The following is a 62,366-nucleotide window of genomic DNA, read 5'->3' on the forward strand; positions in this document are numbered from 1 at the left end:
GTGTTACAAATAAGTTGTCACATAATAATCTTTCTCCAAAAATGAAAAATCTTTTAGGAAATATCAGGAAATAAAATGAGTGAAAAAAACAAAAATAAAGATACAATGACGTGAATTTTAAAAAGGGTGAACGGAAACAACATAACAACTAAAGAACTATTTTATAATTCATAATAATGTCCGAAAATCTTTCTCCTTGTCTCCGATCTCATCACGAAATCGTCACAGAGTTCATCTATGTTTACACTGTCCAGGAAGATTGTCTGATGTGCATTGCAGATTGCTATTTTTGCGTTTCGCGCTTAACATTTAGCTCGTTGCTTTTTGACGCTGCGTCTTTGCATTTGGCGCACTGCATTTCTATGATGCTGTTGATTGAACAAATTGAATAAATTCATCAATTCCTGATGAAGCCGTATGAGCGAGAATTCAATTTATTCTTGTCTCATATACGGTTGTCTCATTTACTTCGTATATATGTATGTATTATGAAAATGAGATAGCAAAATGTGCATATTGATGGTCATCTTGCGAGTAATAACCATTAACTACTCTCATCGGGCTCTCATCCTTAATTTTTCTCTTAATTTTTTTTTTTTTTTTTTGATAGTGAATTATTGGGGGGGGGGATGATTGTACAGGCCACCCCCCCACCTGAAATATTGGGGGGGGGGGGGATATATCCCCCCCCATCCCCCCGGGATCGACACCCATGCTGACCGCTTTTATTGAACATTATAGTATCAAATTCCCATTTTCCTAAATAAACCCGGGAAACCTCGGTCTTTCGATACACAAAAGAAGATTACTAAATTTGGCGCATGGTTTAATGGAGTTGGCACTCGGTTTAATGGTGTTGGTTTGTTTGAGACTAATATAGCCTTTAGATGGATTCATTAATGAGATATATATCTAATCAAATCAGACTTAGTGATGTTATCGAGCATCTTACCAGTATCAAATTTCCAATTCCCTAAATAAACCCGGGAAACCTCGGTCTTTCGATACACAAAAGAAGATTACACAATTTGGCGCATGGTTTAATGGTGTTGGCACTCGGTTTAATGGTGCAGGTTTGTTTGAGACTATAATAGCCTTTAGATGGTTTCATTAATGAGATATATATCTGATCAAATCATATACTGAGTTATGTAATCGAACATTATAGTATCAAATTTCCATTTTCCTAAATAAACCCGGGGACCTCGGTCTTTCGATACACAAAAGAAGTTTACTAAATTTGGCACAGGTTGATTGGTGTTGGCACTCGGTTTAATGGTGAAGGTTTGTTTGAGACTGGAATCCCTTTGCATGGTTTTATTAATTAGATTATCTCTGATCAAATTATATACCTTGTGATGTAATTGAGCATCTTACCAGTATTAAATTTCCATTTTCCTAAATAAACCCGGGAAACCTCGGTCTTTCGATATACAAAAAAAGATTACTAAATTTGGCGCATGGTTTAATGGTGTTGGCACTCGGTTTAATGGTGATGGTTTGTTTGAGACTAGAATGCCTTTGCGTGGTTTCATTAATGAGATATATTTCGGATCAAATCATATACAAAGTGATGTAATCGAACATTATAGTATTACAATTTTCATGTTGCTAAATAAACCAGTGAAACCTCGGTCTTTCGACACACAAAAGAAGATTACTAAATTTGGCACATGGTTTAATGGTGTTGGCACTCGGTTTAATGGTGCAGGTTTGCTTGAGACTATAATAGCCTTTAGATGGTTTCATTAATGAGATAGATATCTGATCAAATCATATACTGAGTGATGTACTCCGACATTATAGTATTACAATTTTCATTTTGCTAAATAAACCAGTGAAACCTCGGTATTTCGATATCCAAAAGAAGATCACTAAATTTGGGGGCATGGTTTAATGCTGCTGGCACTCGGTTTAATGGTGAAAATATGTTTGAGACTTACAGCCTTTAGATGGTTTCATTAATGAGATATATATCGAATCAAATCATATCGAGCAACTTACCAGTATTAAAATACATGAAACGCCTATTATTTTACTAAATATTGTGGCTGTCAACTATTTAAGCAACATGCAAGTAATATTTTGTAGGTGGGTTTAGGTAGGCCTAGGTAGGTAGGAACTGCATTGAACTGCTGGGTGCACATGTTTTCTTTTCTTCAGTTTTCTTTTTTCTACAAATCATCTTTTTGAAAGTTCCTTAGTATGAAGCCACGAAAGAGTAAACTATTATGAAAAAAAATACCTATTTGTTATTACAAAACTAGCTAGATTAGGGAGTGTAGTTGCTTTCAATTCTCTGTTCGTACTTGGCTTCACGGAGTAATTCGTCCTTTATAGCGATTCTCTTCATTCGGAGCAACGTACATGTACTAATACTTACAAACGTAGTCGTACTAGTACATGTGTATATGACACACTACGCACGCCGCACGTCAGTGACGTAGGGACTAATGAATATTCATGACTCCACTAAAGCTCGTGCCAATATATGCTACCATTCGAGCAACACCTTTATTGCTCGTTTCCGTAGTTAGACTTAGTACCGGTCACTGGTTCAGATAATTACAGTTCGAGTAGAAAAGAAAGAAATAAACAAAAGAAAACACGCCAACAGTTCAAAAAAATAAAATAAAACAATAGCTTTTTTTTACTCAATTGATTGAAGCATCATTCATCTAATGCACGTAATTGTACACATTTATAATTTAATTATGTTCTGCAAAGTTAGTAATATAAGTAAACGACTTGTTAGAGAAAACGCCCTATTTCTCTCGTGAGCAACATGGCGGACAACGGTAGGGAACCTCCTCCCCTTTTTGAAGACGACGAGAAGAGTGGAGATAAAGCAGATCTAGTAGAGGAAACACTGAAGGTAGGATAGTTAATTGTAGGCCATGATTTTTTATTTTACTTGAGAGAGTGAGAGCGAATCGTTATGAGGGATTTATAGATCTATAAATTAACCGTGTTCGAAATAAAAATGTGTAACTTTCAAGTTTCAATTTCAATAGACTACCAGTGCAGTGCCAGCGCCAGTGCAGTGACAGTGCAGTGTGAGGTGTGTTGTGAATGTGATTGTTTTGCTGTTCACTGATCACACAACAGAGTCTTACTCTAATTTTATTTTAGCTACGAGGAAGCAAGGTTGCACAGACGGTAAAACTAGGTCTAGGTCTAGTCTAGGTCTATTCCCATTTCGCACAGAGTAGCGCGCCCAGTATTCGGTCCATTCCCGGAATTCGGTCAGACAGCCGTTTCAACAGCTGTAACAATTTTTAAAAAAATTAATGAGCCGCGAAACTTGCACAAATCAGGCAGCTGAACAACTTTTCTTAACTCTCAAAATTAAATCAGATAGATCTATAGCTCGAAATTGGTCAGTGTGGCACAACTTTCTGCATTTCCGTATTCTGTTAGCACATGCGCTAAGTACATAGTAGGGTGTCTGATCGCGCACCCGATGTTGTGTGCTAAAATTCTTCCCATAGAGATTACACGCATCCCTATGCAGTCTACGTGCATTGCGCGACCATGCAAAAAAAGTCAATTTTTTTTTTTCAATTCGAGATTCAAACCTTTATCTGTTGTGATCCTGAAGGTGATAATCAATAAATGAGGTGTCATATGAAAGAGCAGGTAAATTCCAATATTTCTAAAGGGGCGTAGCCCCCGAAATTCTAAAAATATCTTGGTCAAAACAGCAATTGAAACATTGTGTCCTGGCTAACTCTGAGGTTTGTCACTTTTGAGATATGACGCCCCGATCGATAAGTAGTCCCAGTCCTAAGGAACAATTCTATGTGCTTATATTTTCGCTAGCCCCCAGGGATCACAACTGATAACAGTTTAAAAATACCCTTCTCGCTATTTGGTGGATCAGCTAATTAGGGGGCGTGCGCTCCGCTCAGTCCAAACCATGGTTACATCGCGTAACATCTCCGCGCACGAACGAAACCCCAAATTCAAGTATGGGTGGCCATTCGCGGCATAGAACCCGGAAGTGAATACACGTTATAGTCAATGGCAATATCGCGGAGACATCTCCGCGATATTGCCATTGACTATAACGTGCATTCACTTCCGGGTTTATTGTGCGACGAACGCCAACCATACTAGTCAATGGCACATGTCGCGGAGACAGCGTAGCTCAAGCTGCAAGTCGCGGATTGGCTTAGCAGCATGCGTACGATATGCATACGCTTGCATATCGCGCGATACAGCTGTTTGGCTAAATTTAGCAAAACAACATCACTCTGCGTAGACGTCTTTTTCGTCGATTTTGACCAAAATGATATGAATATACCAGCGTTTTGGAGGGGCTGTAACTTTTGATAGAAACATCGGTGAGACTTGAAATTTGAAATGTATTATTCTGATAACATCTTTTATTCAAATATCAAACAAAAATGGTGAAAAACGATCCCAAATTGAAAATTGAAAAATCGTTCAGACACCCTATACATAGCCATATGTAGAAGGCTATTGGGAAACAACTACGTGTGCTGTCGCAATGAATTTAGTATGTGTGTGAAGAGGAGCTCTTCCGTGTTCACTCCATCCCAGCAAATTTGCAAATGACGCACTTGCCGATGTGCAAGAGGTATTTATACGATACCCTTGCCATGCGGTAGCGCTCGTCCAGTATTCGGTCAACGCATTGACAATCAGTGCTTTATCGCGCAATTGTGTGAAAATAGTGCGCAAATACGCTTCGCTCCTTGGCAACGGAGATACCACGCACAAATCGCGTGACCGAATTCTAATCGGCGCGACGGAATTCTGGGCAGAAAAATGCTCCGTCTTCTTTCAGAAATATTTTTCTTATCATCATTCTTTATTTTAAAGGTAAATACCAGTATTGGAAACCTCCCAATTTCAAAAAAATGAAATGAAAGCTCTTATTATCAATCATGTGAAAGAATATGTTTTGACTAATACATGATGATAAAAATTTTGCCGGGAAACCGCCTACTAATTGATATATTTAGTAAATTAGTTTATCTATTGGTGTGTGAGAGATAAACGCACGTGTCGTGCACGTGTGCGTAGTCCCATATACATCTTTCTGTGTACAGTGCTTGTAACTTTACGAAGACTGGGCCAAATTTCTTATCATTTTGATGATTCCAGAACCTTGCAGTAAACACCAATATGCTAGATGATCAACCTTTTCTGATCGATTCCAACAACGTTTCTTTCACAATACAATCGCATGACCATAACTGGTCTTTATCTTTGAGTGACTATAAAATCATGTTAGAGGAATAATTTTCTTTTCTTTTGATGGGTAGATTGCCAAATAAAAGAGGTTAGAATTCAAAATATTAGTGATTTCCCCTTAAGTGACCGAATACCGGGCACTCTACCCTACATCAGCTGTAGATACTAGATGTCTAGACTAGAGCCGTAAGTTTGGCAAGAATCATTTGTAATAATGTTCTCAATCAGGGATATGGAGTGTTCGTTTAGAGTACACAGTCGGATATTTCACAAGAGGGAACATGGAATACAACATTAAAAGCTCTAGAAAATCATTTACAGATTGCACTTTACCCACCTTAAGAAGATAAATATTAAAATACAAGATTGTGTTTTCTTTATATACAATATCAAAAATATTTGAGAGAGAATCGTAAAACTGTTCAACTGCTTAGTCTGGTGGCCTGTAAATAATACCAATTAAAAATCTGTGACTATTTATTTTGATAAAAGTATTTTCTATATAAGAAGTATTTACATTTAAAGTCATGACGTCACTTAAACTTAAAGCAAAGTCCAGTGCCACCTCCTCTTCTATTGCAAACTCATAATTATCTTAAGATTGAGGTGATGTTTCTGTAAGCCATGTTTCCGTGATACCAATCACTGACATTTGCATATTCAAAGAGTTAAAAAAATAAGGACATTGCATTGTACATTGTAGTTACGATTTAAAATTCTGATGTTTACATGAAGCAAGGATAGTTTAGGATTGAACATTTTTGTGTTTTTTTAATCAAAAATAAATGTGCTAAATTCCTTGGGTGTAAGAAAAGATATTGATGGCTGACTGACTGACACCATCCTGATCTGCTGGTGATAAATATTCATGTAAAGTACTATCTAAATCAGTATGTTCAAGACATTTTGCAACTAGACTTTGGCAAGACATAACTACACAATACTACAAACAAACAAATATATATCTACATATACATTGTATACATGTACCTTAAAAACCTGTTAATTTTTAGATTTCAGTGTCTGTTTTCATTGTTCATTTCTTTTCCAGCTTTCTCAGATCATCAGCACTTCTAATGGGGTGCTTCTTTGATCTTCTGTTCTCGCTAGTCACAGCCACGAAGATCTGGCCGGCCATCCATTGGCCATGCCGATGGCACTATTTTATATGATAATAATAAATAGAAAAATAATTGATAATAGTAGATTCTTGTATACTGGTAGGGCATATGTCTGTCAGGCCTGACACTCCTGGCACTGCAATTGTTATCCTGGCTTTAGCAAGGCAGCTCTTTCAGCGCTCTAGCATTTTCACAGACCTAATTCCTGCCAGGTACCCATTTACCTCACCCGGGTCGAATGTGGCAAATGTTGATAAATGTCTTGTCAATGGACGTTAGTGATGTCGAGGCAATTTTTCCATTGTGCTAGCCAACGGTGTGTGCTACTTCTGAACTGGCGCCATGTAGTACCATTGCATCGCCCGGATGCATTGCTATTTCTTTTCTTTTTTGAATTTCATTCTTGTCAGGACATTTTAAACATGTCACAATGCCACAATATAGTTTTGATATATAATAAAAACATTGTTTTTCATTTTCCTTTCCACTTCGTCTTATTTGCAAATTTGCAACATCAGGAGAAAACTGAAGATGTCGCATTAGAAGATGATGATGATCTCTTTGGAGGTGAGTTATTTATGATAATTTAAGTTTATCTGTTTTTAGTCTGATGACAGATGGTCCAAGGGTGTTGAGGGATGACTTTTCAAATTTCTCACATCAATTCACTTGCTACATGTACATGTAGCAACATTAAATAAACTGTTTTAGCACCTTGTTGTTAATAAGAGATTCTGTAAACCTGCAAAAATGCTAACTTTATTAGTTTCTTAGTATGCCGATGTCCATGCCGCAATAAGTACTCCTATTTCGGGGACGCATAACAGGCAGATCCAGGATTTTCCAAAAGAGGGGGAGGGGGGAGGGGGTAAAATGTAAAAAATTGTGAGCACAAAGCCTTAAGGGGGTGTGCGGGGCCCACTTAAGGGTCCCGAAAAAATTAAGCCTTAAATTGCTCTAAGAGTCTTAAGGTTCATTTCTAGGTTATTCTGAATGAGTAAACTGAACATTTACATGTATGTGAATATTTTTTGGGGAAAGGTAAAGGGGGGAATGTGCCCCCCCCCCCCCCCCCCCTCTGCATCCACTCCTGTATGATTATCTCCCTGCGACTTTGCACTCCACGAACAACCCCCTTCCCCCCCCCCCCCCTAAGAGATTGCATGTACTTGATTCCTACCTTCCATAATTCTGTCAAGAAATAGAAAGGGGGAAAACTTCTGTACACATTGTGTCCATTTTTTTGTTCCATGAACATCTTGCATTTAATATCAGAAAAGAGGAAATGACCTTTACGATTATCAAATTGGCAATGCCTTGAGGTTCTAATCTTTTACTTTTGGATCGACTTTTTGGCAAAATCGCACCCATGTTTATTGTTTTACATATTACTAGAGCAATGTAACATTATTTGGATACTTATTTCAATTTTTGCCACTACATGTATGAAGATATACATGTAAATGTAATCAATTTATACCTCACAAATCCTCTTTCTAAAAAGGAAATGATGGAATTGAAATATGTTCTGAATACCAGTAATTACATGTATGTGGAGGGGTTTTATGAATGACCTTTACAAGAGCAAAATCTAGTGTGTCTCTTCAGCCTTCCATTTGTTTCCTCAATAGTTATTTGAAAATGGAACTGATCATAACAAATGTTGATTACTCTTTACAACTCTGCACTACTTTTTTCTGGAAAGATTTTTTTTTTTTACAGTCTGTATGCATGAGCCCTACTGTACATGAAAAAAAAAGAAGATTTTGGGATCCTTGGATGTTTCACAAAGAAAGATCAACTTTAAGTTGGACTTCACTATGGCAGGCCATTCATGCCTCTGGTTGCTCTCACTGTTGGTCTCTCAGTTTTGATTTTTAGATAATATTTTTTCCTTCAATAATGAAATATCAAAAAATGTGACCATGATTTGTACGTCCCTTGAGAGACCAATGCCGGTGAATGGTGTGAGCAAACAGTGGCATGAACGGCCTGCCATAGTCAAGTCCAACTTAAAGTTGATCTTAGTCTTTGTGAAACACTCCCCTGGACTAAGATTTTGGCTGCACGTGTGTCCCAGGCACCTGTTAATGTCAAGCCCTGCTTATTTTTCCATGTATTACTTTACGATTGTAAAAGTGTCCAAAGTGATTCTGCAAATATCGTATGACTATCATCAATTCATGTAACATGACTATCTCTTTATATTCCACTGCCTTAATGGCAGGTACTTAACTTGTCAACTAGGTGTACATATATTTTCTCCAATGAATAATGCTCTTGGCTTATTTCCTCATCAGTATAAAGTTACACTGTATGTGTAGGGTATATTATAAGGGTTGCTAATAGGTTTTACATGTAGGTTACACGTAGGTGTAGTCAGGTGCGTGTATAGTGTCTGATTCAGATTGAAGTTTGGAACTCGGTTAGTGTAGGACAACACCGCAGAGTAATTGTAGCAGGGGTATACATGACTTGTACATAAATCGTACAACCAGGTATATATTAAATTGACAGTGCACTTTGTGTTCATCTTGTGCAACTCTAGGTGGCGGCACCGAGGTTTCCCTGGATGACTCGCCTGTAGCGGAGTCCAGCGAGCCTGCCAAGTTGGACGCTGAGCCGACATCTCCACTGACCCTGGAGACGGAGAAGCCAGACCCTGCTCCTACTGTGAAGGAGCCAGAGGGAGCCGCAGTAGGAGGAGCTGGAGAGCCAGAGGAGATTAAGAAGAAGAGTGAGAAGAAGAGTGAAATGGATGAGGTAATTTGGCAATCCTACAATAGACCAGTTCGTAGACACAATCTATGCATGCACAGATAAAGGTCACTTGTACAAAATTGTAAAATCCACTGAGACTAATATCGGATACATGCTCACGAAAGTTGTGTAATCATTATTCATGCATGCAACTGTGATACATTTCATTGAACACAGGTGGAAGTGATCCTTTCAAGAGGGCAAACAAAGAATCACCTCCATTACTTTAGCTGTGATTATAATTCCAAAGGCACAAAGTGGGATTTATCTATGTTTAAAAGATCTGTGGATATGTGGGGTCTTCTGAACCATGTGCTAACTACAAACTGGTCTCTTGCTTCAGGTTTATTTCATCAGAAGTATAGGGTTAAGGTTTATTTGGATATGGTACATGGTAAACCGCTGCAAAAAAGCCGGTGAGGGTCTTTTAGTGTAACATTAATGGCAACTGTGTGCAACAAGGACATGTGCCTAGTGCTGCACTCTGTTATGAAATATAGAAATGTGCAACATCTGACACTTTACGTTGTCATACAAAAATTGCCGCAGGTTTTCTACGTCGTATCAGAATAAGCCTCTTGGGTTGGGGATATAGCAGCGTTTTTCAACCCGAGTTTCAAAAGGCATTATCAGGGTCAGAAGTGCTACAAGAGAATTTTTTTATACAAAAATGCATTTGGAATCTGTATCTGTACAATTTTCCAAGTGCCAGAGTGATGCCAAAAGCATTCAAGGAATTTCTTCCTACCAGATATCCATTTACTTCGCCTGGGCGGAGAGTGGCAACTATAGATTAATGTCTTGCCAAAGGACATTAGTGAGGGACTCAAACCATGAACCATGTGGTCCATAGTCTGGTAGCTTATCCGCTAGACCACGACACCTCTACCTCATAATCAACAATACCCAGTTTTTTTTACTCGGTAAATTTCATGAAAGCCCACTTAATTCATTCATTGACCTTTATTTGCTGGCATACATGTATGTGTACCTGCCTATAATTTGCATTTAGAGTTGGGTGATGTTGACAAAAATATAACATTCACCACTTTACTTTACAGATGGAAATGGAAGAGGAGGAAAGCGGGGACAAGTTTGACATTGAAATCACCATTACTGAGCCACAGAAGATGGGTAAGGATTAGGCTTTAGTTGTAATGTTTTTCTTTTTTAACTGTAGCCTGATTGATGAAAACTGGTCAGGTTCCAATACCCCTTTAAATGTTAATGTATGATGAACAACGGTGTAGATACTGCACCAACTTGTTTGGACCTTAAATTCTACTGTTCCCAAGAGGGATAATTTCATACCGTAGTTCATGCTCCAGTTAAATATATTTGTATTATTTAATTGAAGACTATCCGTTGTTGGATACCTGTTGGTTTGTTTCCTTAAAGATCATTTTGCCTTGAAAATTGTGAATTTCTCTGAGTGTTTACCTTCTCAAACATGTACGGCCATATTGGCAATCACAATCGCAATAGTGAATTTGCAATACCCATCCAAAAACATTACCAATTGTGACCATACATGTTTGAAGAAAAAAAAAGGGTGTATGACTAATGTTTCCTCTGATTTTTGGTTTGAAGAACGTTAATATATTCTGTGTTACTATTCTATAACTTGTCGCTGTGAAAACCTGTAGTTCGAAAAATCAAAAGTGTCGCTGAACTGTTAATACTCCCATGGAACACCCTGCCAACAATTTCCCACATCTTTTCCAGTGATGATAAAGAAAAAAAGATGAAGTTTATCTGTTGTACATCCTTCCATAAAGATATATTTTGTGTTTTGATTTGATGCAGGTGATGGCATGAGCTCATACATGGCCTACAAGGTGACAACAAAGGTAAGTCATAATTATCTTACTACAAAAAAAATACTGGTAGGCAATCTTTGTTTTATGTTTACATATTGTGTAAGCCATACGAGCCTACACCATGCTCATACATTACGCACAACGTGTACACCATTCTTTATCTTTTCTTTTCTTATTTAAAGAGAAAATAAGACAGGTATCCCATCTCAGACAGTTTTTTTTTAATTTTCCCATCTGAGTACTCAAATCAAAGATAGATACCAATTATGTGCTATTCAAAAGATGAAACAGAAACTGACTGCTACTACTTTTGACCAAGGTTAGGTGTTGTTATGCCTGAACAGCAAGGAAAAAATATGGTTTTTGATGCATTCATTCGTTCATTATTCAGGTATAATGATCGGATCTAATGAATCATTGATCAGCATATTGGGCTTTGCCCAGTATCATAACCACACTGTCAGGTATAGATACTCCCAACTGAGAGAGAATAAATACATTTATCACCTTGTTTTATCATTGCTTCCTCTCTCTTTCTGTCACTCTTTCATCCTCTATTCTTTCTGTCTTTCTTATTCCCTCTTATTTGTCCCTCTCCCTCCCCCTTCCCCTCTTTCTCTCATTCTCTATTTTGTCTCTCTATCTCTTCCCTCCCTCCCCCTCCCCTCTCTCTCTTTCTCTCTCTCTCTCTCTCTCTCTCTTTCTCTCTCTCTCTCTCTCTCTCTCTCTCTCTCTCTGTCTCTCACATCACAGACCAATGACCCATCCTTCAAGAAAAAAGAAATGGGGGTGATGAGACGATTCAGTGATTTCTTGGGTTTGCATCAGAAGCTGGTCGAGAAGCACACAACCAAGGGGCGCATTGTTCCGCCAGCTCCAGAGAAGAGTGTTGTAGGTGAGAACAATACTTGAGTCATAATAATTTTCTGTTTAAACCAGAGCCTGATTGCTGGAAAATGGTAGGTTTCTGATATCTCCATAAATGTCTACATGTGGGTCAACAATATAGAGTTTCAATTGACATTGTACATGTACATTCGTCAATCTTGACTTGTGCAGGTCAAAAAAGATGACTGGTATTAAACTCTTTACACTAGTTAAGTGAAATATCATGTCATAGTTCATTATCCAATACAATATATTTGTTTACTTTTTTAAAGATCATTTAGTGATAGATTCATGGTTTTTTTTGTTCAGACTCGAACTTTCTCTCAGTGTTTTTCTTTTCAAGTATGCATGGTCATGTGTGGTCATGTTCACGATCGTTATTGGAATATCGATCGCTAACGTAACCTTTTATTGTATCAGGGCCCTCTTATCGTTAAACCATATTGGCACCTGTTAACTAGTGCCAAATTTCTATAACAAATTTGTCACATCCAAATCAAAAGTTATGATTTCCTGTTTGTATCAATTTATGTCCCCGATATATTTTCAATCCTGTATAAAGTTGCACAACTTTCTTGCACAAGACAAAATAACCTGGAGAAAGTTTGTCCATTGGGTCGCCAGAAATTTGGGATGACAGGATATGACCAAACATAACATTACCAATAAGTTTTCATGAATGAGAACTCTGTTGTGTCTTTCTCTGCTTCAAGGGATGACCAAAGTAAAGATGGCCAAGTCCAGTGAACAAACCACGTCCATGGAGTTCATCGGTAAGCGAAGAGCAGCCCTGGAGCGATTCCTCAACCGAACAGCCGCTCATTCCATCCTCTACACAGACAACGACTTCAGAGAATTCTTGGAGAAGGAAGACGTGAGTATTCAATAATAATGATAATAATAATAATAATGATAATGTTCCGCTTTTATATAGCGCCAAATACATTGAAACAACGATTTGCCTAAGCGCTTTACAGATGTATTATTACCCCGGCCATCGGATTCAGGCTTACCAGCACACAATGCACATATTCCACTCCCTGGGGAGCATTCCAGCCAGTCGCCATTTTACAAGCGCACACTTGCTCATCCAACCACATGAACATTCGCATCCTACCAGGTACCCATTTAACACCTGGGTGGAGAGTAGCAAGTGTAGGTTAATATCTTGCTAAAAGGATATTAGTGCCGTGTCGGGATTCAAACCCTCGACGTTCGCATCTCCAGTCAAGCGCCTTAAACCACTCGGCGACGACAATCCTGACATAATGGATTTTTTTTTTAAATATTGCACACACATCCACCATGCAAGGTGCTCAAGGTGCTTTGCTAGACTACCGATGCTCACAGCAATCAAGGAATTCCTTCCTCTCTTCCTCGCTATATAAAAGCGGAATATTATTATTATATTATTGTTACCCATTTAACGCCTGGCTGGAGAGTGACAAGTGTAGATTAATGTCTTACCAAAGGCCAGTTGTGCTGCAGCGGTACTCAAAACGGGAACCATGTGAACCACAACAACTTTTTTTTAAGAACAACAAAATTACAGAATTTTTTTTTTTTTTTGGGGGGGGGGGGGTTCCATATGAACATCCAATTGTGATGACTTATGAATCATTTTCAAGCTTAACATTTACGTTTTTACACACATGTCTAAAAAAAAAAAATCATATCTTGTGACTTTTTGGTGGTTTCGTGTTTCCAGGGGCACATATACACGTAGTTATCAGTAATAAACTGTACAAGAAACTTAATTACGGTTGGTCATGTTTTGGCCACAAACTTGCTAGATATTCTGTATTTGAATGATTTTGACAGGGTTAAAAGCAAGTCTCAAAGCAATATATTAAAGGCAATTTTTCCTTTGATTGATTTTCTTTTTCTCAGCTCCCGAAAGCAACCAACACGTCGGCCCTGAGTGGCGCTGGTGTCCTGAGAGCTTTCACCAAGGTGGTGGACAGTGCCTCCAAGGTGGTCTCTAGAATGAACGAAGCAGACCAAGTAAGTTGCTTCAGAAATTGTTCATGTTTGTGTGTGCATTTCTTTGCACGGTTATAATTTATATGATTTATTAATTCCTTTTATTTATTGATTTATTAAATCCACTCGTTAAAGATTCTTGGTATTGTTAATAAATTTTTGAGAGTTAAACTTGTGACCTAAATACAAAATCTTTACCACCAAAAACTTCTGCTATTAAGATATGTTCTGCTGTTAAATAATACAGAATATGATTTTTCTGATGTAAAGGTCAATACGTGGGTCATTGACATTCTTAAGTTTTGAGAGAGAAGTTTGAATTAAGATAGTGAGAGCATATCGTTGACGATTGTAGCTGAACGGCTGAGAATTTTTGGAGGTATAGATTTTTGTATTGAGATCACAAGTGTACCTCAAACTTTTGTATAATCAATACAGGTGAGATTTCATGAAAGTAATAATTATTAAATTTCTATATTTAAGGAATGAGTGTGAACATTATAAGTATGCATGCTACGATTTACTTCCAGCCCTATTTAAAGATAAAGGTGAGTTCTGGTAATGCGATTGTATTGTGAAAGAAAAGGTGTGGAATGGATCAGAAAAAGTTGATCATGTAGCATGTAAGTATTGGTGTGCACTGCACGGTTCTGAAGTCATCAAAATCATAATAAATTTGGCCCAGTCTTGGTAAAGTAACAAGCACTGTACACAGAAAGATGTATATGGGACTACTCAAATGGTGTCGGGCTAGCTTACCTTAATTTCCCTATCTTTCTATGCTCATTACTCAGCCAGTATACATTTTCTTCCAAAATTGTTTGGCAAATGACATTTATTTGTAATCTGGAACATTCAGTGTATGTTTTGTTTGATTCTGTGAGAATTTATTTTCTTTTTTTTACCAGACCTCAAGTTTGTCTTTATTAGTTAACACCATCTCCAATGTTCCAGGTTGCATGTTTTAAAGGTCATTTCTAACTCTCCACCCCCTAATCATTTCTTCACACATGTATTATTATCTCTGATATGCTGTGCCGTCATTGTGTTTTAATGTACAGTGGTTTGAGGAGAAGCAGCATATGATAGACAGTCTGGATGCACAGCTCAAGAAACTTCATGCTAGTGTAGAGAGCATGGTCACAACCAGGAAAGGTGAGTTTTTGATAGTGGTCGTTATCTACCTGACAGCTAAGAAAGCAATAAATGCTTGTTAGTAAGCAACCAGAAGACCGACGGCTTTAGGTCCTCTCCGAAGGACCTGGTAATGAGGATTAATGCCTTACCAAAGGGCACTAGCGCATTGCCTTGGGTTTCGAACCCGGGTCACCGGATTACGAGACCATTGCTCTACCGACTGAGCTATCGCGCCTCCCAAGTTACGGTGCTGGTGTCACATGCGAGAATCTCCGGCCGTGTCAATTCTCTGGATACAAACATGGATACAATGGACACAATTTTGGAGTTGCATGAACATCTGTAAACCTCAAAATGTTAATCATTTTGTCTTTCACTGTATCCTCTTGTCTTCGTTTTTTTCTGAAATACAACAAAATGATAAGAAATAAAGTCCAAAGTGAATCTGGTAAATGAGACTACATCTGAATATGCGCAACTCGATGTGCAGCTGGAAATTACACAGGGCGGGAGATTATCGCCTGTGAGTGTGACACCATTACTAAATTCAAAATCAGGCCAGAAATATGATTATTTTACTCACTTCTTGGTTTGGCTGATATATTTGACTAACTTTAGTATTCAGCTGAATCTTTAATAATGCTAAGTACTTTACCCTAAGTTTAAGACAGCCCTCTGATGGACAAAATGCAAATAATATACCTGCACATTTAATGCAACATGTTGATTGCATATAAACTTTGATTGGCTTTGTAAAAATGCCTTTCAGTTGTTTTTTTCTGAATTTGGCAATAGTAAAGTATAATACACTGTACTTAGATATTTTCTGAAAGAGACTCCAGCTATTTCATGTAAGCTTTGCTTGCTGTATTGCAGAATTGGCCATCACCACCTCCACTTTCGCCAAGAGTTCTGCCATGTTGGGCAATTCAGAGGAGCACACTGCCCTCTCTAGAGCCATTTCCCAGCTGGCTGAAACAGAGGAGAAGATAGAGGCTCTGCACAGCAGCCAAGCCGCCACTGACTTCTACGTGCTCTCGGAGCTCCTGAAGGACTACATTGGACTCTTAGCTGCCGTTAGAGTGAGTCTCAGTTCAGTTAATCTTATACCTTGGAAATATACCTTGGAAGTTGGCATTTAAAGTTAAAAACTTATTTGCCTCTCGTTGACATTGAGATGAAGAATCCGTATTGGGACACATGTTCAGTGGTGCTGTACAGCAGTTGACAAACATGGACAAACGAAGGACTCGTCTGGGTCACATCGATCTTTTCTTGACGACCAAAATTTTCTCCAATCATGACTGTTGTAAAGGCTACTCAATACAAGGAAAGGGCGGTTCACGCATATTTATACACATTTCATTCATGCTTTTGATATGATGGTTGCCAGTGATGATGTGAATGTTTAATTGTCTTACCATAATAGCCATCTTTAATTCTACAGCACATGACAAGTGCTCTGCAGCTAATATTCCACACAAACGTAATCCCTATCTTCCATCTTGGACCAACATAATACCTATCTTCCACCTTGGACCAACATAATACCTACATGTACTCCTAAATCTGGAGCTTACCGGTATATGAAACCTGATAGCAACTCTAACCCTATAATTTTAAAAGTTTTGATGCCTTTATGAACTGGCTACTGGTCTTATTTCGATTTCCTATAACTTTAAGATAGATTTTAAAGCTCTTGCATATATACTTGATCAAAATATAGATCAGGATGTGCGTAATTGGTTTGTCAAGTTTTTGGTTATTTGATAATCCCTCCACAGAAATTTCTATAGGTGTTTAATCCTCCTGCTTATCACCTTGCACAATACATTAAACAGATAACAAATTGTTGACAACCTTTTCTCTAAAATACCATTCTTTAAGAACAGACATTATCCTCATTTTGTTATCACGTTAGGAGCATCCAATTTTAATGAGTTTGATATCATTTTAAACGTGATAATCTCTTCTTTTAGAATCAGACCTAAACTTTAAAAGAAAATCATGAATGGCAACTTTTTGTTGGTTGCGTGGTGCCTGTTCACAGTTGTCCTTTTCATACAATGTAGGAAGCGTTCCGTGAGCGAGAGAAGTGCTTCCTGACCTGGCAGAATGCCCAGACCACCCTGACCAAGAAAAGGGAGACGGAGGCTAAGCTCAAGATCAACGGCAAGCCAGAGAAACTCCAGCAGGTCCAGGATGAGATTAAAGATGTAAGTGTGTGATGTCTGGGATGATGGTAGTCAGGTCTGGGGGCGTTTCACAAAACTTGTCATCAGTGACAAATGAGTTTTTGTTATATGCATATGAAATCCTTGCTTCTGATTGGTCATCAGCAGATTTGTCACTCATTTTTGTCATTTGTCATTGAAAAAGGCTTTGTGAAACGGGTCCCTGATAGTGTGTTATGGTTTAGAACACAAGGGCAAGTCAAAGGTATTTGGTCATTTTCTGCCCCATAGGTTACCAAAAATGGATAAAAGTACACAAAAGATAGCATATAAGTTGTTTTTCCTGGATACTTGGCCCGACCCAAGCTCTAGTAGGACTGTCAGCTTAAAAGCACAATCCTAAATAATAGAAACAGATTGATGGAAGTTTGAAATAAATTGGACGAATATTGAGAAAGTTATGAGTGTTTGAAATATTATCACTAAATCTATGCGGATTGCAAATTGGGAGTTTGGTCGCTAGATAGTGCAGTATTCACGGACAGCTCTCCTGTTTCAGTCATTTTACAAAAATAAAAGTTGTACTGCACTTCATCATATATCATTCAAACTGTCACCAATCTGCTCTGATTTTCTGCTTTCTTTTCAAGTAGTTTACATCTGAGTTTGGATTTCCTGTTAAAAGAATGATTGGGTGTACTAAAAACTTGTTCAATGTCAGTTACATGTGGGATATATTACCTTAGACTCGCACAAAAATGAATTGTGTGAATGAGCCCGTTATACGATCTTTGCACACTCACGTTGAGGCTGTGTGCATCTAATGTACAAAGCCATTGGGCTGAGTGTGGTAGGTGCATGCAGCTTCACTATTAAAGAGCAGATATATCATACAACAAGAGACTAAAAACATTAATCTGTTGTATGTGCAACAAAACTCGTAAACTTGTGACTGCATTCAATCAATCTTTTGATAAAGATTTAGGAGCAAATTGTATAATTTAATGTAGTTAACAAAAACTTCCTCAAAGTACTTCATTGTAAATTACTGAAATGTGTGGAAGCTTAAAAGTGCCTACATGATGAGAGGATAATTTAGGACAATAAGATGAGTTGTTGGAAACTTAGCAGGTCAACTTATCCAAGACGAGAAGAATTATTCAGGAGGAGAAGACCAGTTGCTGGAACTTGGCAAGAAAAAGAGACCAGGAATAAAGCAAAGACCAGATTTTTATTTTTAATGAAAAAAATAAAGAAAATTAGCACTCTGAGAGAAATGAAATGGAAAGGATATTTTTTCTGAAATAGTACGTACAGCAAAGTGCAGGTACCTTTAATTCTATTAGCTTTCATTTAATTAGCAATTAGAACCTTTTTCCTCTTTCTTTTCAGTGGGAAGCTAAGGAAGTAAAAGGACAAGAAGAATTTGAAATCATCTCCAAAACTCTTCGAAGAGAAATCAGTAGATTTGAGGTAAGTAGAGGAACTTTGATCTCATGTAACGAGAAATTCAGTTTTTTTACCAATCTTTGACTGATTCTAATTTTATTCTTATTTTGTCTTTGTCATCATATTTTGAAGCTAATGTCTGAAGCGAGGAAGAATTCATAATCCTATTTTATATTTGTTCTTATTTCATTATTGTGTCAATCAGGCCGGTATCGAATCAAATTTCAGGCTCCATGACTTTGTGTGATTTTCATACCCATTTATTATTCTACATGGAAACAACATGATGTTTCTCTTAATTCCACTTTTGGTCCAATCAAGTTTGTGCTAAATAACATGTTTGGTTTGTTTCTTTTCATCTCTAGTCCAATCGAGTACGTGATTTCCGTACTGTTGTGATCAAGTACCTTGAATCTTTGATGAACCATCAGCAACAGGTTAGTCAGACATTTTGTCGGTATAAACCCTTATGTGCTGGGGGGGTGTGTCACAAAGATCCTAAGTCGAACTTAAATCTAAGTTTGACTTATAATTAAGGAGAGCCATCTGTAGTCTTTACTCTTAGAATATAATATATTCAAAAGCAAAAATTCAAGTATTTTAGACTTTTCATAAATTCCACATCAAGAACATGAAATCTCCTTGATAATAGAAAATATGAATGATTTCAATCAACATTTTATGCCTTTTAAAAAAACTTTGACAAAATATTGTCAAAGATGCTAAAGGCTTTCCATAATGTTTAAGTCCAACTTAGAGATAAGTTCAACTTAGGATCTTTCTGAAACACCCCCCCCCCCCCCCTCCCTTCCCCAAACCTAGGATTTGGAAAGTGAGAGGGTGGGGCACAATTCCCAGAAATATCTGATGAGCCAAACAAAATTGAAGGAGAAGATAAAAAGAGAAAGAGAGGGAGAGGGAGAGAAAAGATTACCACATAATTAAATGCTAATTTTATGAAACCTCACAGTACTAAAGTATTGTCATGAATAATACTGTATGATCAACCTTTCCCAAGAACTTTTAAATGCTTTTTTTCACAATGCGATCATAAGACGGGTACCCAACTTCTTTTCTAGAGTGTACCAATCTCCACAAACATTTTGCTCTGTATGATTTAAGTTTCATGTCGATATACTAAATTCAAAATATGAGCTTCAAATATTACTTCTATAAAGTAATTTTGCCAGTTTGAATACACTTTCAATAACCATTAAAGAAACTTGGGGGTAGATGATCGACTCCCCTGTACGTGCTCGCATAGAATCTGACTTGGGTTCATTCCACAAGGTTTGATGTTATCAATAATTTTCTTAACACTCCTAAGTTATAAACCCATAGAATGCCAAGTAAAATCGTTCAAGGTGATTTTATACATTCTAGCTGTACATTTTTTTCTCTGTTTCCTCCTCCTTTTTGTCACAGCTCATCCAGTATTGGGAAGCTTTCCTTCCAGAAGCCACAGCCATTGCATGATCCTTCATACCGGTCAAGGCCTTCCACCTAGATATCACCAATCAGTCGCATCGACACACGTTGATCTAGAACAGTTGTCGCAAAATTAAACCACCAGTCATGATATAAATGTATCTAAGGTATTCTTGAGTTCTGGTAAAGAAAATACATATAAATTGAGATTACAAAAATAGTTATTAAAACATTTATGATCCATTGTAGATAAGAATTCTGATATGATATAAGGTTCAGCAGAGGATTTTGAAGATGAATTTCAGTAGATATATTATCGAGATGGGCAAATCTTGCTGATTATCACACACGCACCCCCACACACACACACAAATTGCAAAAATCCTACGTGGATATGTACATATGGGGCAATGCATTTGTAAGATTGTCTAATCAGTCTTGGTGTCCTTATATCTCACCGAAGCTATTGCTATTGTTGTCATATCATTTTTTGTTAGGCAGGATCTGTTGTTTTTAACATGCAGTGTAAACTTTGATTGGTTACCGGTATGTGGGAACTTATACTTCTTTTCAGCTTTCTCAGAACTCAGGATTACTTTACACTCTTCTTTCCACATAGCAGACATTGTCAAGTCTCAATGTTGGTATCTGCACAGATAATTAGATTTATAATCCTCATTCTTTGAAGTGTACTTGACAAGTTTTTACCATTTGCATTGAATTACAAGAAATTCTTTCATATGATTTATGGATTTATGGATTTCTATAAGAATTGAGTGGAAAAACTAATTGGTTTTTGTTTTTTAACATACACACCTCTGTCAAATTTTTCGGAAATTTTCAGAGAAGAATTGATTTACTGAAAAATTGTTATACTCGATTTATGAATGTCTTTTTTTATTTATTTTTTTTATTTCATAATCTTTTTTTTATTGATAAGAGGTAAAGATGCATTTGAGTAATTAGTTAAGTAATGCTATTTTTATACCTCAATTTTGCAGATACTTTCAGCATACTCCACTTTACCTGCAATTACAAATACAAAGCCTTATATGAAAAGACAAATTTTTCTGTGAAATGTTCTTGTCCAAATAAAGAAATGGAGCCATGTGATGTGTAGTAAATATACCTGATACAGGTTTGAATGTAGAAAAAGAGTAATATGTATAATATATAAAAGAAACATCTTCAATCAAATTTATCATTCCTAATTAAGGCTTATTCTGTCATGCTGGTGATGTCTGTCCACAGAAACATTTTGTCATTTCATTTCTTGTACTTTGTCACCTGATATCTGCAATTCTGCATATTTGAGAGCAAACATGTACCGTCGGAGCACATTAAATAAATGTGACTTGTATGTATCTGATGCAAAGAAATCTGCACCTTTTTTGAAGATGGTACATGTTTTTCCCTCTTGCCCATCCAAGATATGTACTGTCGTGAAATCAGAAACTTGTGCAAACAGAAACTTTGGCAAATTGTAAAAACCAGGCATTTTTGCACAGCATGAAACCTTCATGAATCACAAAAATTCAGTGATTTGAATATTAATTTTGTGGTATGGACCTTCACGGATCTTAACCACTTGCAAAATTTCATAAACATTTCATGTTCTGTTTCTGATTATAAGCCCAATGCACACTATATGATTCTTCTGCGATTCGATTTTCAAAGTTGCATTAACTACGAGCATCTACACCAATATCATCACCCTGATTGTGGTTCTGAGTAATGATATAAATATCAACATCGAAGTCGGACCGTATAGTGTGCGATGGGCATTACTCTAACAAAATGTTACAATTATGTTGAAGCATCAATAGAGGACCTAAGTATTTTAGAAACTAACCACTTATGTAAGGGTATAGGAAACTGACTTGTGTAGTATAATATCTACTGGTAGATTCCCAATAGCACGTTTTCTAGACTCCGAGCGTGTTATTGATTGAGAAACACAATTTGTGGTCGTGGATGTCAGCTGGAGTCTTTCATCAGTCGTACATGAACTGACAACCAAGCCTCTATTAAACATGAAGTGTCAATGCAACCTTCCATCAAGCCATCAAGCCCTTTTTTCTGATATTGGATGGAGAAAATGTGAGGAAAACAAGATCGAGAGAAAAGAAAGGAACTAAAGAGAGAATGATATACAATTTTGCAGCTTGATTTTCTTCTCTTTTTTTTTTTTCTCTCTCTCTTTCTTTTTTCATCATTCCAGAGACAAATCGTCGCTGTTTTCACGAAGTGACGGTAGTGAAAAAAAATTGCATTCACTTTGCGTTACGATTTTCCTCACTACCGTCACTTCGTGAAAATAGGGACGAAATGTATAGAAAAACAATTTGCTTAGATTGATCAGGTGTTGTAGTCGTTGTTCCATTTTACATTGTTATTTGTTATTCGACTGACCGACTATATATATATCCTTTGCTATGTATTTTTATATTATTTCTCGAAATTTCAAATGATATATACATTCCTTATCATCAAAAATTAAGTGTAAATCTTGGCAAGTTTTCTTTTCAAGTTGAGTTGGTTCAGAAAATATAGAATATGAAGGAAGCTGAATGAGGTAATCATTTAGTTGTAGAATGTTTTGGCCAGTATTTATGCCACTGCTGGTCCAAGCATACTTCTTTATTGTCATCAATGTAGTTTACCAGTTTATGAAATATACTTTTGACCAGATAAAAAGTTTTTAAAAAACTCAGATGAATGTGTGCATTGGCACATAATAAACAGGAATGTAGAATATATTCTATTGAATGATTATTGTGATATATATATATTCTTTTTTTTCTCCATATATAAGATAAAATTATATGTACATGACATGTATTAGATAGTGTAGTTAGTTCCTTATGGTTCTGTTAATGTTTTTTTCATGTGTTATGCCATTAAATTTACATCATGTAATGGTTGATTGGAGATATAAAAAAGAAGAGTATTGGTTGCAAATATATTTATTTTGTATTCTGCTTGTGTTTGCTTTACAAAGATATACCCTACATATATTAAGTTTTAGTACTGCTGCAAATTTAAAGGGAAACCCATGCTTGAATTAAATTGGTTTTAATGACAATATAAAAATGAGAGAAACATGTGGATGAATTTTTTGGACTATAATCCAATGGCAAAGTATTCTAAAAACAAGAGAAGCATGGAAGTTTGAATGAAATTGGATATCATTTATATTTGTTTTTCTCCTAGGCGGCTATTCCTTCAGGGTACTTCTCAAAACATAACATGGATAGCATACTGTATTATTATTGGATATGGCCTCTAAAACGGAAAAGATCCGGCTCTGGGGTATATACACTTTTAAAAAAATACATCCTAGTCATTTTGTGTGTTTATGGCTAAGATGTCTCCTTTTTTCAAAATGTACTTCTGATTCTTTTTTGAAGTACATATAATAGTATGTTATCTGTAATATGTTATATATGAGAAGCACCCTATAAAGGGAGAAGTCGCTTAGGAGAAAAACGAAGGTAAAATATTTTAGTATAAATGACAAATCAGACGTTTGATAGTAGCTATATACTCAAATCCATGAACTCCTATTACAAACACTCATTACTTCCTAGTTTCTAATGATTTGTCCGCTCTATTTTAAAAATTGCCCCTTTTTGTTTTTCTTAATATTCAGCTTTTAGGCAATTGAACCGCACAAAGGACTCATTGCCCTATTTAAAAAGTGTCTGAACCAGAAACATCAAATCGTCACAATGGAATACATTTTGGATGGGTAATGATATAACTGATTCTTACTAGAAAATCAAATCTAAATTTATATAAAATAGAATGAGATAGAAGCTGGGAGAAGGGCGAGGAGAGCAAGAGAGAGAGAGACGGGTGGAGAATTAATGCATGGATATTGTTAACAGGAGTGTGTATTACTTTTAGGTATTGTGAAGTGTTATAGAACCTTGAAAATACTATGTTATATATTATAACAATAAGGAGTTTTGTGGTTCAAATATATAGAATGTGCAGGGGGCAGGGGAGGGGAGTTGAAATTTTGAAATTAACAATATTAATTTGGGTATCCGTACGTCACCTTCAATTTGGTTACCAAGCTAGTCCATTATATTTCAGATAATTTTAGTTTATTTTATTTACAAAGCACATACTTTCATACCACAACTAAAAGAGAGAATATATATATATATATATATATATATATATATATATATATATATATATATATACACCGATTATATGAGTAGCTAGGGATCAGTAGGCCTATATACTTTATGTTGATACAATAACCCATATGAAAGCATTTACCGGTACTCATTTAGCTTCCAGTTCTTTATAGTAAGAAATATAAATGTAGGTCTAGATCAAATTCATAGATAAGAGAGGGAATTAAAGAAGAAACAAAGATTTGCATACAAATTAATATGCCTATATGGTGAATTTTTGGACGGGAGTATATTTAGGATCAGGGAGACAGTGTGGCCTCGGCCCTCGGGAGTGCAGTGATACAAGATCTGCGAGTAAGGTAGCGCCACCTACCTCTACCAGTGCAGTGCATGAGTGATAGAGGGGTGGTTTTGTGCGCATGTGATCTGCGCAGTCAGCTTTTATTCCGGAAATCATGGCGTCTGTGTTGAACGCTGAATTAGATAACATGGATGTTCCTATCGAAGGAGTCCCTGCAGATGCATTTATGGATGATACAATTGAAGATCTAGTGGCGATACAAACTGCCGCACTTGCCGAAGTTGCTAAACAAGAACAACAAGCACAAGAAAGGGAGAGATCGAGGTGAGAAAAGAGTATTTTTCTACTCCAGTACAAAGACAAGCTAGGGCCCTACACTACACGTACATGCATTAGCCATACATGTATTGACAACATGGTATTAGGGTGTCTGATCGCGCACCCGATGTTGTGTGCTAAAATTCTTCCCATAGAGATTACACGCATCCCTATGCAGCCTACGTGCATTGCGCGACCATGCAAAAAAAGTCAATTTTTTTTTTTCAAATCGAGATTCAAACCTTTATCAGTTGTGATCCTGAAGGTGATAATCAATGAATGAGGTGTCATATGAAAGAGCAGGTGAATTCCAATATTTCCAAAGGGGCGTAGCCCCCGAAATTCTAAAAATATCTTGGTCAAAACAGCAATTTAAACATTGTGTCCTGGCTAACTCTGAGGTTTGTCACTTTTGAGATATGACGCCCCGATCGATAAGTAGTCCCAGTCCTAAGGAACAATTCTATGTGATTATATTTTCGCTAGCCCCCAGGGATCACAACTGATAACAGTTTAAAAATACCCTTCTCGCTATTTGGTGGATCAGCTAATTAGGAGGCGTGCGCTCCGCTCAGTCCAAACCATGGTTACATCGCGTAACATCTCCGCGCACGAACGAAACCCCAAATTCAATTAGAGTAAAGTACCCGGTTTTCGGCCACTTAAGACAAAATCCTATTTATTGGACTCTTTACTTCCTATTTATTATCATTTCTTGTTCAAATCATGAAGCAAATATTATTATTATTTAAACAAAAAAAGAATCCCAAAAAAAAATTACGAATTGCCATGACAATATTCATTTCAATTTTCACTGTTTTGGAGCCGGTTATCGGCCGAGCGTTTCAGTTTACGGCCGCATGTACAAAGTCAATAGGAAGCGCTCGCGCGCGCCGTGCGTTTCTGCGCTGATGTATAGCACAAGCGGGCGGAGCAGGTATCCGAAGCCGGAGCTCCCGGGTGCTCGCCTGGCCGAATACAGGCACAGCGGTGATCGGAAGTTGAAATCTGAATTAGACAGACATATCGTGTGTGCGTCGCGGTGTGCGGCTGCATTGATTTAATACATGCGATGAGATACTTTTGAGCTTGCGACCAGCACAAAATCGGGCTCTATATCTGAAAAATACTTGAAATAAAGCTCATTTTATGGTACCCATATTTCTTACATACACGCGTAAGAAACTCGATTTTTCAGATTTGGGTAGCGGGACCGCCGATTACATCGCTAAAATGTGATATTTTAGGATATATTTTTCATTGCAAATGTGGTTCTTCAGTGACACTGGCATGGTATGGTATGTGTGGGATATGTGTTATGCTATTATGCGATGTATTTTAAAGTGATTTTACCATGTATCCAACCAATTGGCCGAAAACCGGAGCTGACCGATTACCGGGTACTTTACTCTACACATTATAGTGACTGAAATTATGGTTGGCAATTCCCTCGATAAACCCGGAAGTGAATACACGTTATAGTCAATGGCAATATCGCGGAGACAACGTGCGTTGTCTCCGCGATATTGCCATTGACTATAACGTGCATTCACTTCCGGGTTTATTGTGCGACGAACGCCAACCATACTAGTCAATCGCACATGTCGCGGAGACAGCGTAGCTCAAGCTGCAAGTCGCGGATTGGCTTAGCAGCATGCGTACGATATGCATACGCTTGCATATCGCGCGATACAGCTGTTTGGCTAAATTTAGCAAAACAACATCACTCTGCGTGGACGTCTTTTTCGTCGATTTTGACCAAAATGATATGAATATACCAGCGTGTTGGAGGGGCTGTAACTTTTGATAGAAACATCGGTGAGACTTGAAATTTGAAATGTATTATTCTGATAACATTTTTTATTCAAATATCAAACAAAAATGGTGAAAAACGATCCCAAATTTAAAATTGAAAAATCGTTCAGACACCCTAATGGTATTGATAATGCACATGTGCGCGTAGGGGCCACACACATACTATAGCAGAACTTTTGTGTAATTCAGACGGGTAACACCAGTCACTCTACCACTGTAGGCTACTCTGCAGTATACATTCAAGCAATATTTTGTAAAACCTGCTGTATGATACTTTGAAATGATATGATATACGATTTTATGAATCAATGTTGATGACAAATAAGTTACGAATTGAACTTGCAAGTTTTCTTGTGAAAATTTCCTAATTTTCAGAGACTGTCACGTTATGAGCGATAAATCCTTGGGAAGACGGACGTAAGTAGACAGTGACGTGGAATCTGTTTTGGGGCATTACCAGAATGCATATTGTAAACCCGCAGAACACCAAAGAATCTCAGAGCTATGAGTACAATGGAAAGGTGGAAACAATGTTTAAATTCACTGTTTTTATCAAGATATTTTTAGAGTTCCGATTTTCGAGTTGACTCTTTTTGGGGCATATGTAGAAAAACCTGCTCTTTCATAACAAAAAACAAATACAAATGTATACACAAAAAGCATGTATACCCCCCCCCCCCCCCATAGATTAATATATAAACTTTTTCTTTGTATCTTTTGATTTTCTCTGTTTGTCATGCCGTAGGTCCCCTACAGACAAGAGGAGAAAACGGTCAAGAAGCCGAGATCGGGGAGGCAGGGGAGGAGGACGAGACAACAAAGGAGGGGACCGAAGGAGAGACAGAGGAGGAGACCGGGGGCGGGATGGGGGAAGGTATAGACCCACGTATGCAAGCATCCCAGGAGCCAAGAGGAATAAGGTCATCCGCTATGACTGCTGTGTTTTCATCAGTAACATTGAGTACAAGGTGACGTGGCAAGAACTCAAAGACATACTCAAGAGGCATGGTAAGTCCACGCAGGGAAAAAATGTTTGAAAAAATTGGGGGCTACTTTTCAAGCTTGCTTGCATGAAAAGAACACTCTTTAATTTGTTTTGCATTGAACTATGCAAATTTTGGGGGCTAATTCGCCCCGAGTCCTTGTGTATTTTTTTCCCTGAGTCCACGCTGTTGGAATCAACACATTGTCTTATCTAGCATTTAGATGTTAAAACCCTCAAAATAAGATTTGGGAATGCAAAGGTATGCAACACATGACAAGCAAGTTTCCTAAAACATATTAGTTCTTGGATATTTCTTATTTTCTTTAATTTTCTCTCTTTTAAAACTGGCATTTTACTTCTTTTTTTTTCAGTTGGAGATGTTGGCTATGTAGAATTATTTGCTAACACTGATGGAACATCAAAGGTAAGTTAACTTGCAAAAGAGTTTCTATAAAGGTCCAGATATATAGGCCCAAATTCACAAAGGAGGTTTGTCGACATATGACACGTTTTTTACAAACCTGGTTTGTAAAGAACAAAAGGAGGTTTGGCGAAACGAAAGGAGGTTTGTCGACAAACCTCCTTTGTGAATTCGGGCCATTGTGTGCAAGTTGTAAATTCATATTTTGAGTAAAAGATGCTTGAATTTCATGTAGCAAAACATGAATCATACCATGTATGTTCTTGATACATCATGTTTTATTTTCCAAATTGACTAGGATCAGTTCTGTAACAAACTGCATGGTAATAACGGTTTTGATGAATGCGGTCGTTGAACCATAGGTTCAATGTTCGACTCAGGCTTGGGTAATCTCTTGGAGAGAGAAAAACAAGTGGTAAAGCACAGAGCAGTTTTTGACAAATGTCCTGGACTCCTGGAGTATATTTTTTTACACTATTCTAATTGTAAGGCAGTATTATCATTTTATTAATTAAACTTAGGAATTATAAAGCACTCTCTCCTTTCTCTTCCTCCCTATCTATCCCTCTGCTTCTACATTGATGTCACTCTTTGTCTCATCAGGGCTGTGCGTAAGTAGCAAATTCCATTTCATTTCATTAGTGAACATTGCATTTATAATTGAAAAGCAACTGATATTGCATGCTGGTCAAATTTGGAGAGTTCCTTGGATTAAATGGGCTAAGAATTCTGAGGACACATTTTGTACACAATGCAAACCTTTCATATGATTCTGCATTTCAGTGAAATGTTTTTCACATTTTAATGTTGAGTTTACTATTTTCATTTTTGTTCTTCTTTTAGATTTCATTGGCATTTAATTATTATATGTGGCAGCTGATAATGTTGATATGAAGATACTTTGCTGGTGAATGCAACTTATTTAAAATACTGTAGTTGAACTACATGTAGGTAGATGAAAGTGAATTTTCACTTTTCATGCTGTTGCCTAGAAACACATACTGTAGAATACATTGCCCAGATTAACAAATAGATTTTATCTAAAGGTTGAATGATATATTATAAATCACAAACAAAGCGATAAGGCCTTTGCCTTAAAGATTGTGAAAGGGTTCAGTGATTTCACTTTATTTTATTTTCTCCAAAATCAGGTTTGTTGAATTCAAGAGCAAAGATGACGCCAAGAAAGCCCTCACCGAGATGGATCGCTTTGAAGTCCACAACAGAAAACTGGTCGTGAAGGAGGTTAGTATGATCTACACTTGCCTGATAGAACAAAAGGGATTTTGAATTTGTGTTTTTACAGCAGGCAAGGTTGTTGTTTTTTTTTGCTTTTAGAGATGGTACTCAAACTTTCATACAATATGCAATGTAAATATTGATCCGAGAAGAAGAACAGGAAAAATTTCAGATTCTTATATATTCATGCCCAGAAGAAGGCCTCTCCTAAACTTGACTGGGATTTTTAAATTACAACCATGATGATATTTAATTTAGGGATTTTTAGTTAATTTTGATCTTATTCTTGTCTGGAGATTGATTCATAACTTGTACTGTAAAGCCAGAAATTGTCATGTGCAGGAAGCTTTTTGCAAGGAATCTAGATTTGTGAAAGTTAAATGCCACAAATATTAGTCTTTGGTATGAGACTTCTTTATCGCTCTGTCAATCTGTATATATATATATATTTTTTTTTTTGGGGGGGGGGGGGCAGTTCACAAATGTTTCATGTCGCGAGAAAGGCCATCAGCTCCAATTCGCGACAGTCTCTGGTTTTACAATATGTGACTAGATGTGTATGTGTGAACGGAGGTTATCAGGGGCCCGTTTCACAAAGCCTTTTTTCAATGACAAATGACAAAAGTCAGTTACAAATCTAGATTTCAGTAGCTTATAACAGAAACTGTCATTTGTCACTGATGACAAGTTTTGTGAAACACCCCCCCCCCCCCCCCCCTGGATGGTGATTGTATGTGTGTGTGGTGTGTTGGTAACTCAGGCTGTCATAGAGCAACTTAGTTTATAAAATATGAACCCTTTTATTAATCTGATACAGGACTCTGAGGGTCGTCATAGTGAGAAATACTTCAGGCAGCGTGAGGCCGAGGACAAGGCGAGGAACGTGCTGACCCCTCAGCTGCTGACCCAACTGAACCTGGACCCCAACAACCTGTGTGACACTGTCTTTGTGGCTAACCTCCCCTACGACGTCTCCTGGAGGAAACTCAAGGATGTCTTCAAGATGGCTGGCCCTGTGTCGAGGGTGGAGATCATGGAGGAGAAGGGCAAGAGCAGGGGGATGGCCACGGTCCAGTTTGAGACCATCCTGGCCGCGGTCAACGCTATCTGTATGTTTGACGGTCAGACCTTGTATGACCGCCGCATGGCTGTGAGGATGGACAAGGAGAAGGTCAGAACGGGCGGAGGGGGAAAGGAACCCGCCCCTAGACCACCTCCTCTCCCAAGTACGTATGGATGGATTCATGAGATTAGGAGAGACAATTATGTCAGTGTTTATTACATTCGCAGTAGATGTAGGGGAGAGACCAGGGTATTGGGTCATTACTGTTCAATGCATTACAAAGAGAAATTTACAACAAATCAGAGGTTACATAAATGTTGTCCTTTTTCCCATTGAAAAAATATGATTTGCATGTTTCATAAACAGTTTTGGACTTTGTTTTTAGTCCTTCTACCCGTAGTTACTCTATACTGTAGTGAAATATGTAGTAAAAGGTATCCTGATAGATATTAGACCTAGTATTCAGTTCTTCGACCTTTGATAACTCTCTATTTTTTTGCACTACATGTACATGGATGTGCGATTGCTTTGCTGGTCATTATTTACAGATTGTTGAAGACCTTTATCTTTATTAATTCTCTAAACCCCTTGAAATGTTACGAACGGGTGGTCTGTGCGGTATTGGACCCAGCATCGAGTCCTTGGCTGGAGGAGGAGGAGGAGATTTGCTTTGCTGGTCATTATTCGACCGATTGTTGAAGACCTCTATCTTTATTAATTCTGTAAAAACCCTTTGAAATGTTATGAACAGGTGGTCTGAGCGGTATTGGACCCAGCATCGAGTCCTTGGCTGGAGGAGGAGGAGGAGATTTGCTTTGCTGGTCATTATTCGACCGATTGTTGAAGACCTCTATCTTGATTAATTCTGTAAAAACCCTTTGAAATGTTATGAACAGGTGGTCTGAGCGGTATTGGACCCAGCATCGAGTCCTTGGCCGGAGGTGGAGGTGGAGGAGGAGGAGTAGACTTGGGCAGAGGAGGAGGGGGAGGTGGAGACATGGGTCGAGGTGGAGACATGGGTCGAGGAGGAGACATGGGCCGTGGTGGTGGAGGAGGAGGAGGAGGAGGCAGCATCGGTCTCTCGGATCTTGGAGGGTACGGTGGAGGAAGCAGTCTTACCCAAGGACTCGGAGGGCTTGGTAGCCTAGGAGGTGGTCTGAGCGGTCTTGGACTCGGAAGCCTGAGTGGACTTGGAGGTAGGCTCCTTGAGAACTATAAAGGCTTGTTCAGATATGATGACGTAAATTGTAATTGGCTTGATATATCGGTTTCTTATAAAACAGAGCACAATACATATGAGCATGACTTTTCTTTACAAGTGCCTCTTTCATTTTTATGCCTCCGCCACCGAAGGTGGTGCCGGAGGCATCATGTTTTCGGGTTGTCCGTCCGTACGTCCGTACGTCCGTCCGTACGTCCGTCCGTCCGTCCGTACGTCCGTCCGTCCGTCCCGTTTGACCGTTATCACAATATCTCAAGAACCATTTAAGATTTAAACTTAAGACTCGGGAATAGTATTTATCACCATAGGAAGACGATCTGATTAGATTTTGGAGTACGTAGGTCAAAGGTCACAGGTCACAGAGGTCAACTTATGAAATTCCTTGTATTGAGTTTGTTAGCGCGATATCTCAAGAACCATTTGAGATTTAAACTTCAAACTTAAGGATAGTATGTATCACCATAGGAAGACGATCTGATTAGATTTTGGAGCACGTATGTCAAAGGTCAAGGGTCACAGAGGTCAACTTATGAAATTCCATACATTGAGATTGTTATCATGATATCTCAAGAACCACTGGAGATTTAAACTTCAAACTTAGTGATAGTGTGTATCACTATAGGAAAACAATCTGATTACATTTTGGGTCACGAGGTCAAAGGTCAAAGGTCACAGGGCTCATTATGTATGCAAAAACAGCTTGTGATCGCGTTATCTGAACAACCGATTGATGGATTCCTGCCAAACTTTGGTCATGTAAGTATCTTGCAGAGCTGATGAACTGATTAGATTTTGGGGTCACGAGGTCAAAGGTCAAAGGTCACAGGGCTCATTATGTATGCAAAAACAGCTTGTGATCGCGTTATCTGAAGAACCGATTGATGGATTCCTGCCAAACTTTGGTCATTTATGTATCTTGCAAAGCCAATGAACTGATTAGATTTTGGGGTCACGAGGTCAAAGGTCACAGCGCACATTGTGTATGCAAAAACAGCTCGTGATCGCCTTATCTCAAGAACCGATTGATGGATTCCTGCCAAACTTAGGTTATGTATGTTACTTGCAGAGCTGATGAACTGATTAGATTTTGGGGTCATGAGGTAAAGGTCAAGGTCATGCGGCTCATTATGTATGCAAAAATAGCTTGTGATCGTATTATCATTAGAACAGATTGATGGATTCCTGCCAAACTTAGATCATTTATGTATCTTGCAGAGCCAATGAATGGTTCATAAGATCAAAGGTCATGGGCTCATTATGTATGCAAAAATAGCTTGTGGACGCATTCTCATTAGAACTGACAGATAGATTACTATTTAACTCAGGAAATCTTGCAGAGCCAATGAACTGAGTAGATTTTAGGGTCATGAGATCAAAGATCAAAGGGTCATATATGTATATGAGAAATTGCTTGTAATCACGATATTCTGAGAACATGTTAATGGATTACAATTGAACTTGAATTTGAAAAATTTCTTCCGTTTCGGTTTGTAAAATTGCTCTATGACGGAGGCATCATTTTCGACTGCGCGCAGTCGAATTCCATCTAGTTTTTTCATGTGGCATATCTAAACAAGCCTTTACACTGTTATTTGTACTTTTTGTATGCATCCAGAGAGGTGCATGCTGAAAGACCATATCCAACGAAAATACATCTTGATATTAATGGCAAACTGAATATATACATGTATATATAGAATACAAATATAAAGGAATAAAAAGTATTTACCCTTTCATTATTGCACAAAAGAAAATTAAAACCTCATTTTCTGCACCCCTCCAAATTACAGGTATACAGGGGTCAAATTTGCCAAAGTTACAGTGACGACATAACATGTGGACCCCATCGGTTCACCTATATAGCTGAGGGGATCATTGTGAATATGCGTACTCCACTTAAGATGATGTCAACAAGTTCTTAGGTCGACAACTTCTAATTTTCAAAGCTTTGGATTTTGAGTTTTCAGAGAGCTGATACTCCTCTGGCAGACACTAAAATGGCATATAGTTGACATTATTGTAATCTATGGCTTGTAAGCATTTATAAGTTCCAGTTTGAGGCCTAGATATCATATACATGTATGTTGGAGATAATATCAAATTCTGGTCAGTGACTACATCTTTTCATTTCTGTTACAGGAGGTAGCCTAAGCCAGAATCTGAGGCAGAACCTGGGCCAGGGCTTGAGTGGTGGACTAGGAAACAGTCTGGGCTCATATGGTGGATCTGGAATGAGCAATCTTGGGTCCGCCGGTCTAGGGGGACTAGGAGTAGGACTAGGTAGTCTCGGAAACAGTGGGAGTGGATTGGGTTAGTAAACACAAATGAGAAATAGCATAAACCATTATTGCTCATGAGATTCGGCATTTGCCGCCATAACATTTTGTTGAGGAATAGGAAGAAAAGAAGGAGGAGAAAGCAACAACAAAGAAGAAAGAAGGAAATATGGTTGATATTATCAAGAGTTTACAATTGATGTGTTCATAAAACCAGTAATAAAACTCAGCATACGATTACAAATCCAATAATAAAACAGCCTCTGACCAGTGTAACATCTGTAAATAACTTTTTGATCAATTCAAAAAGCTTGTGAAAAAAACATCAAAGTAACTTTATTTATTTATTTATTGTGGTATAAAAAACATTGTACATGGCAGCCAAGTTAACCACCAAAAAAAAATTCCTGCTTGTGTGGAAAAAAAACAGCATGTTAAATCAACATTTCTGCATTGGAAGTGTGTCGCGCGTGGTTGTAAGTTTTTGTTTTTATGAATTCCTTTTTTTTGCTTGAAATTTCTTCTTTTTTTTTTTGCCATCATGATTCTTTTTTTGGTCGCACAAGGTTGGCAGCTCTGCATGCTGCTATATCATAGTCATATTGCAGACATGCCAACCGTTCCGATTTTAACGGAACTGTTCCGTTTTTGAAGTTTTTATAGCCCTAAAAAACGGAACGTTCCGATTTTGGGGAATTTGGCTTTCCATACATAGCATGCATTGATCCGATCGAGTGCTGAACGGATTACATTGCGCAAGGTGCGTGCAGCGTGCATTGATATGTACGTACAGTGGCAGCGTGTTGCTGCGCGCCACGTGCACTCTGATATGTGTTTCCGTACGTAACATTTCCGTACGTAAATACTTGCGCTGGCTAATCTCGTAAGTATAATTTCTATACGTTTGCATGCGCATATCAGCAGCATGCATGCATTCGCTATCGCGGCGCGGCTAGCGCACCGTGTAGGGTCCCCATGCAAAGTACGTGTTTCGAGGTACCGTGATTTGTCTCGGAAGAAAATCTGTCAAAATGAGCGGAACAGCAGCAAGACGAATTCAGAAGTACAAACAGGATTACAAGGAACGATTTCCCTTTATTAGAGCAAGCACAAAAGGGGAGGAATATGCATACTGCATTTATTGTCGGCATGATCTAAAAATCAGTGGTGGAGGAGCCAACGACATTACGAGGCACCTATCCAATAAAAAGCATAAAGACAATGAGCAAGCCGAAGTGAATGCGTCCAAGACATCTAAGAAATTGACATCATTCTTCGGCAAGAGGGAAGACACTTCCGTTATCAATGCAGAGGTTTGTTTTACTGATTTTTTAGTAGAGCATAATATTGCCCTAAATGCTTCTGATCATGCTGGACAATTGTTTCGCAAAATGTTTCCAGACTCTAAAATTGCAAATGAATATGCTGCTGCTCGTACAAAAACAACAAATGTGATGCATTCTCTAGCAGACAATGATGCTAAAAGACTGGCAGCTAATGTGAAAAATCATCCGTACAGCATCTGTGACGTTAAATTCTGCTGAAGTGACCCCAACAGTAGGCTTAAAGAAAGGACGACGACATCCAAGTTGAGATACGTGCATAAAATGCAGTTCATCTGTAATATCAATAAAACAAACAAGCAATCATAAGCATGTGTACAAATTCACATGAATAAACAAACATCTATTGTATCGCACAACTAGCTTGCCATAAATGACCTTAATATGCATAACTGAGTAAAGAAAACCTTCAAGAATAAACTATGTGAGTAAAGCTCACTTGTGCAAACACGAACTGTATAACTGCCTCATTTATCTTATTCTAATGAACTGTCTCAAATTCTACCTTTGTTTACAAATATAACCCTTACAAATCATACCTCTCTATCTTGTAGGTTAACGTCATACACAAATAAACCCTCGACCAGCCTTATTTCCTGCCTCTATCTTACACTCTTTACTTGGTTCCTGAACTAAATTCCTATTTGCTTCTACACCCTTGACATTCTTTATAACCAAGGAAAACAATTCATACTCTTGTTTCATGTCAATTATCATCACTCATTACACACAAATCTAGATTATCCTCAACACAAACTGATATATGCACAAATTGTGCATTCACACACGTTATCCTACGTTTGTCTATATGTGGTGCTACATGCACAGACAACATTTTAACGTACTTTTCATCTTAAATTTACAGAAAACTAGATTTATATCTTGTGCCATTTTTGGCCTCATACAAACAATTAAAGATTGATTTATACAAATAACAGCTTTATAGTACTTACAACATTGGGCTTGTCTCGATTGTCGGGGATTACTGATGGAATCACTGTCCACAAAACATTTCAAATTTCGTGACTTTTAGGCTGGCGAACTACAAACGCCCTCTTACGACCAAATGAAATTATGGTTAATCTGAACCGACGTCATGACAGAAAACTTTCTAAATCTTACATCCCGGCCCCTTAAATGCGTAGCCACAGCAAAGCATTTATCCAAATAACTTCAACTTCCATTCAAATTGTCTAACTTTTCTGTTAATAAAACACTAAACATTCAGAATTTACACTCAACTCTGCATAGCACATTCCATTAATTTCATTTACACAATGTAGTACATTACAGTAAATGCCTTTAGGGTGAATTTATAGCCTATACACAACAAACACTTGTCGTCTAAAAATGTATACCGACAGGTCAATTAAAGTAACATTGGGCAAAACGATCAGTTGCCTTAATAGAGTACACATTAACTAAATCTCAACACAATTGTTGACACTCTGTAGCAAATAACAATAACAAGGATTGTTAAAGTCCTTGACATTCCTTACACACTTTGAGTTATCTAGTGAATTACCAAAGGAAAATACGAAATATATCAGCTCAAACATTATGATTCTACATGTACCTCTATGCACTAGAGCTGCTAACTACTCAGAACTGTGTATTTCAGTACTCGATTCTTGAAACTAAACCCCCTTTTTTGTGAGTTTTCAAGCAAAATTCAGTAGCCCACCACTAAGTACAACAGGGTTACACACAAAAAATGATTTTCAAATTCAGAAAATGGTGCTTCTGTGATTAAACTTTCTCATCATTCGCAATCTTGAGTAAATTGTCAATTTACTTCCGGTATACAAAACTTTAGTTCAACTATCCCCTTCATATCAAATATCCTCTTTTGGGTCTATGCATCAAATATCAACACAATTCGGTTCTTTAAAGTTTCAACTTGAACTAGACACTACATATTTGTATGCTCATGCATTGACCAAATAACATGTTATCATGACAAATGATTCTCATTTGTAGTGGTCAAATATTCAACTCCTGCTCTTAGGAAAAAAAAAAAAAACATGTACCCTGTAAGAAATTACGTATGAATATCGTTCGAACAAAAAAATCTTTCAGCAATAGTCTCAGTTCAATACTGAAATGAATACATGTATTCTGAAGTCCATTATAGTCTTTCTTCAAGTATTGACTAATAAACATAATATGACATAGTCTATAACAAGGCTGAAATGTTTATTACTCTTCAAGAGTAGAGTCCACTGTCCTCAAATATAACATGCCCGATTTACCTCAAGGGCACAATGTTACCGCAAATAGTCTTGTATAAAGTCTGAGGACTGTTTTTATCAATTTCTTGCGCTTAAACAAGTTTGTTGCTGTAAACGAGTTCTGTCTTGCGTCGACGTCAGTCTAACTTGAATATGATGATCAGGATCTTTCGCTTGTCACGGATCAGGATAATCGCGACATAAAAAATTCACAAGAGGCGGCGCTAGGCTCTCACCTCGCACGTTTAATTCATCGTGCATCAAATATAATTATCTCACATAAGAAACTAATGCTCCAATTTAGTCGTTCTTCGCTGTGGATCCATTTAAATTGAGATCGCTCTCCACGGTTCACCAATTTACGCTCTTTGCTTCTTCCAAAACTGAAACATGATGATCAGGATCTTACGCTCGTCACGGATCAGGAAAACTGCGACACAAAAATTCACAAGAGGCGGCGCTAGGCTCTCACCTCGCACGTTTAATTCACCGTGCATCAATATAATTATCTCACATAAGAAATGAATGCTCCAATTAGTCGCTGTGGTTCACCAATACGCTATCTGCTTCTTCCAAAAGACATAGTTTCTGCACAGGCCTGACTAGGATACCGGTGCTATGTTTCAGCTTCACCGATCGGACGAGCTTGTCCTTCCCAGGATAGGTTTCGATTACTCTTCCCGTCAACCACTTGTTCCTCGGCAGATTGTCGATAATCAGCACGATGTCACCTTCCTCCAGATTTCTCGTCTCTTTCAGCCACTTCTGCCGCTGTTGTAAGGAAGGTAGGTATTCCTTCACCCACCTGCGCCAAAATAAGTCTGCCAGGTATTGAATCTGCCGCCAGCGTCGACGTCCATACAGATCATGTTTCTGGAACACATCAGGTGGTAGAGCATTTTTTGACCTCAGGAGCAGCAGATGATTTGGTGTGAGAGGCTCTGCATCCCTTGCGTCATCAGATGTTATGGTGAGTGGACGCCCATTGATAATTGCCTCTACTAGACACATATGAGTCGTTAAGCCCTCATCATTCAGAACCTGCTGCTTCATGACTGCATTCAAGACCTTTCTCGTAGTTCTGATTTGTCTTTCCCATGATCCACCCATATGGGATGCTCTCGGTGGATTGAATTTCCAATCAATTCCTTGTTGAAGGAGATTATCGTGGATCTTCTCCTGGTTCCATCGTTTCAATCCCTCCCTCAGTTCACGTTCAGCACCTATGAAATTTGTACCATTGTCGGATCTGATAATCTCTGGTTGTCCTCTGCGTGAAATAAATCTCTGAAGGGCATTCAGAAATGAATCCGTCTCCAATGAATGCAGTACCTCTATGTGTATTGCTCTTATAACCAGACAAGTGAATATACATCCATATCTCTTCACAGAGCTCCTTCCTTGTCTCACCATGTATGGGCCAAAGCAGTCAACTCCCACGTTACTGAATGGAGGTTTTTTTGGTACCACTCTATCTGCCGGCAAATCTGCCATCTTCTGTTCCACTGGTTTTGCACGTTGACGTTTACATGTGAAACACTTGTGTAGTACATGACGAACTGCTAACCTCCCTCTGATTATCCAAAATCGTTGTCTGAGTAGGGATAGCACATACTCCTTCCCTGAGTGACCACACATAATGTGGTAATGTCTCACCAAAAGCTGTACTACATGATGCTTGGAAGGCAAAATCACTGGGTGTTTTGTCTGCTCTTCTAGTGGTGCATTGTGTAGTCTTCCTCCAACACATATCAATCCTTCGTCTGTGAGTTTCACGCTCAATTTAGATAGTGGGCTGGATTTTGCTATTCGAGTGGGTGACCGTTGTGTAGTCTTATTTTGCTGTAAGACTCTGTACTCCTCAGCATAGGTCTGTTGCTGAACGTATCTGACAATTGCTTCTTCAGCTACAGTCATCTCATCAACTGTTACTGGCTGCTTCATATCCAGTAAATTCATATCTTTGCGTGCCTTTCTTCTCAAGCACTCCTTGACCTTCAGGATCCATGCAATACCTTTCTTCAGCCGGAACCAGGACGAGTAACTTTCAAGGAGTCTATCTGTCGCCTTGACTTCAGATTCGGCTGCAGCAAACACTCCAGTCTTGTCTTGCTTTACCTCTGGGTCATGCTCTAAGCTAGACTCATTCACTGTCAAGCTTTTAGGCCAATCGCATTCTTCTGACCACAAAAATTTTGGCCCTTCTTTCCATCGTCCAGTCAATTCCTCAGCTGTCAGTCCACGCGAGGCATCATCGGCTGGATTGACATCAGTGTTAACATGTCGCCACTGCCTTGGTTCAGATCCCTCATGAATGGTTGTAATTCTGTTTGCTACAAACGTATGGAAACGTTTATCCTCATTCTTCACATAATGAAGTACTATTGAACTGTCAGTCCAAAACACTGACTCTTGGAGCGGCAGATCCAGTTCCCGTTGTATCATACTGTCTATAGTGACAGAGAGTGTAGCCGCCATCAGTTCAAGCCGTGGGATTGTCATCCTCTTCAGGGGTGCAAGACGTGACCTTGCAAATAGTATGCTGCAGTGCACCTGACCCTCAACATCCTTCATCCGCAGGTAGGAAACGACTCCATAGGCTTTCTCTGAAGCATCTGCAAAGTGATGTAGCTTATACTCTGCTACCTTGTCAAAGTCGTGTGGTTTGATGCATCTGTTGACCTGGAATTCAGTCATCTTGGGTAGTTCCTGTAACCATTCATTCCATCTCTCTATTTCCTTGCTTGGAATCTCCTCATCCCATGCAAGTTTAAGTCTGGTTAGTTCCTGCAAGATCATCTTAGCCTTTAGGATGAAAGGACTGGCGTAACCGAGAGGGTCGTAGATGGAAGATACAACACTCAAGATACCCCTCCTGGTTTGGGGTTTGTCCTTGGGTCTAAATTTGTACAGCAAACAATCAGTTTCTACATCCCAGCTGATTCCAAGTGCTCTCTCGACTGGAAGAGCATCATGATTGAGATCCAGACCCCTCACATCTTTAGCTCTCTCTTCTTCTGGTATGGATTGCAGGACAAATGGGTTGTTACTGACCCATTTGGTTAATCTGAAGCCTCCTTCACTGAGCAAGACCATCAAGTCCGCAGCAAGTTTCACCGCTGTTTCTTCATTCTCAACTGACACCAGGCAGTCGTCCACATAGAAGTTCTCGAGAATGGCCTTAGATGCTTCCACTTTACCATTACCATCACCGTTTCTTGCTGTCTGACGAAGTGCATGGCTGCACACACTTGGGCTCCACGTACCTCCGAAGAGGTGGACGCACATCCGGTAGACCAGCGGTTCCTTGTTGAAGTCTCCGTCCTTCCACCACAAGAATCTCAACACGTCTCGATCTTCTGGAGGTACCCTCACTTGGTGGAACATTGCCTCTATATCTGACATGAGTGCTACTGGTTGCTGGCGGAATCTAAGCAAAACTCCCATCAAATTGTTGATAAGGTCCGGCCCCTGTAACACTGCATCATTCAAAGATACCCCTTGGTGCTTGGCCGCACAATCGAACACGATTCGCATCTTGTCTGGTTTTTGGGGATTCAAGACTGGATGGTGGGGCAAATACCAAACAGGGGTGTCCTTGGGTTGCCTAGTCTCCTCACTAACTTCCTCTGCATAGCCTTTCCTGAGGAGATCCTCTATGCCCTGTTTGTATTTCACATACATTGCTTGATCTCTTTGCAATCTCCTTGCCAACGATTTCAAACGCTGTTCTGCACTCCACTTGTTATCAGGCAAGTTAGGTGGTCTCCTTCTGAAGGGCACCGGTAGTTGGAAATGTGCACCTTCCCGCTGGATGTCCCTCTCCCATATTTCCATTACCTTCTTGTCATTGACTGACATTGCCTTGTCTTTCTTAAGCACATCTGTAGCTTCGATCTTCCAGAATTGGCTGACTTGTTCCTCCAGTCTATCATTACTGTCAATGAAGCTAGATGTAGCTTTGGGTACACCATCTGAACTGGAACCTACAGGTCCACTCACTGACCAACCCAATTTGGTCCTAACAGCATAAGGGCCATGCTGTCCTCGTCTCACCTCGATAGGTATCAAGGCTTCAGGTGAATCCTGCCCTATCAACAGTCCAACTTCATGTCGTTCAATGATCGGGAGGTTGATTCCTTCTAAGTGATGATATCCTGAAATGTCATCCACATTGGCAATGTGTGTGTCTCTGATATTAATGGCGTCTCTGGTATACACACAGGGTAGCTTCACACAGTCTGTATCTGGTCCCGTGTCTGCAATCAGACTAATCACTGAGGTCTCTATGGGGCTATTACGCTTCTCCAGTGTTGTCAGGCTTAAACTTTGCTTCCTTCCAGTAGCATTGAGTTCTCTGGCCAAAGTGGCTGTACAAAATGTACTGGTTGAACCAGAATCCAACAGTGCATATGTATTCACAAATACATTCTCTCCTTGAGCTCTAACCCTCACTGGAACAATGGGAAGCACACACCTTCCGGCCCCTGTGACACACTTCTTAACGAACCCATTCTGGACTTGATGGACTTCGTTGTTCTGGGTTTCAACTGGAGCCTGTGTCGTTGTCATCCTTCCTGCAGATGAAGATGCATCCTGTGCAAAATGGAGAAATTTTGTGTGTTTTCTCTGGCATCCTTGTACTGAGCATCTTCTATTCAATCTGCAAAACCTACTGGTGTGGCCAGATTGCAGGCAGTTGAAACATAGTCTGTTGTCCTGAGCAAACTGAAATCTCATCTCGGGTGCCATGGATTTAAAACTGTCGCACCCAAACAAGGAATGTTCTTGCCTACACTTCAGGCACTTCAGGTTGACTGCTACTTCTGTTACCTCTGTAGCGTACATGTAGTTACTTCTTGTACTCTTCTTGTTGAAAGCTGGGTTTGAAGTTTCAACTCTTTTTGTTGTTGCTGTCAGATCTCCAAAGACAGGATCATTGGCTTCCTCAGCAGCGTTGGAGACAAACCTTGCCATGTCCGAGATATCGGGAGAACGCTCCTGCTGTCTGATGTCTCTCACCAACTTTAACCATCTACCTTTAAGGTAATATGGAAGTCTCTCAGCCACCTTCAGCAACTCTCTCTGGCTACTAATTTCCTGCAGTAGATCCATTGCTCGAAGAGTTTCCATGCTGATCTTCAACTCATCTGCAAACTTCTGCAGCCCCTTCCGGTCATTCGCATGGCAGATTGGACCAGTGGTTATACGTTTGATCCAGGCTTCTCCTATCTTGTACTTGCTGCCAAAGCGTTCCACCAACAGCTCTCTGGCTCGTTGGTACCCATACAGTGGTTCCATGACCATACAGCACTGTATGATGCCCTTAACTTCTCCTTCACAGCAATGATATAACTTCATAAGTTTTGTCCCACTATCGAGTGAAGATCGACCAATTAAGTTGTCGAACGACATCATAAATTCATGGAAGTGCAAAGGACTCCCATCAAACTTCATCATCTCTACATTAGCCAGACTGATAGCTTCCAACCATCGTTGTTGCTGAACTTGGGTCTGCAGATAAAATTCTCGGTCGTCTCGTGGTTGATAAGCTTGACCTGAAATGGGAGATGAAGCCATTTGCTGAGCTGGAAAAGGAATAGTCTCTTGTAGGAGCGCAGGTTCCTTGACATCATGATTGCTGACATGATGATGATGTTCCGTAGCATGCTCTGCACTTTCATGCACCTGCTTGACATTCTGCTGACTGGAACTCCTATTCCCTATACTCGACACCTTACTGCCACTCCTGTGTTGCTCATACACGTCTTCTTCTGCCTCTGCTGCGCTGAGCTTGGCACGTAAGAGTAACTTAGCCTTCCTTTGCTTAAGGCGTATTTCTTCGAGTTCTATCTCTTGTTCTTCCTGAAGAACTGCTAATTCTGCTGCTATTGCAGCCCTCTTGGCCCTGGTCCTAAGTCCAGATGACGTGGTGGAACTCTTCCCAACCTGACTTGCAGAATCCTCTGGATTGACATCATCAACACCTACTTGACTCATGGTGACGAATGCTAAAGCTGTTATGAACTTTGTGTGACGTTAAATTCTGCTGAAGTGACCCCAACAGTAGGCTTAAAGAAAGGACGACGACATCCAAGTTGAGATACGTGCATAAAATGCAGTTCATCTGTAATATCAATAAAACAAACAAGCAATCATAAGCATGTGTACAAATTCACATGAATAAACAAACATCTATTGTATCGCACAACTAGCTTGCCATAAATGACCTTAATATGCATAACTGAGTAAAGAAAACCTTCAAGAATAAACTATGTGAGTAAAGCTCACTTGTGCAAACACGAACTGTATAACTGCCTCATTTATCTTATTCTAATGAACTGTCTCAAATTCTACCTTTGTTTACAAATATAACCCTTACAAATCATACCTCTCTATCTTGTAGGTTAACGTCATACACAAATAAACCCTCGACCAGCCTTATTTCCTGCCTCTATCTTACACTCTTTACTTGGTTCCTGAACTAAATTCCTATTTGCTTCTACACCCTTGACATTCTTTATAACCAAGGAAAACAATTCATACTCTTGTTTCATGTCAATTATCATCACTCATTACACACAAATCTAGATTATCCTCAACACAAACTGATATATGCACAAATTGTGCATTCACACACGTTATCCTACGTTTGTCTATATGTGGTGCTACATGCACAGACAACATTTTAACGTACTTTTCATCTTAAATTTACAGAAAACTAGATTTATATCTTGTGCCATTTTTGGCCTCATACAAACAATTAAAGATTGATTTATACAAATAACAGCTTTATAGTACTTACAACATTGGGCTTGTCTCGATTGTCGGGGATTACTGATGGAATCACTGTCCACAAAACATTTCAAATTTCGTGACTTTTAGGCTGGCGAACTACAAACGCCCTCTTACGACCAAATGAAATTATGGTTAATCTGAACCGACGTCATGACAGAAAACTTTCTAAATCTTACAGCATCGCTACCGATGGTAGCACGGACCAAGGCGCAGTCAAACTCTACCCTGTTCTACTAAGAACCTTTGATGAGAATGTTGGCAAGGTAGTGTGTGAACTTCTGTCACTCAGAGAATGTTCTGAAAGGTCCACCGGTGAGAATATTTTCAAAATAATGGACAGTGAACTGAAAAACTGGGGCATTTCGTGGAAAGATTGTGTAAGTTTCGGAACTGACAATGCATCGGTAATGCTCGGAAAACACAAAGGAGTGGCAGCATACATTAACAAGGAAAATCCCAATGTGTACATTTCTGGTTGTTCTTGTCACCTCATGCATTTGTCTGCGAAGAAAGGTGGAAAGAGTCTTCAGTTTCAGTTTGATGATCTTCTCATTGACATCTGGTACTACATGGACAAGAGCAGCCTACGGCACCAGGAAATCATAAAGCTTCAAGCACAGCATGGCATTGAAATCAGGAAAATTCTAAAGCATGTACCGACACGGTAAGTAAAGTCTAAAGAATCAATTAAATCTAGATTTGCAATTGAATGAAAAATTTTACACTTCTGACTTTCAAAATTGCATTGAGGGCTTTTTGAGAGACATTTATGGCACTGAATTAGTTTAAACTCACTTAGCTGATAGTGAGATGTTAATATTAGAAATGAAAAATAGAACTTAATGTGTCTTTTTTTTCTTCCCAGTGCTAGGATGGTGAGGCACATTAATCAGCAGAATGGGGAAAACAAATTTCACTTTTTCTTATTGTGCAGATTAAAAAGATAATGTTCATTCATGTACCAACAAATAAATAGCAATTATAGCATGTAAGAAGCTAGAAAAAAAAGTTAAGTATGTATTGGGTTAGAGGACACTCTAGTGATGACATTTTTCACAAAATTCACAAGAAAACAGCTATATAAATTCATGCATGGTATTTCTTTCTTGATGTTTCTTTTTTAAAGATAATTATGATGGTGTATTTTGATACTGTTTTTCCTTTTTTTCTCCCCAGGTGGCTCTCTCTTGGAACAGCTCTTCAAAGGCTTCTTGAGAATTGGCAGCCCTTGACGGAGTTCTTCAAAGCTCAAGCAAGTACAGGTACAACAAAAGTAGCCAAAGTCGGCAAGAAAAGGGAATTATCACCTTCAGCTTCTACCAGAAATCCAAAGAAGCTGAGAACTTGTGATGATACCAAGGTGAAGGGCAATACCACTTCAGAGATGCCCACCACGAGTAGCTCTTCAAGCAAAACAGCACAGATCAAGCCCGCAAGCTCTAGAAAGGGTGGAACTCCATGTACACAGACTAAGACTACCACTACCTCATCTACAAGTGGCAGAACAGCACAGATCAAGCCCGCAAGCTTTAGAAAGGGTGGAACTCCATGTACACAGACTAAGACTACCACTACCTCATCTACAAGTGGCAGAACAGCACAAATCAAGCCTGCAAGCTCTACAAAGGGTGAAGCTACACAGACTTCCACGCCAAGTGCAAGCAGCAAAAATGTTCACCAAGGTAGCAACTCTGGACAGACTAATACTACATCTAGTGCAGCTCACAGACAATGTGATCTTAGCAAATATTTCTTCAGTCAGCAAGAATTAAGTAAAAAACACTCACAAACGCCAAAGCTACATGGAGGTAAAGTCAAAGCTAACAAGGGACAGTCGAGTGCTTCATCAAGCTCGAGTAAGAAAGCCAAGGAGCCTCTGAAGAAAAACAAACCTACTCTTGTGTATGAACAGTTGATTGACCCCAATTGTAAGCTGGAAGCTCTATTCCTGAAAGCATGTTTGCCCATCTTTGAAGAAACCAATGAGGTGGGTAATACACTGTATTTTTTATTTAAATTAAAATGTTACATGGTTTAAACTAAAACATTTGGTTCCATGCATTGATTTAATCTTACATCTTTCTACTTGAAAGTACATGTTAAGCCTGAGTCATTACGGTTTTTGTGCTAAACGGTTAACCGTTAAAAGTATACGGGCGGTTTCGTTTAACCGTTTAATAATATCTGAAAAAGTGAAAATACAGTATTTGTAATAGTGACGTAGCTCGGAACCCTGCTGGTCTTCAGACTGTCAGGCTGAGCATTCCCAGCCCCAGACTATGGCACAAATTGGGTCATCCTGATAAACAGAGACCAGTAATAAACAACATAAAACATGTCTTATTATTCCTCATCTGAATTTGATATCATGATTAACCTTGCAAAGTTACTCTGTGAAGATAGATGATCTGTGACGTGTTTATATATGCCTTTGCAATGCAATGTTTGCACATGGTCAGGGAGAGAGCTCCCTGCATGTATCATTGTCATATGAAATTATGTGAAAGTGTGTATCACACACACCCAAGACACACCCTGCAATGAGCTGATCCAAGTTAGTGACCAATCAGGAAGGTTCTCTAGCTATGTGGGTGGAGTTTGATACCAGCATAAATTACAGGTTGGTGACCGGGCGTGCTTTCACCGTACCCAGTTCAGTGGGAGGTCAAGAAGCCACGCCCACATGTGTGCATGTGACAAGCATGAGCTCTCCATCTGTGTGTATGTACAGTATATTTGGGCGCCGGAGGTTTGTGTGTACATGTGTGTGTGACTGAGAGAGCATGCATGGGCTAGCATGTCCCTGCATGTCCCTGCATGGACGAGGCAGGGACATGAGTGAAGAAGTAAGACAAGTGAGAATATATAGAACGGATGGCTGTGTTAATCGGCTGAATTGAAGAATGATCAAAAACTTAAATTACTCACAATATCCAAGACTTTGTTGATTGATATTTCTAAAACTTCAATTATTATTGTTATCAATATTTTTGTATTTTATTTATATATGAACATTGTTTTAGGGGGCGAGTGGGCAAGGGATGGATATTAATATTGAGAGAGAGAGAGAGAGAGAGAGAGAGACTCGGGGGAGAAGGGATGTGAGAGGAACTGACCATCGAATGTGTAAACATTTAGAAAGTTGTGAGCTGAGAGTGCAGTAATAAGAAAAGGTACATGAGCGATGAACACATTGCAGAGAGAAGGGAATAAAGAGGGTGAGAAAAGAGAGAAGGGGGCTGGTTGTTTTATTGTTTACAAATTCATTCATGGGGATAACTGCTGCCAGAAAGCTGGCGCGCAGCGGCCAGGGTGTAACATTACACTGCGGTTTCTTTGATTATCTTTATCATCGGCTATTAGCACATTCCAAAATGTAAATAACGGTTAACCGGAGCGAGAAATGCTAAACGGTTTTGATGAATGCGGTCGGATAACCGTCGGTTAAACGGTTTGACTCAGGCCTAGTACATGTAGTTTCATTATTTGTGTTACAAAGATGCGTGTACCCTTGATTTTATTGTTGTTATTCTACTTGAAAGTAGTTTCATTATTTGTGTTACAAAGATGCGTGTACCCTTGATTTTATTGTTGTTATTCTACTTGAAAGTAGTTTCATTATTTGTGTTACAAAGATGCGTGTACCCTTGATTTTATTGTTGTTATTCTACTTGAAAGTAGTTTCATTATTTGTGTTACAAAGATGCATGTACTCTTGATTTTATTGTTGTGTTATTCTACTTGATAAGTAGTTCCATTATTTGTGTTACAAAGATGCATGTACCCTTGATTTTATTGTGTTATGTGTTCAGTACTAACATTTATTTCATTTCCATTTTAATTCTGTAGATATTTACAACTTTTGGGGAAAGCTGATGGATTTGATTGCAGTAAGAATGTGGAGTTCAATTTGATGAGTAATATTTGTATGATTATTATTCTGTTTTAAATGAAAATATTTGTACATTCATGTTTTTGGTTAATTAATTCATTTTCAATTTCTTCTGCAGAGTATTATTTGTTTGCATTGAATGTGATTAGTGACTATAATGTTTTCAGTTGTAATTGTTGATTCAGAATCACTGATGTCATTAAAACATGAATTTGATTAATGATTAGAATTTAATACTTCAAATTTGATTATTGATAGGAATGTTTTCAGTTGTAATCAATCATTGATTTGGAATCCCTGTTACAGAAATATGAATGTACTATAAAAATTTAACATTGAATTTGATTATTGTCAAGAATGTATTCAGTTGTAATTGCCTATGTGGAGTCACTGATGTCATTAAAATATCAATATATCTGATTGCGTAATACAAATGTTTATTTGGCTCTATGATCAATAGCTCTACATGTGTCTTCCTATTCCTCTATCCCCAGCTATTCCAGAGAGACGAACCACTAATTCATCGCATGCATGGAATTCTTGTAAGTCAACTGTCTAGACTTCTGTCCAGATTTGTGAAACCTAATGTAATTCGCCAAGCAAAAAACATCACCCAGATAGATTTAGCCAATGAAGCACACCACAAGAGCAATGATGAGGTTCAAATAGGGTTTGAATGCAGACAGTTCTTGAAAGAGAATGAGGCCTCCTTGGATTTGAAGACATTTTTCCAAGGTGTGAAGAATTTCTACATTGCTGCAGCAAGCTACATGATTCACAACTATCCTTTCAATGAGGAGCTCCTTGTGAATGCAGAGGTGCTTGACATTTCTCAAAGAAGCACAGCCAAGTTCACTACAGTGGAATATTTCACCTCCAGATTCAGCTTAATACCAGATGACAAGATGGATCAACTTCAGGACGAGTTCAATCTGTATCAAATAGATGAAACAATAGATGACTGCACCAAAGATGTGACAAGAATTGACCAGAAGTGGCATGTAATTGGGCAGATGATGGAACTGTCAAGATACCAGAGAAAGTATTCCCTGCTCTCCCAAGTGATGAAGTGTGTTTTGGTGGTATTTCACAGCAACAGTGATGCAGAGAGGGTCTTCTCGATGGTAGATAAGATCAAGACTAAACATCGTGGTAATATGAGCACCAGAACTATGAGCTCCCTTCTCACACACAAACTAAGTATGCAGAACAGAAACCTGACATGCTATACCACAACATACAGTTATGATGTCTTGCAGGCTGCAAAGAAGTCTACATACTTGGCCCTTCATGCTGGAGCTTCTACCTCCAAATAATCAGAATGACTTAATTACTGTTACAGGGTACCTTGAAACTAACACTGAACAGTGTTACCCGGTAAGATATGCGCAAAACAGTTCATTGATACCATTCTATATGGGTTATCCATCAACTACATGTACATTATAATACAAGTATTTGTATAATTATTTAACTTTAAGTATACCCATAAAATAAAAGCATCATGGGGTTTCACAACATGCAGAAACTTAGAAGCTTCAGGGGTGTTTAACACCTGCACTGAATTCATTGTTTTGAAACTTGAAAGTATGTGGTGCCTATAGCCAAATGCTCCTTCCTTTCATGAAGAAATAATTATATTTTTTCAACAGATGTCTTGTTCTGCTGACATTGATTTTGACAACCTCATTTACATGTAGCTCAATGAGTTACAATAATTTTGGATTGTTGACTGTTGTCTGGAAAGTTGAATACCATTATTGCCAGTCTCATTTTATGCATAGATCTATGTCATGTATAATTATTTAAAAAGTAACTAGACTTAAATGCATCACTCTGCATGAGTGGCTAATTAAATCTATGTCTATTATCTGCTCTGCCTCTGCCAAGGATAAATTAAAATGTGGAGTTCACTTCAATCACTTTTTTGTTTGGTATGACACAAAAATTACCCATAAACTTGGGTTGAATTTTAGGGGAAATGGTCCCTAAAATAGGCTCAGATTGCACCAGAGAGCATCTGGAAACCCAGAGCTTCCAGGGCCCTAAAGCGGGCCCTGGACCCCGGCTAAAAGGACTTCGCGCTCGTGATGTGCGCTTCGCGCCCATGATGTGCGCTTCGCGCACAAAGTGTACAGATTTCTGATTTTCAAATGTTGGCATGTATGATATTGATGAGATGTGGTTCTTTTGTCTGCAAAGCAAGCATTGTTTGCACACTGTTTACTAATGTTGAAATTCCCATCTTTTCTCCATCAACAGGTCTCGGAAGTTCGGATCTAGGTCGTAACAACTCTGGTCTAGGAAGCTTAGGAGGGTTCGATCTGGGCATCGGGTCTGGGAGCATGGGCGGCAGGAGCCAGAGCCTTATCGGAGGCAACAACGATCATATGGACAGGGGCCTGATGGGGATGTCGGGACTCTACGGGAACAACGATCGTGATTTCATGGACAGCCGTGATAGAGACAGGGGCATGGGAGGCATTGGCGGCCTTGGCAACCTTGGAGGCATCGGAGGAGGTGGTGGTGGCATGGGAGGAGGAGGAGGAGGGGGTGGCGGCGGAAGGGACAGGTACAGGAACAATGACAGGGATGACAGGAGGGATCGGGATCGAGACAGGGGGGACAACAGGAATGATAACAGGCGTGACAACAGGAATGATAATAATAGGCGTGGTGGTGGAGGAGGAGGAGGAGGAGGTAATAATGGCGATGGTGGTGGCGGTAGAGGACGAGATAGGGGAGAGAAAGGAATGGCCAAGGAAGGAGGAACACAAGTCTTTGTGCGCAACGTGAGTAGTATATTATATTTCACTTGATTTCTCAAACTATTTTAAACTATTAGTAGGGTTTGAATCAGTGATTTTTTTAATGTAATCCTTTGTAAATATGATGCTGAGCTGATGTTCCAATTTGAATAAAACTCTTTGAAACTGCAGGATTTACCATGCTTCTTGTAGAAGAATACAAAAATTCCCTCATAAAGATTTTAGAAGAAGAAATGGGGCCATATGTGTGTACATGGCACTTGACCAGTGCCAGAGGGATGCGAAATGAATCTTCTGTGCTTCGGGAGTGGGGCAATACAAAACTTTGAAGTTCTTAAAAAGCTGCCCTGAATTTAAAATTTAAAAAAAGTTGAAATGTGTTACTGAAAGCATTTATTCTTCTTTTCATACAGCTCCCATTTTCTTACTCGTGGCAAAAACTGAAGGATGTCTTCAAGGATGTTGGTAAGTGATAATCTACATGTTAAAAATAAACCGTGGGATAAATTAAAATAAATACCAAACAGACGAACAAAGTCTCTGTGTGTGTGTGTATGTTAAATTACTTGTTTTATGCCTTGCAAATTTGTCTAACGAGTAAAGCTGCAAGAATTCTCATTGAAATTTTATCAAGAAAATTATCTAAAGATGGACGTATCATTTTTACAGTACAGATAAAAGTACTGAAAACAATAATAGCCATAGGGACTATCTTTGTGTTAGTGATGTGCGCTATATAAATATTGTTCATTCACAGTTCAGGATCTTAGACATGGAAGGTGACATTTCAAAGCTTGTATGTGATATTTCTGAAATTAGACCCTTTATATTTTGACCTGAAAGTTACTTTTCTTCCAAATGCTATTAGAATCACACTGTTAAGTGCTGACGGTATATAACATTTTGCTAACCTAGGACCATATTTCTTGCTTTATATTGTTTTATTCTTTTAATCAAAGGAATCGCTTTGGTTGATAGGGAATAAGAACAAAGTATATAGAAATCTTTTTGAAACAAAAGAAGAAAAAAAAATGATGGACACAATTTGTTTGATTCTATTGCTGTTAAGTGTAGCATGTTAAATAAAAAATGTCCATACTTTTCAAGGAGGTGAAGGTGAATTTTATGTGTATTTTACAAAAAATGAGGAGTTTGTCATGACTATCTTCATCATCATAGTTTAACATCTGTTTTTGTTAACGCTGTGATGTTTGTCCTTTTATTTCTCAAATGGCCTTTCTCCAATCCATTTGACCTTCAGCATCCTTCTTGCAGAGGCCAAATGCTCCCAAATTATATGTCCCCTTCAAAGATTTGCAAGACCTGCCGCATAGTTTTGAGCTGGCATTGTTTTCTGTAGAAGACGCACACGTGATGTATCTGTGTTCTCTTTAGGTAACGTGACATTCGCATCCGTAAAGACCGACGAAAGAGGGCAGTCCCGTGGATTTGGAACAGTTCGATTCGACAATTCCATGGATGCACAGAATGCCATCAGTATCCTTTACAAAGCAAGAACAAGGCATGGCTGCAGTCCATTCCACCGTCCCTGAATATCGCCTGTTCGGATCCTGGAGTGTGTTACATTGTAGCTCTGTGTAAAATGATGAGTTGATGCTATTCTGGCCCCAAACAGATTACAATAATAATACTAAGTAAAAAAAAAAATTAAAAAAAAAAAAAAAAAAAAAAATCTTTTTTTTTTTCTTCAATTTTTGAGCCCTCCACAGGCTATTTATTGATGATATTCACAAATAAACAAATCAAATATAAGTCAGTCTTAATATACATGTAGCACATTATACTCGTTAAGTGTCTACAGTGTATGTGCTTTGCTTAGTAAGGTAGAATGTAGATAATTTTATTCTAAGAGATAATTGCAATTGCAAATATAGAAATATACAGTTGTATATTGAAATGATATATCCTACTACAGATAAGAGTTAGAAAATACAGAATGTACATTAGAAAAAGCATGTACATGTAATTTAAATTAACAATTTGATTTTAATTATTTCTCCCAAACCAAAAAGCAGTCTTCAGCACCTTCATTACTGTAAAACCACATTCAATCACTAATAATCTATTTATCTACAGGTGTAGTTTTTAGATTCTAGGAAGTTTATCATTATAGGCTGTAATTATTGTAATCAATCTTTTGCCTTGACCCTCCAATTCCCCAGACATGAAATCAGGATCCATTCAAGAAGGCCGTGAAATTGAAGTCACCATGGATTGCTACTGAGATGGGCATGAAATATCAGTTTAATCTCTCTTTATCTATCTGTCTCTCTCTCTCTTTCTCTCTTTTATTTTTTAAAGCATCCTTTGCTTGTGATGTTTGCTTCTCTTCTCGTCTGTGCTTGTACATATCTCGCTCCGTCTTCTTTTATGTTGCGTCCAATCCTAGCCGGTTTCTTCGGTCTGCCTTTCTTGTGTTCTACTTTTAGGTAAGGTTTCAAGTCCCACCAATGGCAAATCCATTCGGCTTCTGATGCAATGATTCAGTCATGGTGAAACATCTTCGTAAATCGTGCGTCACTAGCTTCAGAAGGCTATGTCGTATTTCAAATTTGCCTAGAACTGTTAAAATGCTACTCAAGATCTTGTTCACTTGGCTGTTGCGTTCTTCAGCATTTCTCCACACAAGGACTAATAGTTTACAATTTCAGCTCAGAAATTGCCTTCTCATTAAATTTACCTGCAGAGTATAACTACTTCTCATCATATTTGTATAGTTTGTGTGCGCATCGTAGTAAATATGGACTTGCTTTTTAAAAGATTATCAACTGTTGTAGTTGTTTGGTTTTAGATGTGTAGACATTCCATTTCACATACCAAGTGATGTTTTATATCTCTTTGGCCGTGAAGCAGTACACATAATATAGATTTGCTCTGTTTATTGATAGTGGTGTGAATTTCACTGCTGAATTTGGCCGATATTCATGGCTTCCTGATCACAGTCACTGTATTGTGGTTTTTATCCTCTGCAAAATTATTATTAAAGATGTGAGAATAAATTAAGTTTGCATAACTGAATGTTAAGAGAAGCTTATTAATGTGGAGGAGTTAGCTTTGTTTGGAATGTACCACCTTTTCTTGCTCAGATTTTGTTCAGTGATTTCGTCATTGAAGATTCTGTCTTGAGATGTTTTTAAGTTTTGTAACATGTATTTGTCAAAATGATAAGAGGTGCTGGACTATAATAATCATTGGAATAGTGCTTTTCTCAAGACTGGAAAAAACAGGGATAATATTGCTCTTTTCCTGACAAGTAACTATTTTTTTTACAGAAAGTAACAATAAATTATGTGGAAAGCATCAAGTTTATTCATTGTATATAAATGTAGACTTCACTGCTGCGGTTCATTTTTCGTGTGAATTTGTGGATGTCTAATTTTACTCTCTAAACCTTAATCAATGGTTGGAGAAAAAGTAATGAGAAAAAAAAGTATTCTTAAAGATATTCCACAGGGTCTGGCTGTTTTGTCAATTTTTGCTAGCAAACCTTTCCTTTGGTTTAAGTATGTATATATCTCATCAAGAAATTGCGACAATTCGTTGGATGCTCTTTGAGGTGGCTGTATTGAATTATTTTAAGTATACCAATTCATCATCTATTTTGCCCATGTTATCTTTACATGGATCTGGAGTGAGTCTACACATTTCTATCATGGGCTCGTGTTAAAGATGATGGTGATTTTAGTTTACAGAAAAATCTATACAGTAAACAATCTGGACCTGTTCGTAGTTTGATCTCAGTCAGCTAAGAATAATGTTTCTCATTGAAATTGATGATACGCTATGAAGTCTTCTTGCTTTATTCACTCTTTAAGTCATTCATTTAACATCAGTACACCAGAAGACTTGCGAAAATATGTATGCATTAATTGTCAAAACTGCTTATTCATTGAGGAACTTTTGTGAAGGATATTTTGGTTTTTTATTTGGTGAGGGTCAAGTTTTCCAGCAAGTCTCGGAGATGAGAGCACAATATTCAGCTCTGAAACATACTCCATACTTCCTGTTCATGTTCTCATCCAGCTTAGTCTTATCAGGAATGTTGCAGGACTGTTTGTTTTTTAAAGCATCGTACAATTATAAATGATTACTTTTAACTTCTACTGTTGTGGTCAAAACTTGTTCTAGATTGATTTGATGGACGTAAAATTGTCAAATTAAAGCATTTCTGTAGTCAATAGAAGATTTCTCAAGTATGCTGACGCTCTATTTCTCTCCATTTTCAAGGGTCTTGTGTGATTGTATGCTGTGTGTTGAGTGTGTGGTTTCTTCTGCTGAGGTACCATTGCTTCTTCAGCAAGTTGCAGATTAAGTTTCAAAGACTTCCCTCGATCCAGATGTTTGATATCGCTGAAGTTCTGAAGAAAAGACGGTGCTGACTTTATAATCTAGGCATTTTCTTTATAATGCTATCATCATATGCCTGAAATATAGCATTTCTCTATAAATGAGACGATTAAAGATTTTAAGTTTTTCAACCAAGGCGCTGAGAAGAAAGAAAATATAAATCCTTTGGTTGAGCTGGGGCATGTTATTTAGAAAATTCTCAATATCTTTTGATGATCTTTTCTTTGGGGTAAGCTTACTGTATCTCGGCAAAACCATAATACGACAGTGAAAGTTTTATCTCGCATGAAAGAATCTTCAGCTTTTTCTACAAATGGATTGTGAAATCAGAGGCTGTGAACGGATACTATTGGGTAATTCTTCAAGGGGTTATTCATTGAGGTACAACAACTTGATGTCATCAGGAGTAGAATCCTACAGTCTGAACAACTTCATCATGAGAATTGGGTCATTGTCCAGATGTTAGCGTAAGTCGATTCTTCTACCTTGCTACAGTGCCCCCTGAGGTCGGAGGGATGCTTTTTGTTGGAATGGCTTTCCGACTCCCAAGGACATACTACGGATGGCCAAGAAATGGTACAGAAAGAGAGCTCCAAGAAAATATCAGTTGAACCATCAGATATCGTGCTTAAAATCTCCATATCTTCATTGTTTCTGTTCCTGCATACAGTATGTGTCCAGTCCGCAGTTCAAATGGAAATGCTCTACAACGGTATTGACCGCTTCGATTATTCAGTCGTCATCTTGTACTCCGAGAACATGTACAGGTAACTGTCTTCCTGAAAAATGTTGTTACCTGACATCACTGCATATTTGCTGGAGGATGCCTCTACCAATTTAACTCTATGGTCTCATTGAAAGAAAAAATGGCTGCTGAGGAAAGGCAACATAATTTTCCAAAACTTTTAAGTGGAGTTGATGGATTACAAGTTCACCCACTGGTAGTTGCAGGAAATGAAGTGAAAGGGTAAGTTTTCTAAAGCAGCGGTTATGAATCGTGCAACCTCAGAATCAATCGTGAGGGATTCCTCTTGGTGTCTTCCGAGTTCTAAGGATTCCTGTTAAAATACCCTTGTATAAACTAGTCGATCTGAATTAACATCCTGGCCTTTTCGAGCTTGTCGGGGGAAAAGTGACTGAAGGCATATGTGGTCTGTTTAGAAATATCACTTCAGCACAGGATATTTGAGAAAAACGGAAGACAGCTTATTGGTCTTAAAGAAAATGTTTAGTTCTGAACTCCTAATAAGGATGAAAAATGGTTTGTAAGCTATCCAGAGCTGCCAACCATTCCTATTTTGGTGGAAACATTACTATTTTGCGGCCTTCGTATTGTTTTGAACCCAAGATTCCTCTCTTTTTCTCAAATATTCTGTTTGAAAAGTATACAAAATAGATAACCTAAGGTTGTATTTTGTATGTCAAAATATTCCTCAATCTCGTGAGCTAGAACGGGACCAGTGCTTTTGTTTTGGGGACTAATGAGGACTTTTCTCTCTCATATTCGACACGTTCACATGACCCTATGCCAAGGTGTTGAAAGAAAAGTTTGGATTCTGTTGTGTTGTCTAATATCAAAAAAAATGTGAGACTGTGTTTTCATGACATGGCTAATTGATGGATGAAAATCTAGCGAGTCGTACCTAAAGCCTTAAATATCATGAATAGCCATTGTGCAGACCTCATATTTTGACCTTGACAGAGTCTCAGTGATCGCAATTTTTTGTCACTGCACTTGTTGATTTGGTGTAAGACGACAGCTGAATTAAAACTTGATGGATAGAGTTGACCACTTTGGCCTTGGTGCAAAAATGCAAAAGGTTGAGGGATTGTATTTCATATATTTATAATAAACTTTGAAAGTAAACTGTGAATTTAATTCCTACCGTGGGTCCAATTTACAGGTAGACCTGTTGTAAAGGTCATTTGTCTCCGATATCAGAACTACAGTACTGCATTTCCTTCCAAACAAGTTCCGTGAATCTTTGATCTCTATTATTTCATTCAACTCTGACTTGCAAGTGTGGTCACTGTGGTGCTAGGATGATTGAAGAGTACAGTTTGAAAAGATTCCTCAGCAAATTCTTGGGCGGATATTTTACATTTGTCATTTGATTACGCCTATGTTATATCGGCTTCAGTTGAACATTCTTTTAGTACCAGTTGTGATAATTACTCCACATTTAATACAAATGAGCATTATATTGGTGATAATTGTTCAGTGGTCAAATTTCTGCACTGAACCTAACTTCAACCTAAAATCAGACCCGCATCTACAGTACATGTAATCCTTACCCTAAATCGAATTGCAATTCTTGCCTAAATATCTTGAATGAAGCAACTATCTTGTCACTCCTCTCGAGGCATTGTGTAAGAGAAGATCTGGACAGCTTGTCTAGGTGTTGATATCAAAGTTTTATTATATTATACTTGGTAGTATCTAATTAGACTCGTGTTAAATGATGGAAGGCGCTGACATTGACACATCCATGGTGAGATGGACTCTGAAGATTTGCGGAAAACTTTTGAAAACGTGTTTTGTCCAGCCATTCTCTCCAAAAGTGCTTTAAAGTGTTCTACAATCACAACCAGATGAGGATGTTTAGACCATTTCAAAGGTCATGATTCTTGACTGGAATGTTTGAAGCCAATCCTGCAAGATGATGACATCATTGACATGGAAACGTCTTCCTTCAATTCTTCCCTGGAAGTGCAAGGTTCCTCTGGCAAGATGGAATATTGAGAACATACAGATGTTGCTGCCTACTCCAGTTTTTCAGGATATGAGCATATGTGTGATGTCTTCCAAGGATATCGTCAGTGCTGTCTTTCGTTGATGCAGCCTTCCAGGAACATCTATCAAAAGTCTGTGATTTGCGAGGGTCCACTTCCGAGTTCACCTTCTTGAAATTGGCCCATGTTGCAGTCTGTCCAGCAAGTTGACAAGTTACCTCGTCATCTTTGAGTGTTCTCCCTGGAAAGTTCCTTCAGCGTCTTGTGTGTTGGTGAGGACTTGCAGGTTGACCTTCCTAATTTCCAACCAAGGCCTACAGACAGAGGTCTGTTGTACACTGTAGCATACATACTACAATGTATTGGTAAGTATTTGGTAAGTCCTCAGGTTTGGATTGAAAAAAAAGGAAAGGCTTTTATTTCAATTAAAACCTTATGTTTAAAAAAATATTTACTATGGGGGGGGGGGGCCTTACCTGAAGCAGTTTGAAAGGCCAAAGATTCAGCTACTAGTATTGCTAATTCACAAGCCCCCCCCCCCCCCCCCCCCCCCAAAAAAAAAGGGGGGGGGGGAATACATGCAGATATTCTGAATAATTATTTTGGGAAAAGATCCATTCTGTTGGATATCAAATTGTTAATGAAATTGAATCCCCAATAAGAACTTGCCAACAAAGAAGTCCACATACCTGTATGGATGGGTAGAGGTTTACTTCTTATTCAAATCATCATACTGTTCCTCTCAGACAGAAAGTATTTAAAAAGTTTTCACTTTTGTAGGCAAAATCCAAATTTATTGCTGAAAGTCCGGCCTATTTGCAAGTTGATTTGAATACGGTAAGTAGAGAAAATTTGAACGAACAAAAAAGAGAAAGTTCATCAAAATCGGATGAAAAAACAGTAAAGTAAGTTTTTGCAAAATTTCATGAAACAACGATATGTTACACTTAGGCTACATGCAAAGTAGCGAGTTGATGACATCATTCCCCTTGATCCTGGGAATGTTCAACGCGACATGAATCCTCTTGAAATATAGAGGAGATGACATCATCAACTCGCTCATTTGCATACAGCCCTGTGATACTAATCACTGTTTCATGAAATTATGCAAAACTTAAAATTCCATTACTGTTTTATTTTTTGTCCGGTTTTGATAGAATTTTTTTTTTTTCTCTCTCTCTATTTATTCAATTCATCTATCTTGCAAATGAGTCTGACTTGCCCTTTGAATTAGATATTGTAAGAAATATGAATATGATCTGAATAAAAATATTTTGAATGTGTAATCAATATTCTGGTCTACTCTGATTATTTTGGTTGCTTCATGAATACTCTTGTGCGTGTATGTACTACCTAAATATTGTCACTGTTCTGTCATGCATCACAAAGACACAATTTCATCCCTTTACTGATCATCTGTCAATTGGTCTTCATGGCAATTTCACAAAGGCAGTACAAAAAATATAACAAACAACTCTGTTACAGCAAACTCTTCAATTCAATCAAGGCATTCTCGCTAGTTACACTTATTTCTATTCTATATTATCATAACGTGGTAATTTCCATAGTCCCAAGGAATTTTTCATAAGGTTCTAGTCTATTAACTTTATGATCTCAGCCATGAAGATTCGGTCTTGCTCTTTATGATAAAAATATTTCTTGCACAAAACTTATTTTGATTACATGGGAATACAAGTTTAGTTGAAACTTTAACCTTGGTGAATTGAAACACTACAGCTACATCCGTCTTTCTCTCTCTCTGTATTTCACTTTCTCTGTCTTGTCTGCCTCTCTTTCTCCCTCTCTCTGTCACTCTGCCTCTCTGCCTCCCTCCCTATGTCACTCTATTTCACTCTTTCCCTCTCTCTCTGTCACAATCCTACTTTTGAATCTCATTTCATCTAATTTTTACTTCACTGCAAGTTTGTCTAATGAAGGTATAGGTCATTGTCCACTTTTACACCAACCCCCAACCCCCCCCCCCCCTTAAAAAAAACCACACACACATGCCCATCCACGTCCCTGGAGTAAATGTGGACCAACAGATTGTGTAAATAGAGCACCTACATTGTACAGAAACGTACTCGTATATGAAAGGGCCTCGCATTTTATACAACTTCCAGGGTTCTTGAACCGAGAAGATACAGTTCTTAGGAGTGTACTCTGTACCCCCTACCCCCCCCCCCCCCTTTTGCATACACCAAAGATGGAAATAAAAGAACTACATTTATACATGACAAGAACAATAAGCTTTTTTTTTCACATTTTAATCATTTATTGTCAAAATAATGAGATATTAACCTGGTTCTGATTGTAGAGGAATATTTGAAAAATGAAAAGCCTGCTTACTGTAGGTAGGTCAAGTGTGGAATGTGTATTTAAGACTATATATATTCTTGACATAATATAGATGTTATAAATTGTAAGAAAAGTGACCCTATTACACTAGTGAGAGTGGAGGCTTGTTCACATATACCAAAGTAAATCGCCTTTTTTCTTCTTCATATTTGTATCTCATAACACATAGATACACTGTTAGTGAGTATGTACTTTTTCATCACTACTTGACGTAGCACACAAGAAAGTTGGTATTTACAGCGGCATATGCGAACAGAGCTATATGATGACAAATATCAAACCGGCTAGGTTAGAGCAAACTGGTACATACTGTCTTTAACCTACTTAATTTTACACAATTGTATGAAACTTTACAAATATACCAAGGCACACTGGATTGTCTCTGTTGTATGCAGATTTAGCTACATTTGAACATTAGGATTGTAACTTCATGATTTACGCAGACATAATTTTTTTCAACCTTTGGATAATAAAACTGTTAGAGATTGAGCACTATTTTTTAAATAAAATCCTGTGATATACCTGTAGAAATTTGGTAAGGAATGACCAATCAATGAAAATGAATTAATAATCTCAACCCCCTCCCCCCAAAGTTTGACAAGATAAACTGTAAGTACCACAAGATTTCAGGTTTGAAGGGCATAGGTTCCTAACACAGATAAAAGAATTTACATTAATTTAACCTTTGAGCAAGGTGCTTGTGAAACATTGTACATTACGTAGTTATGTGACGGATAATAATAATAATCCGGTTTTTTATATAGCGCTCAATACACCGATCCAACGATGTACCTTAGCGCTTTACAGATATATTATTACCCCGGTCATCGGATTCAGGCTTACGGATACAACCGATTACATGATATACAAAGTTCATTAACCCATTAACCCCACCTGTCCTCGTTCAGTTACCAGTAGAAAATTTACACAGAATATTGCAGCAATATTTACCAAAATACAATTTTGTCAAAGAGTTTCTATACAAAGTTGACACAATTTCGATATAAAGTATTGGAATAGAGTCTTCATTATATATACATAGAAAAACGAAATTAACAGCACAAAATTCACACAAATTGGAAGTGAAAAAAACTTGTATTATGTGTAGATACAAGAAGACCGATTAAAACAACAAAATCATTAGGTATACGTTTTATGAAACTGGTGAAGAAAAAGGAAGAGATACATTTACCAACTTGCCAGGCACGTAGCCAGAGTTTGATGTTTGGGGGGGGGGGGGGGGGGGGGGGCACATACATGTAATCGATCGAGGTCCAAAAAGGGGTCTACAAAATTTCAACCGATCCAGGAAATTTTAGGGGGCATGTGCCCCCCCCCCCCCCCCCCCCCCCCCCGTGCCCCCCGTGGCTACGCGCCTGCAACTTGCATCTTTTAGTTTATATTACAAGTATGCTTGTATCACCAAAGTAACAAATTGGTATAAGTAGACGTGCAGTAAAGAAGAAATATTGGCCTTTTTCAGCATTTACTCTGATTCACATATAATAAGTATTGTGAAATAAATTCACACAATAGCATACCGATAAATTTATGTCATATTTTACAAAAAATATATTCACACAATATTACATACAAATAACATCACAAGCAATCAAAAATGAGTTCCCATGATCAAAGCGAACATTAATTGTGATAAAGGAACAATATTATATGAATATTAATCGATATTAACAATTTGTTTAGCATTCTTACCTTTGGCAATTCCAAGTGCTCACAAATACACTGCCATTTTCATGCATTCAAGGAACATCCATGAGTCTTTCAAACATTCCCATTTGCAGAATAATGTGACCATTAATTGTTAAGTCTAATCGCCAAATGAATACATCTATAATGTAATGTACATGTAAGTATTCTGTTATTGTGACAAAGTTGTAAAGTGAAAGACTAAATATTAAGCTCACGTTTCATTAGATTTGGTTAAATTAGGCTAAATTTGAATCACACTATACATTTAAGTTAGTCATAAACTGATAACTACAAGTACCTTTTTGGCTAAATGAAACTATAAACATACTAGATATATCATAAATACTAGTTCCACCCTGTAAATATAATATAATTGTATGTTTGCAGCTTA

General features: G+C 38.3%; 4 protein-coding genes across 5 annotated transcripts; 3 read left to right on the top strand and 1 right to left on the bottom strand.

Annotated features, from left to right (window-relative positions):
- Nucleotides 1–2,744: 2,744 nt before the first annotated feature.
- Nucleotides 2,745–22,104, top strand: LOC581074 (sorting nexin-2). The gene is made up of 14 exons (XM_030976534.1): nt 2,745–2,875; nt 6,863–6,911; nt 8,893–9,107; nt 10,166–10,238; nt 10,911–10,954; nt 11,678–11,819; nt 12,526–12,686; nt 13,703–13,816; nt 14,857–14,950; nt 15,809–16,014; nt 17,005–17,148; nt 18,499–18,579; nt 18,921–18,992; nt 19,981–22,104. The coding sequence occupies exons 1-14, from the start codon at nt 2,786–2,788 to the stop codon at nt 20,029–20,031; spliced, it is 1,536 nt and encodes a 511-aa protein (XP_030832394.1). The 5' UTR covers nt 2,745–2,785; the 3' UTR covers nt 20,032–22,104.
- Nucleotides 22,105–24,538: 2,434 nt separating this feature from the next.
- On the top strand, nt 24,539–55,012 carry LOC581135 (myelin expression factor 2). The gene is made up of 12 exons (XM_030976687.1): nt 24,539–24,759; nt 27,314–27,576; nt 27,925–27,977; nt 28,578–28,585; nt 29,126–29,219; nt 30,031–30,439; nt 31,173–31,472; nt 33,638–33,808; nt 50,301–50,830; nt 51,220–51,271; nt 52,202–52,303; nt 52,990–55,012. Exons 1-12 carry the CDS (start codon nt 24,590–24,592, stop codon nt 53,049–53,051), a joined length of 2,214 nt encoding a protein of 737 aa, XP_030832547.1. The 5' UTR covers nt 24,539–24,589; the 3' UTR covers nt 53,052–55,012.
- On the bottom strand, nt 37,156–44,321 carry LOC115920598. Its single transcript, XM_030976686.1, has 2 exons — nt 44,154–44,321; nt 37,156–43,475 (listed from the first exon to the last, which is right to left on the bottom strand). The coding sequence occupies exon 2, from the start codon at nt 43,346–43,348 to the stop codon at nt 37,883–37,885; it is 5,466 nt and encodes a 1,821-aa protein (XP_030832546.1). The 5' UTR covers nt 43,349–43,475; nt 44,154–44,321; the 3' UTR covers nt 37,156–37,882.
- On the top strand, nt 44,344–48,491 carry LOC105443617 (uncharacterized protein DDB_G0271670-like). Of its 2 annotated transcripts, XM_030976689.1 has the most exons (3): nt 44,344–44,810; nt 45,323–46,133; nt 47,996–48,491. In XM_030976689.1, exons 1-3 carry the CDS (start codon nt 44,479–44,481, stop codon nt 48,020–48,022), a joined length of 1,170 nt encoding a protein of 389 aa, XP_030832549.1. In that variant the 5' UTR covers nt 44,344–44,478; the 3' UTR covers nt 48,023–48,491. The 2 variants fall into 2 exon arrangements, with proteins under 2 accessions (XP_030832549.1, XP_030832548.1); XM_030976688.1 differs by lacking the exon at nt 47,996–48,491 and having other exon boundaries at nt 45,323–46,208.
- Nucleotides 55,013–62,366: the final 7,354 nt, after the last annotated feature.

The sequence above is a fragment of the Strongylocentrotus purpuratus genome, unplaced genomic scaffold, assembly GCF_000002235.5.
Source record: "Strongylocentrotus purpuratus isolate Spur 01 unplaced genomic scaffold, Spur_5.0 spur5_scaffold_9, whole genome shotgun sequence".
In the NCBI taxonomy this organism is placed as follows: Eukaryota; Metazoa; Echinodermata; class Echinoidea; order Camarodonta; family Strongylocentrotidae; genus Strongylocentrotus; species Strongylocentrotus purpuratus.

Coding starts and splice junctions, on each gene's coding strand:
- LOC581074 (XM_030976534.1), top strand. CDS start 2,786: ATGGCGGACAACGGTAGGGAACCTCCTCCCCTTTTTGAAGACGACGAG. Junction 10,955..11,677: donor CCTACAAGGTGACAACAAAG/GTAAGTCATAAT, acceptor CTCACATCACAG/ACCAATGACCCATCCTTCAA. Junction 12,687..13,702: donor AATTCTTGGAGAAGGAAGAC/GTGAGTATTCAA, acceptor TCTTTTTCTCAG/CTCCCGAAAGCAACCAACAC.
- LOC581135 (XM_030976687.1), top strand. CDS start 24,590: ATGGCGTCTGTGTTGAACGCTGAATTAGATAACATGGATGTTCCTATC. Junction 31,473..33,637: donor AAGCCTGAGTGGACTTGGAG/GTAGGCTCCTTG, acceptor TTTCTGTTACAG/GAGGTAGCCTAAGCCAGAAT. Junction 50,831..51,219: donor CACAAGTCTTTGTGCGCAAC/GTGAGTAGTATA, acceptor CTTTTCATACAG/CTCCCATTTTCTTACTCGTG.
- LOC115920598 (XM_030976686.1), bottom strand. CDS start 43,348: ATGAGTCAAGTAGGTGTTGATGATGTCAATCCAGAGGATTCTGCAAGT.
- LOC105443617 (XM_030976688.1), top strand. CDS start 44,479: ATGGACAGTGAACTGAAAAACTGGGGCATTTCGTGGAAAGATTGTGTA. Junction 44,811..45,322: donor CTAAAGCATGTACCGACACG/GTAAGTAAAGTC, acceptor TTTTCTCCCCAG/GTGGCTCTCTCTTGGAACAG.